A 72,089-nucleotide genomic window follows, 5' to 3' on the forward strand; every position below is an offset into this window, starting at 1 on the left:
GCTGAGTGCACCTGCTTTGTGTAGCTACCCAGGGTTTTTTTATGGGATGTAATTTATGAAATTATTGCAGAAACGTAGGGTAAATCAGCCTTCATTGCCATAAGTATGTCCAAAGAGATAATCCTGAAATTTTAAGAGAGGGCTCAGTGTAGTAAGTTTACAGTAAGAACTTTTAGTAGAGGTTATAACAAATGATGAAAGACATGCATTATATAGAAAGCATTTGGTGAGAATAGGAACAAATGACAAGTGTTTTGAAGTTTTCTAAGTGTCTTCTTATGAATTTCATATATAATTTTTATATTAAGCTAATGTGGTCAATTTATTTTTCATCACTCTGCTGCCTCTTAAGTCAATTAGTTTGGTACGGCAAAGTAGACTAAAAACGTTCATAAGGTATGACAATTTTACCCAGATTAACATTTATATTGCATGAATAAAATGTTTTTAAAATGTGTGTAAAGCTGTCATTTTTAAAATTCTATTTTCATCTAAGATTTTCATTTCTTAAATTCTATTCTGTAGCTTGGAAATGTAAAAAAATTAACGTATCAAGTTTTTCTATCAATTTTTGCCTTTTTATTGATTTGCTACCTATTGTTTAAGTTCGTTTCTTAGAAGACATTTAAAATAACTGTAGCTTAAATATGAAATATTGTGTGATGGTGCCTAGGGCAAAAAAATAATTCCAAACTGTATTCACGCTTAAAAATTAAAGTCTGATACTACACAACTTGAATATTTCTCATTTTTAGATTTTTCATTACTAAATAAATGAAAACTTGTATATGTATTCATTGACAATGTGTAAACTTATGGTGCTTGACCTAGATATTGAAAACTTTCATTGAAATTTTATATTTTCTGTATTAATGTGTCATTTATATATTAAAAAAATCAGAATGTTCAATGAATTTTGGCAATTGAATATTCTCTATGTAATTACTACCCCAATGAAGATAAAAATTTCATCAACTAGAAAAGTTATCTTGGGCTTTTTCTCCATCTATCTCTCATGATTTATCATCTTTTCTGATTTCTATCATCCAAGATTGATTTTGCTTGTTCTGAGATACCATGAAAATGGGATCATACTATATACACATATATATTTTTCCTGCTCAATATAATGCTTATGAGATCATCCACGATTTCAGATGTATTAGTAGCTATTAAAAAAATCCTTAGTGGTATTTCATTGTATAAAATATAGGATAATTTGAATATTCATTTATAAACTGATAAATATTTGGGCTCTTCCTAGTTCGGGGCTAATATGCACTAGCCTGTACATTATTATACAGGCTTTATTTTAGGACATATGTTCTTGTTTTTCTTGGATAAATACATAGTCGTGAAGTCTTAGGGTCACTGGTAGATATATAACTTTCTGTGAAAACACACACAGTTCTCCAAAGTTGTAATTTATTTTACAAGCACATAACTAGTGTTCATGTCTTCACTAATGTTTATTCTTTTCAACCTTTTTAACATTAGTTATTCTAGCTAATTTAAAATTATTTTCTATTTTGGTTTCAACTCGCGTTTCCCAGGTCTTAAAGATGATGAGCGTTGATTTCTTGATGTGTGTATTGACCATTTGTGTATCTTCTCTTCTGAGGTATCTGTTTGAGTCTTTTGCTCATTTTTATTATGGACTGCCATATTTTCTTTCATATATTTCATATGACTTTCATATAATCTGGGTACAAGGTTTACAGGTACACCCGCTCCGTTGATAGTTCACCTATATTCATGTCGTTTTCTAATAAGTAGAACATATGAATTTTAATGAAGTTTAATCAATTTTTATATGATTTGTGCTTCATACACACTTTGTAAAAAATCTTTGCCTATCTCAGGTCATAAAAATATTCTCCTATGTTTTCTTTTAGAGTGTTTACAGTTTTATCTTTTTCATTTATGTCTATGGTCCAGCTCAGATCAATTTAGGAATAAGGAGAATGGTATTCTTTATCATGTGGATGTTCAGTTGTTCCAGCATGATTTGATGAAAAGACAATTCTTTTTTTTCCCCATTGAATTACTATGCACATTTTCAAAAATAATTGTTCAAACGTTTGTGAATCTGTTCTCAAGGATATTTTAAAATTTTAGTGCAAAAAATTTAGTGCAGATCATTTGTTATTTTTTCCTAAGAAAATTGTTTTTATTCTAAGTGGTCATTTATCTTAGTGTCCTATTGTTCACTTTATGTATTTAGAAATGTCATTGGATATTCTCTATACCACTTAGGTAACTCCAGTAATTGCACTTATCAGTTCTAGAATTATTTTCTATGTAGACTCCTTAAGATCTTCTATGTATATTCCTTAAGATCTTTGCCTAAGTAATCATGTCATTTGTGAATAGAGATAGCTTTATTTCTTGTCTTTGATTCTTTTTTATAGCTTTTGTCTCAGCGCTTAAATTTCCCATGTGTTCAAACATGTTTATTTTTTACATCAGATTTTTTATTTGCTTTAAAATATTTTATGATTATTTTAATGTTTCAGTGATCTCAGATTTTGCTTCCATTGACTACTTGATTTTGATTTGTTCCGGTCATTGGTCACATTTCCTGCTTTTTCTCTTGTCTTGTAATTTTGTTTTGTAATTGGTCCATACCAAACACTTTGGGTAAAAGAACAATAAAAGTAAAAAAGGTATTAAATATTTATACCAGAAAAGACCCCAGGGCCCCTTCTGTTGGTGTCCCAGAGAAGGAACAGAGTCAATTCATTTTCTAGATGAGCTAGTTTAGAAGTTCACTGCAGCATTTTTAGATGCAGTTCACCAACAGCTTTAAATATTTTGAAGGCAGAATCAGGCCATTCTCTGCAACACTGCTTGAAATTGAAGCCCAGCAAAACTGGAAACACCACTGAGATACAAATCACACCCATCAGCTTTTCAAACCGTTTGAGAGCTCGTGACGCAGTCATCACTGACTCATGTCCCGTGGACTCTGGCCGGCCACGTTCCTCTGTCCATGGGATTTCCCAGCAAGAATAGTGGAGTGAGTTGCCTTTTCCTTTTCCAGGGGATCTTCTGACCGAGGGATCAAACCCAGGTCTCCTGCATTGCAGGCAGATTCTTTACTGACTGAGCCACCAGGGGAGTTGAAACTTTGCTTTAAAATAAGGCCGCCAGCATCAGAGTTCTCTTTGCTCCATGACTTGCTGTGCCTTGAGAAGGTTGTTTTCCATGCCCTACCATGGTCTTTGCAGTTATGTTTGTCAACAAAGTCCTCAAAGATGTCCCCTGCAGTGCCTCTACCCTACAAGAAGGCTCATTGTACAGCTTGACACATAGATGGAGCCCTAAGCAACCCTGACTCATCCTTAGATTTTTTTTTTTTTTTTTAAGAGAAATGCCCCAGTACACTTGATAGAGATTAGTGGTAAGATCTGGGTGTGAGTGTGGATTGATGGTGGAATTAAAGCTTCTCTGAGTATGAATCTCAAAAGCCAGTCTTGGCAAGGCTGCTAATTGAGTACCCCCAAAGGTTCTGGTTCTCCTTCCTCTCATCTATGGCATGTTCCTTGTCCAGCAGTGGTGAAAACACCAATGGGTCTCCCCTGTCTAAAAAGGACTTTTCACTGCATGCCATGCTAAGTCGCTTCAGTCAAGTCTTTGTGACTCTATGACTGTAGCCCACAAGGCTCTTCTGTTCATGGGGTTCTCAAGGCAAGAGACACTGGAGAGGGTTATACTGGAGAGGGTTATACTGGAGAGGGTTACCATGACCTCCCCCAGGGCATCTTCCCAGCCCAGGGATTAAACTCACATCTCTAACATTTCCTGCATAGGTAGGCAAGTTCTTTATCACTAGCCACCTGGGAAGGTTCATTCAGATTTCCTGTGCTTGCTTCTCTCTGATGAGTTAAACAAATAGAAGAATACATACATGTGTGTTTGTGTGTCTGTGTGCGTGTGTGTGTTGTTGTTGTTGTAGTATGTATGCTCAGTTATGTCCAACTCTTTGCAACCCCATGGACTATAACCTTCCAGACTCCTCTGTCCATGGAATTTCCCAAGCAAGAACAGGAATACTGGAGTTGGTCGCCATTCTCTGCACCAGGGGAACTTCCCAACCCAGGGATCAAACCCAGGTCTCCCACATTGTAGGCAGACGCTTTACTGTCTGAGCCACAAGGGAAGCCCTATGTATATATATAAGCCAACTTAATTATCTTGTTCTTGGAATGATGGTCAGAACAACAGTTCTTGGGATTTCTGTATACTAACTGCAAGTGAAAGCCATCATAACTGACTTTTCAACACATTCTTATTGCTTATTTTCTGTATTTTGGGCTATAAGAAATTATATTTATCTGTATCAGGTAAAATGGTGTCTTGAAGGACAAATTAATTATAACTGAAACCAGAATCCAAGAAAGATAAGTATATTTTTCAACAGATGCTATACCATATGGCTAAATTTTAAGACAGAACACAGTCAAGGATAGAAGAAAAAGAGTTTAATAAGTGCAATCTTTCATTTTATGTTCCATAGCAAAGGGATTATATGACTACTGGCTGGAAAAGTATAGGTTCACTATTCAAGAAACCTCTTAAATTCATAATTTTTTAGTCTTTTAAAATTAAAAATCTGATTGTATTGCACACATAATTTTTCCTTCCTTTCCTACATTCATTGATTTTTTTTTTTGAGTAAAATACAAAATTGGAAATAAAATTCTATGGACAATAATATACAATTAAGAAAGAGTTAATTCAGAATGTGAGCTAATTATATTTGAGCCTGTAATATTTGTACAATTATAATAGTATTTATGTATTGTAATTAGAAGCACAAAAACAATGATTAAGCACTTCTATATTAACCTAAGCATGCTACAGAATGCTTTTTTAAGTTTTATGATTTACTAAGGGATATTTGGATTTCATTTACTTTTATGTTTACCTAGAAAAAAGTTCTGCTAATAAATATTGGGCCATGTAGACATACAGAAGAGACAGAATCACACCAGTTACGTGAGCCTGAGCAGATGTTGAGCAGCAAAGCCACTGTCCATAGCTACATCGCCTCCAGAACTCCAGTCATTAGTCAACAGCATAATGACTAAAACCAGACAAAACAAATGTGACACTGAGAAGTTTTCTATCCAATTGCTAGAACCTAAGGAAGAGATAGCATTTGCCAACGAGACGCACGGAACAGTGACAAACGAATTCAAGTGTCCTAACCAAGCTTTGCCGAGTCCCATGATGGAAGTAACAGAAGCAGTGCGGTGTGCTTGTGTAAAGGTTTAGTGTGTGTGTTAGCCACTTAGTTGTGTCCAGCTGTTTGCGACCCCATGGACTGCAGACTGCCAGACTCTGTCCCTGAAGTTCTCCAGGCAAGAATACTGGACTAGTTAGCCATTTCCTTCTCCAGGGGATCTTCCCGATCCAGAGATTGAACCCAGGTCTCCTGCACTGCAGGCAGATTCCTTACTGTTTGAGCCACCAGGGAAGTAGTAAAGTAAGAAACACATTAATTAATTACATTCAATGTGATACTTAAAGGCTTTAGTATCTGGGGCTTCCTTGGTGATGCAACTTAGCAACTGAACAACAACATATCATAAGTAAATTCGTAATTGTAAGTAAAGCTCATGTTAGTTAATTTATAGGAAAATCACTTTGAAACTTACAAAGGTTTGTATTAATATTAGTAAAATAACTGATTAAATGTGGGAGCTAGGTTATCACTAGTGTCACAAAGAAGTAGCTCATGTAGGAGAGGTAAAACTAGCAGGATTCTGAAATATGAGGCAACAAGAAGCCCAGAATAAGGAGGAAAAGGATAGTGTGATCAATGGGTGGTGAAAATGAAAAGATTTTAGTTTTACTAGAGCAAATAATATTTTTATGTGGGAATGGCTCAGTTCAGTCACTCAGTCATGTCCAACTCTTCGGGACCTCGTGAACCACAGCATGCCATGCCTCCCTGCCCATCACCAACATCCCGAGTCCACTCAAACCCATGTCCATTGAGTCGGTGATGCCATCCAACCATCTCATCCTCTGTCATCCCCTTCACCTCCTGCCCTCAATCTTCCCCAGCATCAGGGTCTTTTCAAATGAGTCAGATCTTCGCATGAGGTGGCCAAAGTATTGGAGTTTCAGCTTCAACATCAGTCCCTCCAATGAACACCCAGGACTGATCTCCTTTAGGATGGACTGGTTGGACCTCCTTGCAGTGCAATGAACTCTCAAGAGTCTCCTCCAACACCACAGTTCAAAAGCATCAATTCTTTGAGCTCAGTTTTCTTTATAGTCCAACTCCCACATCCATACATGACCACTGGAAAAACCATAGCCTTGACTAGATGGACCTTTGTTGACAAAGTAATGTCTCTGCTTTTTAATGTGCTGTCTAGGTTGGTCATAACTTTCCTCCCAAGGAGTAAACATCTTTTAATTTCATGTCTGCAATCACCAATTGCAGTGATTTTGGAGCTCAGAAAAATAAAGTCAGCCACTGTTTCCACTGTTTCCCCCTGGTAGGATACAGTATTTCATAAGTGTTTTTAAAAAAAAATACTTAAATTGTTCTGCCTTAGATCGTGTCATTACCGTTACCAACTCTCCATCATCTTTTTCAAAAATTTATTTATTTTTAATTGAACTCCAGAAGATGGCGATGGACCAGTGTGCTGAGATTCATGGGGTCACAAAGAGTCGGACATGACTGAGCAACTGAACTGAACTGAATTGAATTGAAATTTATTTAGATTATTTAAATAAATATTTTATTTATATTTATTTATTTTTATTTATTTTTATTATTTTTAAATTTTATTTATTAATAATTATAAATTTCTAACAGATAAATTATAATTTAAATATGATTAAATAAATTTAATTCACCTAATATATTCATCTCATTTTTAATTGAAAATGTATTTAATTTCATAAGTAAATTTATTAATTTTTAAATTTCTTTATAAATTTTTGCTGTTTTCTGTCAAACATCAGCAGGAATCAACCATAGGTATACATATGTCCCATCCCTCTTGAACCTCCCTCACAGATTTTAATTCCTCTGTTCACTGAGAGCTCAGAGAAAATTGCATGATGATTCTTCATATATTTCAAACCTAATAGGATCCACCATTGTTTCAATGCTCCTCACCTCCCTCATGTCTTCAGTTTCTTCTCCTACCCAACTTTAATTCAGAGTCAATTATTATAACTTAGTTGCATTAGCTTTTGTCCTGTTCTCACTTTTTAGACTCCTCTGGTATCAACTACACTGGTTAAATAGAATTTCCACTACTTCATACTCCATATTCTGTGTGCTTCTGGCTTAACGTGGCTGGATCAGGCCCTGGGGCTTGTCACCATGCTACTTGATAAACTAAGAGAAATTTTGTACTGTATACTGTTCAACCTCAGAATGTTTCAACAGTCAATTTTTTCAGCACCCATTAGGAGCCTAATGTTTTGCAGGTTTATAAAAGTAGTATTGTATACATAAACATATCATAACCATTGTGGCAGTGAGATTCTACAGCCAGTGGTTATACTTAGAAAGCTATTTTCCATTTAGTAATGTTTGCCTAATGTTGATCATGTTAATCATAAAATTTTCAATGTCAAGGACAATATAAAACATGTCAAATGGCAAACAGCTGAAAACATACATATTTAAATAATAAATTATTCACATCATATATTAAAGTATATTTGAAATACGTTTAGATCTTGGGCTAATGATCTCCCAACTCATTTTTATGAGTGTCTTCCAAATCATAATTCGCCTGATATTTTCTCAAAAGTGAAGGATAAATAAAAGTTGTTATGTCACTCGCTTGAAAGAGACTATTTTTCATGACAACTGTTATTTCAGTATAAATTTTATTAAGATTTTGCTTAATAACTTACTCTGTACAAATTCTCCTAATATTGCTAAGCAAATGAGATTTTGTCTGAGAGTTTGTCTCTGCTGAGAATCAAGAGGGCACACAAATATTTCAGAAACCCTCAGTGTGTACCAGATCTTGGTCAAGATGAACATATGGTTGAAAAGTTCAGGATATGGCCTAAGGCATTTAGTGACATAAAGTGGAAATACTACTTCATTAGCTTAGAGGGCAAATTTATCTTTTTTTTTTAAGTTGATAATATATCAGTTATATCCAGAGACAATATAATTTTTAAAGAAAATAATCTACTTATTTTATGAGTGAGTGGCTTTTTAAAGGTATTAATTTATAACAGTATTGTACAAGTTTGGAGATAAGATTTCCTTTTTAAGCATTTTATAGAAGTGGTTTTAAATGATGTATTATTTTAATATCCAAGTACTGAATTTATTTATAAATTTATTTACTATAATAATGTATTATATATGTATTTATTCATGTTCTTTCTAAAGGCTGGTATTCTTCTATATAAGAAATCATCAGGGAATTTTATGGAAATATCTTAAATATTAGTTAAAATTATATACTTCCCAAGACACTTGTAAGTCTTTGAAACATACAGTAAAGCTTTGTGTCAGATTCTAAACTACTTTATCAGAACTCAGCTGCAAAGTGTAGAAGGTTAGATTGTGATGAGATACAGTAGGATCACAATTAACAGATCCAATGTAAAAAGATAGTCAACAAAAATATTTGTAATATCAGATAATTTTTATAATCATAAAGATTGTTTTTTAACCTGCAATTATTGAAACTCTGGAAAAGCCTAATTTCCATAGGTGCAAATTTTTCTACCTCTGAATACTATAATCCTACTATAACTTAGAGAAAGTTTAACATAAAAGTATATGTTTATGTAAACTAGCATTGACTACCTCCCCTTCTGGCCAATTAAAAACCCATGGAAATAATGCATTAAAAATATATTTGCCAAATTAATAGGAAAATTACATTCACTCTTAGAAACACGTATGGAGCTTAAGGTTAGATTAATAAACTGGAATTGATGCCACCCCTGGCCATTGGGTGTCAAGACCTGGGAAATGAGGGCTCAGATACTTCATGGTAGGGATTCTTTTTCAGAGCCTGAAATCTGTGAGAATCCTTGTGTTTAGAAAAGTTCTGCCCATCAGCCTAGAAAAGCTTGCAAAGATGCTCACTTTCTGCCTAGAATCATGATTAGAGAAAACAAGAACAATAACAGTAACAGCCAGTTACAAACAAATGACAGCCCAAGACCTGCTGCTCCATGATTCTATTTCACATACTCCTACTGCAACCGTAAACCAAGAAATCAACATGAGCAGAGAAATCCTCTGTAGCACAGGCAAAAACAACAACAGCAACAGCAACAAAAGACGCTTGGACAATATAAGACAACTGGTACACAATGCTCTTTGGGAAAAAAATACAACCCCCCTCCTACCAAAGGAAAATGAAATTGCAGGAAGAAGTATACTAAAGAGGCTTAATTACAAGGTGTAATAGAATATTTTGATTCCTATAAGTGGAGGTAAAAAATAATGAGAAGGAGTATATAGCATAACTAATTCAAAATGATTAAAGGGATAAAAGTCACAAAGAACTAATAATAAAAAACCAACTACTGTATTTAGAGGGGAAAAAAAGATGCAGTCATTGAAATGAAAACAGAATTTAAGGAATTGCCTTTTGTATTACATGGTACTTGATACTGTAGGAGATACAAATGTTTTGAGAGATTGTTTAATATATAATCAAAATTTAGTGTATAATGAAGACTTTTTCATAAACATAAAATAAGTGTAATGTATAAACAAGAAATTCTATAAGGCTGTATTGTCTAACAAATTAAAGGAAGAACAGCATTCAGAAATCTTTGGAACAAAGGAATTTCATACTTCAGAAATCCAATGTGTTCTTATGAGTTTGTCATTCTTTCTTAAAAACAATTTTAATTACATTGGTACCCTTGTTTTTGTTTAGTAGCTCAGTTGTGTCTACTCTTTGCAACCCCATGAACTGTGGCCTGCCAGGCTCCTCTGTCTGTGGGATTTCCAGATGAGGATACTGGAGAGAGTTGCCATTTCCTTCTCCCCATGATCTTCCCAACCCAGGGACTGAACCCATATCTCCTGCACTGCAGGCAGATTCTTTAACACTGAGCCACACTTATTTTAGTGTGGCATTAACACTATCCCAAATATTTGACTACAGATATAACCTTTAAAACCATATTATATTGTCCATAGAGTAGAATTCCTGCTCTTTGACATTTTTTAAAGTAAATCCATTCTCTGGTTTTTTATTGTACATCATAAAAATGATTTGGATAACACTTAAGATTTTAGAAAGTGCAAACATATGCAAAATGTAGTCTGAAGAATTTTGCCTGAAGCGTCTGTGAAATAAAGACGCTTGATTTTTTCTGAGAATAAAGTACAAAAATACTTGTATTATATAGTTTTTCCTTTTTACATCTCATAATATCCCATGTCATTTTACAGCAGGGCTATGAGGGGGTGATTTCGATTAGATTGTGAAGTAATGACTATTAATAAAAATAAAGGACAGATTATATGGAGATAATGGGAAGCCAGGAGACTTGTTAAAAACTTCGGTAGCATGTATAAAACATCATGGTGGCAAATAAATCAAGCAGAGAAGGCCAGATCAGAAGGGGGGAGTGTGGCTAGACTCTTTAACTCTTAGAATACATTAGATAGCACACCAGGTGACTGAAATCTAAGACTGTGTTGAGCCTCTCCTTGCCTAGTTCATGCTGTAGTGAGTCCCCTACATTTGAACCTTTGAGTTACAAACTTTCAAAGACGCAGCCGTGCATTTGCATGTCCGATCACTTAAGTCAGTTCACATGTCTATTGTATGCTGTCACATATGTGCGGCCTTGACAACTGTTTGTGCTTTTGTGAACTTTGCCGTATTATACTGTTTAGAGTATGGTAGCTTTATTTCAAGCCTAGGATACCAAGTGCAAAAGCAGCAAAGATATAGCTGGCATCTCCTATTGAAGATGAGCCTTCCATTCTACCACTTCCTACCACCTCTTTCTCCTCCAGTCTGATACCGAAGCTGAAACTCCGATACTTTGGCCACCTGATGCGAAGAACTGACTCATTGGAAAAGACCCTGATGCTGGGAAAGATTGAAGGTGGAAGAAGGGGACGACAGAGGATGAGATGGTTGGATGGCATCACCCACTCAAAGGACGTGAGTTTGGGTAAACTCCGGGAGTTGGTGATGGACACAGAAGCCTGCAGTGCTTAGTCCATGGGGTCTCAAAGAATCGGACATGAATGAGCGACTGAACTGAACCGAGGATACCGGTGCAAAAGCAGCAATGGTACAGTGGTGTGTCCTACTGGAGATGATCCTTCAGCTCCACCACTCCCCACCACCTCTTCCTCCTGCACTCAGTAACTCTTCTTGCCGGGTCACTCGATGCCAGCCCCTGTGTGCCAGCTGTTGCACTGTACTACTATACTTTTCACAGTACTCTACTGTAAGATGAAAAATGTCTCCTTTATTTTTGGTTTGTTCTTTATGTATTATTTCTGTGAAAAGTATTGTAAGCATATTACAGTACAGTACCATACAGCCAACTGTGTTAGTTGGGTACCTAAGACTGAAGTGACTTAGCATCAGCATCAAGCTATTTTTACTGGACTTACACGCCTATTCTCAGAATGGAACTTGTTTGCATGTAAGGGACTTACTGTATTCTTTGTTGCCCCCCCCCCTCTTTTTCTTCAAAAATACTACACTGTAATGCGATTCACCAAAAGGAATGTGTTATCATGTCACTCAGGGCAAGTCTTTGAAGAACCATAATATCATGAAAAGAAATGTGCAAGGAAGTGTGTAGGCTGTTACTTCTTGACACTCCGCCTATAACCTCATGGGTGTGTTCATTCAGGTCTGACTGCTACCCCATGGACTGTAGCCTGCCAGACCCCTCTGTCTCTGGGATTCTCCAGGCAAGAATACTGGAGTGGGCTGCCATTTTCTTCATAGAGATTTATTAACCACCAAAGGAAAATGGGAACCTGGGTCTAATTTCAATAGGATTAGAGAACACAAATGTCAAGTGTGGAAACTCACTCACTCTTTACCACCATGGAGAAAGTAAAAGAAGAAAAATTATGTATAGAGTTAAAGAATTCTGTGTACATCTGTAAGGAGTAAATAATACATTGTGGAAACATCAGTAAATTGGGGATAGATGACGAACTTGAAACTGACAATAAAAATCCTTTGGTAATTTGAACCCAATTGCTTTTGAAATATTGCTCCACCTCAACTAATTGATCAAAATAAATATTCAGGAGCTTATTGAGGTGTGTTCCATGAGCAGAGTTAGTGAGAAATCGCAAAAGCACATGATTATAGTCACTGTTCAGTCTCTGTGCTGGTGGAGCTATTCACATGAGATTAAACTTTTGAAGTATTGCAGAACCCAAGTTTTGAAGTGAAAGGATGGAAAGTGAAAACTGGTAGGTTCACGCAGCTCTAAAAATTATGCATCTTGATGAGGGAAAGACACGAAACAGGTTCCCACTATTTGATTACCTGCGCATTTATCATCGGTCTTGTCTGAAATTTCCTCTGAGCACCCTACAGAGGACTGTACAACTAAAAGGTTTTCCATTAGATGTAATTTTAAAGAGCGCAAATGGTATGCAATCATATACAACGTGAGAAAAATTAGGACCATCACTGTCTTGTTTCCAGAGATATTCACATTTAGCCTCAGTCTCGATTTTCTCCCAGGAAACCAGGGACAGACATTCTCGGCAGTTTTCTGAGGGTCGTGGGTGGAGAGGGCATGCTTTCTGCTACTCTAACAGGAGTATGTCAGTCTTCTGCTGATGGCATGCATGTTATGCCCACACACAGTAGATGTAATTGGCAGAGAAGCGAAGTACCAGTAACACAGATACAATGCTCATCTACCTATCATATTGTCGCCCTTGCTCATCTTAAATTCCCCAGATGATAGATGCTCCATCAGTATTTCTGGCACACACATATGCATTTAAACACTGACAAATGATGTTAATCAATTCGTAGGGCTCTCATATCAGGACAGCAGAGAGTACGTGGCACAGTGTTTGATAATGAGTGTTCACAACTTTTGTTAGTGGAGACATAAATCTCTGAGTGAATGGAAGGCTTCTGAGTACACCTCTGATTCCCCATGATGATGACACTCATTACCTAGATATCTATCCTAATTATCCAAGACGATCTGGTCCTTACCCCAATTTTAAACACAAGTTACCTAGAAACAATAAGCTTTTCCCTATACATTTACAATGGAATAAAAGTACCTCCAAATGTCAGAAATGTAACAGGAGAAAATTAAGCAGTTTTTTTTTTCACTGCAATTTTCCGCCTTACATTTTCACTTAGTATTATTTTCATTATAAATGTGTGTCTTTTGTAGACTTCATTTATTGTTTTTTAAATTTGTTTTCATTAAAAAGAAAATATGCACACACATTTCAAAAGTGAAGGAGGAAGATGATATCCTCGGGCTGGGTGGGAAGACCTCCATGCTATGACCATGTGGCCACAAAGGAAGAAAATCAATTTGCAGATTTGTTTCTGCAGAGCCTTGAGAATTTATTTCAGGAGCTGAGCGACCAGGCATCGCCTTCCCAGCAGTTTTGTTTCCAGTTCTGACTTTCTCAAGTCAAGATTCTACAGATTGGCTACCCCAGGATATATAAGTCTTATGCTACTTGGGGTTTGATGTGAAAAAGAATCCTACTGTTCAGAAGCAAAGGCCTGTCAGAACAGAACCAGCATCATTTCCCATCTTTCTCTGTAAGATAACTTAAGACAAGAGTGGGGGAAAGCTACTTTTTCTTTATGAGGAAAAATATAATCAGAGCCCTCACGAGTCTCGCGTGATTTTTGGAACCCCAGCAACATTTAGATTTAGTCACTGCCCCGCTGCTACGACGTGCTTTTCTTGATCAGGGTGCTTTTCCTAATATCCTCTGCCTTGCCAGAGACATACCTTCTGAAAGCTCAATACAGATGAGAGACTTGATTCTGTCTGACGCTTAGTAAAAAGTGAACAATTCAGATCATCACCATAAGGGAACATTTATCCGTTCCTTTAAGTCATATATAGGAATCTTGCCTACCTCCTTAAAGTTAGGACCCTAGGGGACTTAGGAAAACTATGGGCCTATCACAGCCCTTATTTGGAGAAAGCTGTGCTCTTCTAAGACAACATTTTCTTCCTTGCTGGCCTGCCTTTCCATGGGTGTGCAAGTACCTGCATATGTGTGCTCGTGTGTGCATGCCCAGTGACCAAACACTCGGACAGATCTGATAAGTACAGCACAGAGAACGTGTAGGTCCCATTTAGAGTCTGATGATGTAAAATGAGGCAGGAGGCAGACAATTATTACAGTAATCTTAGAAACACAGGTCAAAGGTGCCTTAAAATAGGAACCCCTTTCTCGTAACGTATTGTAATAAGTTAAAAATAATAATGCTTTCTATGTTTATTTCAGCCAAGTGGATATTGTCATAAAACCAAGCTATTGCATTGAGAAAAGCTACTGGAAAAGTAGGAGACCCGAAACACATCATTCTCATTATGGGTTATTTCCTCTTAAATGTATCATTTGTGTAAAGTGAGAGAATCTCCACTTTTTGCATAGAGTGTGTTTACTTCTTTTAATAGAGAGCGCTCAGAGCCCTAACAAAAGAGCCTGCATTAGTGCTTATATTTCCTGCCGAGGCTGTTCAGTGGCATTTGAGAGCCAGTACGTACCCCTGCCACTGTGCTCCATGGGGAAGACTTCAATATTGCTTTTTCTCCCTTAGTAATGCTAGGCAACCTCCTGGTGGGCAAAGTTGCCTAAAACCCTTATACACAAAGAAAAACTTAAGACTCCTTCCAGTCTTGTCTTATCTCTGGATGTATTAAAAACAAATAGTTTGGCAAATATCTCTATTTTAAAGCTGAAATAATCTGTTTGTCTTGATTTGGAAGGCATATTTGTTTGACATTTGCTGTGATGTTTTCTGCAAATGGATGCAAATAATCACAGATGTGGCTAAATACAGATGTGGACCACGTTAATAGTCTTTGGCAAATCTGAATTCTCTCAGAATATACAGATGTCACGCTGGTGGCTCAGTGGTAAAGAAACTGCCTGCCTATGCAGGAGACATGGGTTTGATCCCTGGGTGGGGAAGATCCCTCGGAGAAGGAAATGGCAATCCACTCCGTATTCTTGGCTGGAGAATCCCATGGATAGAGAAGCCTGGTGAGCTACAGTCATGGGGTTGCAAGAGAGTCGGACACAACTTAGCGACTGAACAATAACCACGAAGTTATAATAGCATAGAATACAAGAAAATAACTCAGCTATATCAAGAATTTGCTAACATGCTATGAAATTGGTAGAACCCAGTTAACTTGACATAATTACTCATATGTTAAATAAAGCATTTCCTTTTTAAAGCCTCAGTGAAATCCTGCAAAGAGAGACACTATTTTCAGGATCATTTTATATCTTGCTTCTCTTGCTAAGGCACATTTCTTTTTAAAAGGATTCAGTTCAGTTTTCTTGTAAAAATGTAATTTTATCTTGGCATTTTGGATTGGATATGAGGGTTTTAAAAGGTAATTGTTTCTTTTGATATTATTTTTGGAAGAAATGCAGAAAATTAACAATTCTTACGTGAATCACATGATGCAGTAAGAGAACTATTTGTTGTAAATGTTACAACTTGGAAGAGACATATCTGAATAAAACTGAACAAGTCTGATTCAACACTTAAAATCATGTCTTAAAATTTATAGTGTTATAATTAATCACAACCTTACCTTGCCATAAAGACTTCTATATTTTTGGAGGAAAAATATGTAAAACTATGTTTTTAAAACTTGATGCAAGCTAATTTTTTCATTTTCCTACAAAAGAAGCGATGTATTTGGAGAGAACTGTAATGCTTACTCCATTGTATCTCTTAAGGAGATTATTTTCCTTTTGATTTGACCATACTAATTCTCTTCTTGTGATATCTGTCATATATAAATCACCATTTTTCAATTGACTTTTATTATTAAATATTCTCACTTTAGGTTCCATTTTGAAGTAGTTATTGGACACAGGATTAAAGAATAAAATATTGTGAATTGTGATTCTTTCTAAATTAAAGTACGATGTGATGGAGACTATTAAGTAGAAATGAGCTATATCTACATGACATCAATAGGGGAAAGCTTTGGAATGGTGTCTGTGCTCTCTGCCCAATTGGTGATATATTTCATTTTGTTATATTAAAAAGAACAATAATTAGGCATAAGTATTTAAGCCATTAGATCAATGTTTTCAATCATTTCCACTGCTCAGTGATTAACTTAATGTGCAATTCTGATAATTGTAAGAAATCTAGTATAGATTACTTTATCAAACCTCAGGAGTCAGCCAATATCATTTTAAAGCTCTTCTAAAACATTATCAAATATTGCTCGAAGTAATTTAAAGCCCCAAAGAGGGTTTCTTCAGTAATATGATCTGCCTGTAAATTTTTCCCATTGATATTGAACTTAATTTTTTACATTAAGTTTGTGCTAAGGCAACATATTTTTTTTAATTTTTTAAATATAAATTTATTTATTTTAATTGGAGGTTAATTACTTTACAATATTGCATTGGTTTTGCCATACATCAACATGTATATGTCACAGGTATACACGTGTTCTCCAGGCAACATATTTTATGTTGTTAAGTTCAGATTTCTCTTACATCCATCTGATACACAACTTTGCTTTCCCAAGCTTCAGCCTCTTTGAGGTAGAAATCAAAAGTGTCTTCCTCCTGCTCTTTCCTATTTGTACTGAAAGTAGATGTTAATATTTAATACACAATTTTCGTTAACCAGTAATTGGCAATAAAGAAAAAATAATTTACTGTTTCAGGATTCCTCAGTGTTAACTAATTAAACTAGCCACAGACCTGGAGCACAGGACAATGGCAAACTTTCAGATGAATTAATTTTATGGGAGACCAGCTGAGTAATTGGACTCCAATTACAGGCAGTTTAGTTCAATCATCACCTTCATATATAATTAAATTCAATTGGTTGATACAGCTTCTATTTTTATGAGGCCACTTACCAGCTTTTTGAACCCCACTGTGACTCTGGATCCAGGCCAATCAATTATTAGTCATTTCTCTTTCAAATGGAAATGCTCTGGATTAGGCATATCTCCCATTATGGCCACAGTTAAAATCTCTTTCTAGGATGTTGTGATATCTTTGGATCCCTCTTTTTTGCTTCTACACGGAAAGGATATTCATTTGTGTTCAAATGTCATAAGATGAACAGCAATAGGGCATAGCCATATGAGTATGAAGGCTGGTTAAGATAACATCCTAGATCATCTCATTTGCAGATGAGTCTTATCCTTTTGGAAAATTGCAGGACAAATTTTGACTTGCTTTAAAAAAATTTTTTTTTTGTTTCCGAAGCTCACCTAGAAATCTCATTTGCTTATTATTTTAAAGCTCAGTGTGACTTTTCTTAGGCTTTAGGAAATATATACCAATTCCACAACAAAACTATTAAATATTTCTGTAAAAAATGCCATGCATACATTATCGTAGGTGGATTGATCACAGGTTTTGATCTGCATGTGCATAAATTGCTAATGTTAATGATTATAAATGTATACTTATTTGAAAGTACTTTTTAAAACAGTGAATTTTTTTGAGAACATATTTATTGGCACTTATTAATTATTCTGAAAGTTTAGATTTGCTTTATTTCTCTAGAAACACATTCATAGGAAAAGGGAAAGCATTTCTCTAAAACTCAGAATTATTTGAGGGGGCATATTTTTGCTCCTTCTAGTCTAATCTGTTAGAAAGAATGTAATTTATTGAACAAACAAAGAAATGAATTCTTTCTAAGGTCTTCTGATCAGTCATAATTAAGTACAAATTACTGCACTGATAAGGCAGTCTTGACTATACTATTGATAGCATATTTGTCATTTTTGCAGTGATTTTTAAAAATAGTAATATATTATAAATGGTAAAGTAAAATTTAGAAGTTATGAGGTTGTACAGTAATACAGTAAAACTAATACTTACTTCAAAAGTCCTAACACAACAAAAGACTTTCATTTCCATCTATGTAAAGGGAAGGCCATCACTTCACAAGAAAAAAATTGGAGAATCAAGGGAATGATCTGAGGTAAATTAAAGCATAATGACTTAATTCAACCAAATAAATGTTGTCTTGTGTTCATTGTTTGAAAGATTTTGAATATTACTTGAAATTTCTTTCTTTACTCTCTTTTTCTAGCTTCAATTTTATGAGAAAATTACAATTTAAAATTGAGCAAATTACTAACCAGTTAGTAAAATTTCTCAAAGAGACATCAATGAAAAATAACAGGATAATAATTTATTAATAACCAAGATGATAAAAACTCTAAATCATAAGAATAATTTTTAATAAATTTACTCAAGTAAAGTTACAAAGATTAAATTTAATCATGCAGATAATTTAAGAACTTTGGATCATATGTAAATAATAGTTTATAAACATATACATTTTATAAATACATATATAAGATAGCATGTATATATAAAAAGTAATATAGAAATATTTCTATATATAATAATTATATATAAAATTATATATTTATAAATAATTAATATATACATGTTATACATATTTATACATACACACTGATGCTGATACCTATTTGAAAAAATAATTGAAGCAATTTCAAGTTATTATAATAATTTATATATCATAGAAAGCATACTTTCTTTAGGAGATAATTGTAGTATTATTTATCACTCATAATCTTAGTGATTATGACTCAATTTCTCCAACTTAATTTCATATTATATGAATTACTCAATATATTTACTAAATATCCTACATAACAAATTTTCTAACTACACTTTTATTGTCATATAGTTCATTAGTAATCTTTAATTATTTGAAAATAAGTTTAAAAATAATTTTGCTATGGATATATTTAAAATGAAGAAAATGTCCTTATTAAGTGGATGACAAACATATTAAAAAGCAGAGACATTACTTTGCTAACAAAGGTCCCTATAGTCAAAGCTATGATTTTCCCAGTAATCACATAGAGATGTGAAAGCTGGACCATTAAGAAGGCTGAGCACTGAAGAATTGAAGCTTTTGAACTGTGGTGTTAGAGAAGGCTTTTGAGAGTCCCTTGGACTGCAAAGAGATCCAACTCATACATCCTAAAGGAAATCAGTCTTGAATATTCATTGGAAAGACTGATTCTGAAGCTGAAACTTCAATACTTTGGCCACCTGATGTGAAGAGCCAACTCACTGGCAAGGACTCTGATGCTGGGAAAGAAGAAAGGCAGGAAATGAAGGAGGTGACAGAGTCTGAAATGGTTGGATGGCATCAGCAACTCGATGGATGAGTCTGAGCAAGCTCTGGGAGATGGTGAAGGACAGGGAAGTCTGGCATGCTGCAGTGCATGGGGTCGCAAAGAGTTAGACACAACCGAGTGGCTGAAAAACAACAACGACAAAATGGTAATTTTCTCAAAGAATTGTTTTTATTGGATCATGTCTTTTAGATAAACATGGGATATTTCCAAACTATACCTGTAACACAGTGGAAACATTATAGAGGACCATGATAGATTGAAATAGTCTTTGGTAGAAACTAAATATTTTCTGACTTCTCTGGCAGCCCAGCAGTTAAGACTCAGTCCAATCCCTAATCACGAAGCCAAGATCACACATGCCGCATGGCATGGCCCCCCAAAAATTTTTTTAATAAATAAAAATTTAAAAAAATAAACTGTAATGTTTATTTTTTCCCCCTTAAGAAAATGTACAATGTTATCTTAACTCAATCCCCATTCCCCAGAAAGAAACATCTGCATAGAATCCTAAATATATCAATGAAGAAACATCCAATTTTTACATGAAAATCCAAACACTTAAAAGTCTTCTTGGACTGAGGTTACACATTACACAGAAGGTACTGATATATCCTGAGCCCCAAATGCGTGCTCAGTTGTGTCCAAGTCTTTACAGCCTATGGACCGTAGCCTGCCAGTCTCCTCTGTCCATGGGATTCTCCAGGCAAGAGTACTGGCGTGGGTTGCCATTTCCTCCTTTAGGGTATTTTCTGGACCCAGGGATCAAACCTGTGCCTCCTACAGCTCCTGCCTTGGCAGGCTGGTTCTTTACAACTGTGCCACCTGGGAAGTCTCACTGAGCCTTAAATAATGTAAAACTTAACTACGTATTACACAGCCCCAAGCTGAAACAAGGAGATGGAAGCAGTCACCAAATAATTCACAGTCCCAGGTCCGAGTTATGCCTAATGCAACCATTCAATTTAATATCCAGGAGGGACAATTCAGTTATCCACTCTGTATCTAAGGAACCAGTCTGAGTAAAGTATTGATATAAAAACATAAGCTTCACAATCAATACACATTACTTCTTCAAGCATTTTAAAATATCTTTAATGAAGTTCTAAAGCATTGTGCACAGATCATACAGCCTTGGCATAACCCCAAATAAGTAGACTGATAGTTGACCTAGAATAAACTTTCTGAAAACTAGAGGATCAATAATAAGAGAAATGATTGAGCATTAATATTAATGTAATTTTAAATTTTACTTCCTGAATTATATTATAAATCTTGTATTTGTTGACTTCTGTTCCATGTATTAAACAGGGCATTCATGGTGATATAGTTATTTTACAAATAAAACTGAACACTCAAAATATCAAGGACACATCAATATTTGCTCACTTAGTCTCATATTCAAATTTTTACAAGCGATAGTGTTCATTCGACTGTATTTTGTGTAACTGCAAATCTCATGAGTGTTGTCTGCTTTGTGTTCATATTTGCACTGCAATGCATCATAATATTAAAATATGCAGTCAAATATTATCCTATTATGGTTAAAGACATTTACAAAGAATTAAAAACAAAATAACGGGGAGAGCCGTTTTGAAGATATTCTTGTTTTCCTTAAATCTATTTTTGTGGGAGGGGAGCATAGAATAGTGAATAATGCCAAGGGACATTTTCAAATAGTCATTAATGCTTTCTAAATTTTTCTAAAATATGTGATCAATTACCACTATGGTATTATTTTTTTCCCTGTCTAGGATAACTAGAAAAATTGGGCAAATGCTGCTTATTTCTCATGATAAAAGACAAGAAGCATGATCAATGATGTAAATCTTCATTTGCCATTGGTTAATCAAGGCAGGGCTGTTCTTATTTCGGGAGTCATCTGAAGTCACCAGGCTCATATTGTATAAAAAGGATTCCATCCTGATCATAACCAAGTAGGGACCTTTGCCTTCCCTGGGAATAGAATCACCTTTAAGCATCATCTGAATCAGGAGAATATGCAATAAGTTGTCTGTCTCTCCTGCTTCTCTGAGTTTAACTGAGATGGTCAGCATCCCCCCACCCCCGCCTGCCACCAACAGTACAACAAAAGCCCTTGTGTGCCCTGGTGTCAGCTTCACAAAGAGCATTGAGCATGCAGGCCTCCTGGGCAGAGAAGCACATCACTAACCCAGTGGGAAGCGGCACCAACAGAAGGTACACACGGGTCAGTCCCAGAAAACCTGGTGAGGGCTCGGGCGCAGTTCCGCAGACGCGATAAAGAGAATGACATCCCAGGGGCCCGTCCTTCCTTTCAACCCGGATTCTCAGTTATTAACTGTGGCCTAACAGCATACAGCCACAACAAAGCGAGACTTGGCCACTTTCAGCTATCACGCAGATGGCAGACTCTGAGCTCCTGTGAGAACTGGTCGGTGCCCATTGTGTTATGGCTTATTCAGCTTGGGGGTAAATGGGATACAGAAATGTTCCAGTTTAAGTAAACACTATCCAGTCATGTACTCTACTAGACCTGCCCAATTCTCTGTCATTATTTCTTAGGGCAGGAGGAGAAGGGGGCGACAGAGGATGAGATGGTTGATGGCATCACTGATTCAGTGGACATGAACTTCGGCGAACTCCGGGAGATGGTGAGGGACAGGGAGTCCTGGTGTGCTACAGTCCATGGGGTCGCAAAGAGTGGGACACGAGTTAGCAATTGAACAACAGCAACAATCCTGTCATGTACTCATCTAGGCTGCCCAGTGATCTGTCATTAATTTTTAGGGCAAGAGGAGAAGGGGACAACAGGGGATGAGATGATTGGACGGCATCATCGACTCAACAGACAGGAGTTTGAGCAAACTCTGGGAGATGGAGAAGGACAGGGAAGCCTAGAGCACAGCAGTCCTTGGGCTCACAAAGAGTGGAACACAACTTAGCAACTGAACAACAATTTATTAGGGGCACGTGAACTCCATGGAAGATTTTCAAAATTCTGGGCATAATTTTTCTGTCAAAAATTGGCAAAAGAAAATATCATCACATAGACATTGCATATATGTCAAAGCTTTTTTTTTTTTAACATCTGAGCAGGAATTCATTAGTTTTGACTTTAGGTTTGTTGTTGAGTTGCTCGTATGTGTCCAACTTTGTGACTGCATGGACCGCAGCACACAGACTGGATTTAGTGGGACTTTATTGCAAGATAAGTCTTTTGCTATTCATATTAAGTCAAATAAATATACCTTTATAATTTTTCTATACTTCTGTTATGTTTCTACTTGAACTATAAAATTGAGGAAAGCAATAGGGAAATGATGACTCAATAAGTTGAATGCAATTCCATGACGTCCACAAAGTATGTTGGTATCATGAGTGGACTCATTGCTGTGAGAATTCCAGGCTCTTTATTCTGGAACTTAGTCAGGGAAGTGGTGTAAGTCTTTGGGCTTTTCTGGATTATAAACAGAAAGTTTGGGGGAATGTCATTATTCACAAAGCATCATTGTATCAGATAAATTGAAAGCTTCAATCTGAGTACTCATTCAAGTGTTTAAAACACATAAAGATTTACTTTGAAGTGTTTATTTTGAAGTATCTTGGGAAAATATTTGCAGAATTTTTTACTGGAAACACAGTCAAGTAGAATTTTTCTATAACAGTTATAAAACTGCATATTTTAGTAACCTAATCAAATACAAATTTACTCTGTGAAATCTAAAAAAAATATTTTTAATATTTTTATTATTATTATTATTTTTTTTACTTTACAATATTGTATTGGTTTTGCCATACATCAACATGCATCCGCCACGGGTGTACATGTGTTCCCCATCCTGAAGCCCCCTCCCACCTCCCTCCCCATACCATCCCTCTGGGTCATCTCAGTGCACCAGCCCCAAGCTTCCTGTATCCTGCATCCAACCTGGACTGGCGATTCGTTAAAAAAAAAAAAACTTATAGTCAACTTTTTTCCAATTCTATTCACTTAACAGGTAAGTCATAATGCAACTGGCTTTCCTATACGTCTAATAAATAATTTTTCGAATGAAATCATGTTTGACCATGGAAGGCCCCATGTTTAGTAGTCTTCTACTGAACTAAATATCACTTTGGTTCCTGTTGTATTTTTAAATATAGTGAAGAACCATAGTAACACTAGGTTTTCAGGACAGCATGGCTATTATTTTATAGCAAAATTATGTCCCATCAGATTCTTTCTTTACTAATGTAAATGTATAAAATACCCCATGATGGATTTAAATGCATAACACAGCAGAAACCTTAATAACCTAGCTGTGCCTTGTAAAATCTGCCCAGGATGTTTGAAAAATAGAATTTCAGAAATGAGAAATACATTCACGGTAGATTTTAAGGAAATACTGAGTAGTCATCATTGTAAAATCTAAATAATAAAATGAAGCTGTGGTGGAAATGTATGGCTATGTTCAGAAGTACAGCAATATGAATATGTATTAGAATTTGCTACCAATTCAATTACTCTTTCCACCTCATCAGTTAGGTAAAAGCTTAACTAAACAAATTAATATTGAGTAGTTCCCCGAAGGCCAAGGACCTTAGCTTTGTTGTAACGAAGAGGAAATGAGTTCCAGATATGTGTGTCCTTTGGGGAAAATGGCAGAAATTCAACTCTGAGGATCACAGACAGGAGTGCCTTATTGATCTCTTTTCTCCAAGGGTGGATATCATGAAGGTAAGTAAGTAGTCTCTGAAGTAACTAGAGATTTAACTATTAAACAGGGCAAAATCAATATCTGAGCTCTCTAGTCAAGCAAATATGAGGTTCAACTGTAATACACAGATGCAGTCAGCTCATTAAATGAAGAGGATTTATCTAAACGTTTCATGGACAGGAATTATTTTCACAATTATAATTTATGGGATATTTTAAAAACATACCTAGAAATACTGTGATGTAGAAATTATTCAAAGAAGATGGTAGGCTTAAAGGTAATGAGAAAGTGTCATTCTATATGTTTACCATTGCCTTCTTTAAAAGTCATTTTAAAAACTAAAACAGTAACTCATCAGTAACTCATCAGTTATGCATCAGTAACTCACCTCTCCATTTCCTTTTTTATTGCAATTGAAGAAAATGGTTGTCTACAATTTAGAGAAATCCAACTACTGCAAGGATTTCCCATTTGAAAACCTCTGAGACTTATTGCTTTCATTTCTTTATTTGTTCATTTATTCATTAAATATTTATAGGAGTGGATAACATTTGTCAAGAACCATCCAGATTAGGAATAAAATATTAAGTACAGAAAGAAATTGCTATCATTAGGAAGAGACAATTAACCATGAGGGAAGATGGAAATTAATACTGAATATTGGCTATTAACTCATGCTATGAGGCAGAATGTGTTCGGAAACATGAAGGGAATGAAGGTGGTTCTATGTATGTATCCATGGGAAGTGGGTTCCAGGCAAAGAAAAAAGTGCAGACAAAGGCCCTGAGGCTATAATTGTCTGGAGAACTCACAAAGCTGTGGTCTGGCCTAGGTGATGTGAAAAAAAAAAAAGAAAGCAAATATCAATTAAGGGGTCTCTTGATGAGGGTGAAAGAGGAGGGTGAAAAAGCCTGCTGAAAACTCAACATTGATAAAACTAAGATCCTGGCATCTAATTCCATCACTTCATTGCAAATAGATGGAGGAAAAGTGGAAACAGTGGCAGCTTTTATTTTCTTGGGCTCCAAAACCACTGCAAATGTTGACTGCAGCCATGAAATTAAAAGATGCTTGTTCCTTGGAATTAAAGCTGTGACAAACCTAGACAGTATATTAAAAAGCAGAGGCATCACTTTGCCGACAAATGTGCATATAGTCAAAATTATGATTTTTCCACTAGTCATGTAAGGATGTGAGATTTGTACTATAAAGAAGGCTGAGTGCTAAAGGATTGATGCTTTCAAATTGTGGTGCTGGAGTAGCCTCTTGAGAGTCCCTTGGACAGACAGCAAGGAGATCAACCTAATCAATCCCAGAAGAAATCAACCCTGAATATTCATTGGAAAGACTATGCTAAAGCTGAAGCCCCAATCCTTTGGCCACTTGATGTGAAGAACTAACTGACTCATGGGAAAAGACTCTGACGCTGAGAAAGATTGAGGACAGAAGGAGAAGTGGGCGACAAAGGATGAGATGGTTGGATGGCATCACCGAGTCAATGGACATGAGCTTGAGCAAATTCCAGGAGTTAGTGAAGGACAGGGAAGCCTGGGTGCTACAGCCCGTGAGTCACAAAGAGTTGGACACAGCTTAGCAACTGACCAGCCACAACAACAATATGTGGGAGAAAAAAAAAGGAAGTCAGGGAAGACAGTAGTTAAGAGGATGAGGTCAAAGAACTGACAAGCTGAAGCTAGTTTGTGTCAGGCTTTGAAGGTTGGATGAAAACAAACATTTGAATTGATAGAATGAGTAAAGATCACCCTCAGCAATGCAGGGGTGCCTCATCTGGTCCATTGAGGGCTCAGATAGAACAAAAGCAGAGGAAGGGAGAAATTGCTCTTTTGCTTGAGTTGAGATACCTGTCTTCTCCTGCCCTCAGACACTGGTTTCTCAGTTCTCAGGCCTTCAGACTTGACTGAGACTTACGCCATCACCTCCCCACCCTCATTCTTAAGCCTTTGAACTCGGACTTAGACACACACCCTTGGTTCTCTAGTTCTCAGGCCTTCACACTGGGACTGAATTAGCCCTCTGGCTTCCCTTGTTCTCCACCTTGCAAACACAGATCCTAGACTTGTCTGTCTCTGCAATCACACGAGTCAACCCCTATAATAAATATATTTCTTTAGCTGTATCTATTTCTATCCTGTTGGTTCTCTGAGAACTCTGATGTCTTCCCTCAGTCTTCCAACTCCTGGATAAGCATGTGCCTACAGCTCCTTATGAAGGACACCTGGTAATTGTGTGAGACACGCTCACCTGGAAGGCTGGAGGCAGAGAGGCAGACTTGGGTTGCAGTTTTACCTTTCTCTCCTTTAATCCCCTTCCACTGTGCCTTCCTCCTCTTGGGCGTCTTGATTTCAGATCCAATACTAGTTGCAGAAGTCACAACCATAGCATAGACTGTTTAACTGGTTTCCATAACATAATAAAGGCTAGTTATTACAATGTGTTCTTTAAATTGTATTCCCTCATAGTGATTCTACCTTGCAGATCAAATTCTACCTAACACAATGATAACAGAGCTGCACCAAACTGCCAAGATTTGAATCTTAACTCTTCGTCTAGGCAGCTGTGTGACATCTGGCAAGTTTACTTAATCTCTCTGGGGCTCAAATTTCTTCATCTGGAGAGTTGAGATAAAAGTAATACTTGCTTCCTAGGATGTATGATTAAATACGATATCTGTGATGATTAAGTATGTTATCACATACAAAGCACTATGACCAGTGCCTGCTTATATGTTTTCAGTAAATGATGAGAGTAGCTTGACTAGTAGCATTAAAACTATTTGGAGTGATATCAATGTGTATTAATGGGTGTAGTACACTTACCTGCATTTCATCTGAACTTTAATAAGCAAAACACTTTAAAATAAGACTTTAAAATGATGAGACATAAGACATAAGGTATTGGTTAATGTTCGTTTGAAGAGAAAGCTCCTCAGACAGTAATAGTTCTATGCTGTCTTTAAATAATAGGGCCTACCTCTTCCAAAATAAAACACCTCTTCCTGTTTGTTTGTTTGTTTTTAATAGACTGTAGATGTGACATTTGGAAAATATGTGTTATAAAATTTCAAAAATGCATATAAATATTTTTTCTATATGATCTCGTATTAGAAACAGTAGTGAAAATTATGCTGCTTTAAGAAAAGGCTTTCAAAAATGAAAGGACATGTGAACAAGCAAAATCAGTATTTCCACCAAAGATATCTATATTTCTAGCACACACTAGCAATGAAGAGGTAAATATTAAAATATTTTTAAAAAATCAGTACATTAAATATACTTTAGAAGCTTAATTTGTTGACTATAATCAATTTATAGATTTTAATTCAACATTTCTTAATGATCATTTTCTGCTGAAGAATGAAGGTTGAAATGAACATGACCTCTATAGAAGGGAAATTAAGATATAGAAAACAAAGGAAGCCAGTATATAATATACTCTTGCCTGGAGAATCCTATGGACGGAGGGGCCTGGTAGGCTGCAGTTCATGGGGTCACAAAGAGTCAGACACGACTGAGCGACTTCACTTTCACTTTTCACTTTCATGCATTGGAGAAGAAAATGGCAACCCACTCCAGTGTTCTTGCCTGGAGAATCCCAGGGATGGGGGAGCCTGGTGGGCTGCAGTCTATGGGGTCGCACAGAATCAGACACAACTGAAGCGACTTAGCAGCAGCAGCAGCAGCAGCAACGGCAGCAGGAGACCCAGGTTTGGTGCCTGGGTCAAGAAGATCCCCTGGAGAAGGGAATGGCTACCCACTCCAGTATTCTTGCCAGGAGAATTCTATAGACAGAGGAGCTTGGTGGGCTACAGTCCATGGGGTTGTAAAGAATAGGACACAACTGAATAACTTTCACACACATACACAGACTCTAAATCAGGGGCATTAAGTTTCATTTACAAGGTCATATGTTGGTTCATTCAAGGATAGTTTTTTGAAGGCCTATCCTGCTTTATCCCAGCTCTTCTGTTGCCTAGCCCTGACTCCTTCATTTTAGGAGTTGAAATTAAATAATTCACTGTGGTCTCTTTGTGCTCTGACATCTTATGATTCTTTACAATCTTAAGAAGGTGCAATGTTAAATTGCATATGTAGGATACTCTTAAAATGAAGCCCAGGACAAATATTTCATAGATAAGTTTGAATTGATAAACATAACTGGCTATCTCCAAATTATATTTTAAAATAAAACTTTAGGATTCACTAAATCCCTTCAAGGAAAAGAAGGATCAACTATTCTGGGCTGTGTAGAGTCAGTGAAAATTTGACAAATTCTTAGAGCTCGGTTCAGTTCAGTTGCTCGTCATGTCCGACTCTTTGTGATTCCATGGACTGCAGCAAGCCAGACTTCCCTGTCTATCACCAACTCCCAGAGCTTCCTCAAACTCATGCCCATCAAGTCGGTAATGCCAGCCAACCATCTCATCCTCTGTCATCTCCTTCTCCTCCTGCCTTCAATCTTGCCCAGCATCAGGGTCTTTTCCAGTGAGTCAGTTCTTCCTATCAGGTGGCCAAAGTATTAGAGTTTCAGCTTCAGCATCAGTCCTTCCAATGAATATTCAGGACTGATTTCTTTTAGGATGGATTGGTTGTAGCTCATTGCAGTCCACAGAACTCTCAAGAGTCTTCTCTAACAACACAGTTCAAAAGCATCTATTCTTTGGTGCTCAGCTTTCTTTATAGTTCAACACTCACATCCATACATAACTACTGGAAAAACCATGGCTTTGACTAGACGGACATTTGTTGCCTCTGCTTTTGAATATGCTGTCTAGGTTGGTCATAGATTTTCTTCCAAGGAGCAAGTGTCTTTTAATTTCATGGCTGCGGTCACCATCTGCACTGATTTCGGAGCCCCAAAAATAAAGTCTGACACTGTTTCCACTGTTTCCCCATTTATTTGCCATGAAGTGATGGGGCCGGATGCTATGAACTTAGTTTTCTGAAAGTGAGTTTTAAGCCAACTTTTTGACTCTCCTCTTTCACTTTCATCAAAAGGCTCTTTAACTCTTCTTTGCTTCCTGCCATAAGGGTGGTGTCATCTGCATTTCTGAGGTTATGGACCTAACATTCCAGGTTCCTATGCAATATTGCTCTTTACAGCATCGGACCTTGCTTCTGTCACCGGTCACATCCACAAGTGGGCGTTGTTTTAACTTTGGCTCTGTCTCTTCAGTCTTTCTGGAGTTATTTGTCCACCGATCTCCAGTAGTATATTGGGCACCTACCCACCTGGGGAGTTCATCTTTCAGTGTCCTATCTTTTTGTCTTTTCATACTGTTCATGGGGTTCTCAAGGTAGGAATACTGAAGTGGTTTGCCATTCCCTTCTCCAGTGGACCACATTTTGTCAGAACCCTCCACCATGACCTGTCCATCTATGGTGACCCCACATGGCATGGCTCATAGTTTCACTGATTTAGACAAGGCTGTGGTCTATGTGACCAGTTTGATTAGTTTTCTGTGATTGTGGTTTTAATTCTATCTGCTCTCTGATGAATAAGGATAAGAGGCTTATGGAAGCGTCCTGATAGGAGATGCATCAGGTACAAAGAAACAGTGAGAAAAAACAGAGCTCTCCACTGTCCTGTAATTAGTTTTCAAATATGATGTACTGTTCCCCGTCTCTGGATTACAATGTAAAGCTCGGCTGTATTTGGAAGAAGCACACACACACACACACACACACAAAGGAATTAACCATATACATTGAGAAGGATTTTCTCTCTCAGTGTTTCACTGACACCAATGTCCATGACTTTTATCCATGTGCTTCTTCAAGAAGGAAGAAACAATCAAGTGATATTGGATTTTATTTATTTCTTCCTGTTTTCAATCTTTGTGGAAACATGGAGAGATCACAGGGTGTTGGGTAACTCTTGGAATAGAAATTAAGATTCTTTCTTATGCAGCAGAAATAAAAACCAGTTAGAAAATAAGTAATCTTGGCATTACATGATTTTACAAATAATGAATCCTGCCTGGGATTTCTTCTCTGTTCATTTTAAAGACAAGGTTAGCTCATGTGGGGGTCTTTCTACATTTATCTCTGCAGTTCAGCTGCTTAAACAGTCTAAATGGAGTTTGATTATTGCCAGGGGAAGAACTTGGTTTAGCTAAACAATTGTCAGATTTTATAAAAGATATTTAACCCAAGCTGTTAGAGCATTTACTGTTTTCTTTAAGAAGTCAGCAATGAAAGATGAGACAACCTTTGGAAATGGATATGACTTTTAATTACTTTTAGATCATGACTAATTTAATTTGAAATCTTTAACCCCCAGGTATGAATTAGGGAAAAAAGTTAACCATTGTAGCTTGTTAATGGTAACCAATACACCAGCTTTATAAATAGCATTTGGTACAAAAGAATCACAGGTAAGAATTTAAGCACAAGAAAGAAAGTTAAATTATTAACAAAAAAAGCTTCCATTTACTAAAGTTAAATTATTGCAAAAAAAATCTTCCTTTTATGTTACTCAGTTTAAGGGAAAACTGTCAGATTGCTTAAATCTTAAAACTGAAAAAAAATAAGAGTCAAGTTAATATTTTGTGGTTTACATAATACACATATTTGTCATGGAAAATAGAGTTACACCTAAAAATAAATTAAAATGGCATTTATACATTATGATTATCACAAAATTTAACACTAAAAGGGGACGCAAACTTGTGTTAGACTCCATATTCATTAACAGCTATCCCAAAGATATGGATACCATTGCCGTAAGTACAAGTGAGAGCATTTTTGAACAAAGGAAAGTAAAATGGATGCAGAAAAATGCATCCAGTGATTCACTGACGTGTATTTGAGAACAGAATATATTTACTTTCTATGTTATTAGTACCATCGCTATGCTTTTTTCAGTAGCTTTTTGAAGATTTAGCCAAATTAGATTAGATTTTTGACCACATTTTTGTACACAGACTTCAATCTGGTGGTAAGCATATCAGATAGGACTAGGTGAAACACCCCACCCTCCCTTGCTTGACAATTGAAGTCCTTTCAAAAAATGTAATAAACACCATCTAGTTGAAAATATGTATGCTAATGAGAATGGAAAAATTCAGCAAAACTGAGAGATGAAGCAGTTTGGGCAGTGCAGATACAGTGCTTCAAAATCAAGGAGGTGGAATTGAGACAAGTGGCCTGAACGTTTGATTGAACCTTCAACTCTGGAATTTTATGACCTAAGGAAGTATGCTGAGAGATTAAAAAATATTGTTAAAACAGCATATAGAGTCATAGGTATTTTCCACATTCACTTTATGATTTTACAAATTTGAGGCAGGAAAGCTGAATCAGTGCATATAGACATATATACTGTACACATCTGCATGAGTGCTCAGTTGCTTAGTCATGTCTGATTTGTTTGTGACCCCATGGTCTGTAGCAGGCCAGGCTCTTCTGTCTATGGGATTTCCCAAGCAAGATTACTGGAGTGGGTTGCCATTTCTTTCTCCAAGAGATCTTTCCAACTCAGGGATCGAATCCGCATCTTCCTCATCTCCTGCATTGGCAGGTGTATCCGTGTGTGTGTGTGTGTGTGTGTGTGTACACAGAGAGACTGAATGATTTTAAGGAGCTGACTTACATTATTGTGGAGGCTGGCAAGTCCAAAATCCATGAGGTAAACCATGAGCCTAGAGACCCAGGGAAGAACAGATGTTACTGTTTGCTGGCAGAATTTGATCTTTCTCTGGGGAAGATCAGTGTTTTTCTTAAGATCTTCAAGTGATTAGATGAGGTCGACCCACATCTTGGAGAATAATCTGTTTTCTCAAAGTTTATTGATTTAAATGTTAATCTCATCTTAAAATATCCTTACAGTGACATCTTGACATGATTGACCAAATACCTGGGTACCTGTTAGTCTAGTCAGGTTGACAGGGAAAATTAATCAGCATGGGAGCCATTTTAGAAAGCGTTAGAGAAAACAGATGCCATGGTGCTGGATTTTAAATGAGTAAATTGAATGAGGATCGGGAAAGTAAAGTTCTTGCAAAGAAACATGTTTTATATAATAATAAAACATCTGAAAATGCTGGGTAAACTGTGATACATGATCTTATAAAGGATTAACTGAAATGGCACACACAAAAAGTGGGGGAAATTCCCAAAGGATAAAGATGAAAAGGTAACTGTAAAAAAAGAGTGTTAAGATGGGTCTCTGTTTGGCCATTCTCAGGATGTTTAAATATTCAAAGGTTTGGGGAACAAACAAAATACAGAAAAATCTTTAGCCCGTAAAGTAGGAAAATTGAGGTGGTCACTAAATACAATGGAATAAATTAATGAATTAGCCTCTAAGAAAGTTCTGCCAACTTATCAGGAGGAACATGTCTTTTCTGTTCTAGGCCCAAAAGATGATATAAAATAAAATACCCTTCTCAAAAATATATTATCCAAGACTTGACATTGGATGTGGAATGTATAATACATGCACGGTCCAGGAAGTGTTGAGCAGAGCAATTAGCATAAAAATGTTTAACACGACAAAAACTGACAAAACTACCACAGATATTTCTCCAGTAATAAGTCATCAGCAAATACAGGAAGAGAACATATCCACAGGAAAAAAAGTTAGTGGAAAAATATGAGAATTAGTAGTAGAAATATATAGTAGATTTTTCCATTGCTGTATATAAACATTATATATGCAATATTAATATTAGTAAAAAAAGTTGGAATCAAATCACTCTACCAATTAAAAAAATTAAGGCAATGTTAGACACTGACTTAATAAGATAATAGCAAATACAATGATGACCAAGTCTGGGAATTAGAATGTTTATCTGAAATATAAAGATAAAATGAGGTCAGGGAACCTTTGTGAAGACTGTATTGTTTAGGCATATAAAAAAAATATTCACCACAGCTCTAACCACAGTGATATTATTATAAGTAAGAGGAGTTTACTAAGATATTTTTGTTGTTGTTGTTCGGTCTCTAAATCACGTCTGACTCTGTAACCTCGTGGACTACAGCAGGCCAGGCCTCCCTGTCCTTCACTTTCTCCCAGAGTTTGCTCAGACATGTCCACTGAGTCAGTGATGCCATCCACCTATCTCATCCTGTCCCATCCTCTTCTCCTTTTGCCTTCAGTCTTTCCCAGCATCAGGGGCTTTCCCAATGAGTTGGCTGTTTGCACCAGGTCAAAGTATTGGAGCTTCAGCTTCAGTCCTTCCGAAGATATCTTATATGGTGGAAATTTTAAATACACAACATTATGATCAATGACACCACCCTTATGGCAGAAAGTGAGGAGGAACTAAAAAGCCTCTTGACAAAAGTGAAAGAGGAGAGGGAAAAAGGTGGCTTAAAGTTCAACATTCAGAAAACTAAGATCATGGCATCTGGTCCCATCACTTCATGGCAAATAGATGGGGAAACAGTGGAAATAGTGTCAGACTTTATTTTCTTGGGCTCCAAAATCACTGCAGATAGTGACTGCAGCCATGAAATTAAAAGACGCTAACTCCTTGGAAGGAAAGTTATGACCAACCTAGAGAGCATATTCAAAAGCAGAGACATTACTTTGCCAACAAAGGTTCGTCTAGTCAAGGCTATGGTTTTGCCTGTGGTCATGTATGGATGTGAGAGTTGGACTGTGAAGAAGGCTGAGTGCCGAAGAATTGATGCTTTTGAACTGTGGTGGTTGAGAAGACTCTTGAGAGTCCCTTGGACTGCAAGGAGATCTAACCAGTCCATTCTGAAGGAGATGAGCCCTGGGATTTCTTTGGAAGGAATGATGCTAAAGCTGAAACTCCAGTACTTGGGCCACCTCATGCGAAGAGTTGACTCATTGGAAAAGACTCTGATGCTGGGAGGGATTGGGGGCAGGAGGAGAAGGGGACGACAGAGGATGAGATGGCTGGATGGCATCACTGACTTGATGGACATGAGTTTGAGTGAACTCCGGGAGTTGGTGATGGAAAGGGAGGCCTAGCGTGCTGAGATTCATAGGGTCGCAAAGAGTCGGACACGACTGAGCGACTGAACTGAACTGAACTGAAGATTTAATGACACATACTAAAAAATACAATTGAAAAATAACAAAACAAAAGAATTTGAAAGTTTAGTTTAATTGTTATTCATCAGAGTACCAGATGAGTATCAGAAGAGTACCTTCTCATGAGGTACTCTGCATAGAAGTTAAATAAACAGGGTGACAATATACAGCCTTGATGAACTCCTTTTCTGTTTGGAACCAGTCTGTTGTTCCATGTCCAATTCTAACTGTTGCTTCCTGACCTGCATACAGATTTCTCAAGAGGCAGGTCAGGTGGTCTGGTATTCCCATCTCTTTCAGAATTTTGCACAGTTTATTGTGATCCACACAGTCAAAGGCTTTGGCACAGTCCATAAAGCAGAAATGGATGCTTTTCTGGAACTCTCTTGCTTTTTCCATGATCCAGCAGATGTTGGCAATTCGATCTCTGGTTCCTCTGCCTTTTCTAAAACCAGCTTGAACATCTGGAAGTTCACGGTTCATGTATTGCTGAAGCCTGGCTTGGAGAATTTTGAGCATTACTTCACTAGCGTGTGAGATGAGTGCAATTGTCTGGTAGTTTGAGCATTCTTTGGCATTGCCTTTCTTTGGGATTGGAATGAAAACTGACCTTTGCCAGTCCTGTGGCCACTGCTGAGTTTTCCAAATTTGCTGGCATATTGAGTGCAGCACTTTCACAGCATCATCTTTCAGGATTCGGAATAGCTCAACTGGAATTCCATCACCTCCACTAGCTTTGTTCGTAGTGATGCTGTCTAAGGCCCACTTGACTTCACATTCCAGGATGTCTGGCTCTAGGTCAGTGATCACACCATCGTGATTATCTGGGTCGTGAAGATCTTTTTTGTACAGTTCTTCTGTGTATTCTTGCCATCTCTTCTTAATATCTTCTGCTTCTGTTAGGTCCATACCATTTCTGTCTTTATCGAGCCCATCTTTGCATGAAATATTCCTTTGGTGTCTCTGATTTTCTTGAAGAGATCCCTAGTCTTTCCCATTCTGTTGTTTTCCTCTATTTCTTTGCATTGATCGCTGAAGAAGGCTTTCTTATCTCTTCTTGCTATTCTTTGGAACTCTGCATTCAGATGTTTATATCTTTCCTTTTCTCATTTGTTTTTCGCTTCTCTTCTTTTCACAGCTATTTGTTAGGCCTCCCCAGACAGCCATTTTGCTTTTTTGCATTTCTTTTCCATTGTTATTCATAGAAGGTGTTAAAGAGAAAATTTTTCTAGCAAAAAGTCACATACTAAAATTATTTAAACATATTTTATTATATTGTAGTATAACTGATTTACAATGTGTTAATTACTGCTGTACAGCAAATTGATTCAGTTATACATAAATACACATTAACTTTTACATAAATTATTTTCCATTATGATTTGTTATAGGATATTAGCTAATTCTAGATTGAGAAATTCTTGAAAGGACAAGTCACTTAAATAATGCAGAAGAAAAAAATGCTAACTACAAGAGTTTACATTATCAAAACTGATACAAGTAAAATTAGAAAATATTAATGATTCTTTGATCACTTAACAAATTTTATCTTGAGCAAAATATCTATTCATAAGATTTGTCAGGCTAGCTTTTCACTGTATTAGGCTAGTGTTACCTTCACACCAATACCCAGGAAGGACAGAACAAGAGGGAAAAGTTACACACTAGTCATATCAGTTGGCAGTCATTTAGATGTAAGTAAAATATTATTGGACCAATCCTGTGTTATAGATTAAAAACATATGATTATGTTGGGTCGAGGCATTCAAGAGTAAGGATGGCTGACCCTTAGAACACTCTATCCATGTAACAGCACATTAACTGATTAATGCAAGGAAGATTAGATCATAAAAGAGAAAAGGAATTTGGTAAGACTCCCACACACATTCACGTAAAAAGATATTCAACAAATAAGAATTTGTTTAATTTTAAACTTTCTAATATCTGTATTTAAAAAAACTTAGATGAAATTAAAATAATAGTATATTTTATTTAATCCAAATAGAAAATATTATGATTTCAACAAATTATCAAAGCAAAAAACTCTATGAGATATTTTGCATTATGAAAAAAGTGAGTTTTGTTCATGAAGTTCTGTTTGTATTGGTTCAATCTTGAAAAAAGTAGTGAATCGCATACATAAAAGCTGCGTTATACAAAGCCTATGTTTTTAGAGTGGGTGCTGTTTTCATATGATGTGAGGTGTGGATTTGATATTGATTTAGCAAAAAATATTCCACAATCCTACTAAATTTTTCCTAAAATGGAAAAGCAATTCTGTGCTCTTTCAAGTGTCCTCTGAGCTTTTATAGTCAGTTGGTGATCATGACTATCTCTGTGTGAAACAGCATCTGTTTGGAGTGGAGTATCTCACAGCATCATTCATGCAATACATCTTAGACACATTCAATTAAAAAAGAGTAATTAAAGAAGCCATAAAGATGAAAAAGGCTACCATATTTTAATACATATTAGCCTTTTTTGTCAGAGAAGGCAATGGCACCCCACTCCAGTACTGTTGCCTGGAAAATCAATCCCATGGATGGAGGAGCCTGGTGGGCTGCAGTCCATGGGGTCGCTAGGAGTCGGACACGACTGAGCGACTTCACTTTCACTTTTCACTTTCATGCATTGGAGAAGGAAATGGCAACCCACTCCAGTGTTCTTTCCTGGAGAATCCCAGGGACGGGGGAGCCTGGTGGGCTGCCGTCTATGGGGTCGCACAGAGTCTAACACGACTGACGCGACTTAGCAGCAGCAGCAGCAGCAGCAGGCTTTTTTGGAGAAGGCAATGGCATCCCACTCCAGTACTCTTGCCTGGAAAATCTCATGGATGGAGGAGCCTGGTGGGCCACAGTCCATGGGGTCGCTAAGAGTCGGACACTACTGAGCGACTTCACTTTCACTTTTCACTTTCCTGCATTGGAGAAGGAAATGGCAACCCACTCCAGTGTTCTTGCCTGGAGAATCCCAGGGATGGCGGAGCCTGGTGGGCTGCCGTCTATGGGGTCGAACAGAATCAGACTCGACTGAAGCAACTTAGCAGCAGCACCAGCAGCAGCCCTTTTTTTGTAAATCAATGTATTTATTTTAATTGGAGGCTAATTACTTTACAATATTGTGGTGGTTTTTGCCATACACTGACATGAATCAGCCATGGGTGTACACGTGTTCCCCATCCTAACCCCCCCTCCCACCTCCCTCCCCATCCCATCCCTCAGGGTCATCCCAGTGCACCAGCCCTGAGCGCCCTGTCTCATGCATTGAACCTGGACTGGCGATCTATTTCACATATGATAATATACATGATTCAATGCTATTCTCTCAAATCATCCCACCCTCGCCTTCTCCCACAGAGCCCAAAAGTCTGTTCTTTATATCTGTGTCTCTTTTGCTGTCTCGCATATAGGGTCATTGTTCCCATCTTTCTAAATTCCATATATAAGCGTTAGTATACTATATTGGTGTTTTTCTTTCTGACTTATTTCACTCTGTATAATAGGCTCCAGTTTCTTCTACCTCATTAGAACTGATTCAAATGTGTTCTTTTTTAATACCTGAGTATTCTTCCATTGTGTATATGTACCACAGCTTTCTTATCCATTCATCTGCTGATGGACATCTAGGTTGCTTCCATGTCCTAGTTTTTGTAAACAGTGCTGTGATGAACATTGGGGTACACGTGTCTCTTTCAATTCTGGTTTCCTCGGTGTGTATGCCCAGCAGTGGGATTGCTGGGTTGTATGGCAGTTCATATTAGCCCTTTGAAAAATATTTGAAGTGTGTCCTACTACCGTTACTGAACTAACATCTGATTTGGCTTTAAGTATGGGCTTCCCACATGGCTCAGTGGTAAATAACTCGTCTGCTAGTGTAGAAGGCCTGGGTTTGATCCCTCGGTCAGGAAGATCCCCTGGAGAAAGAAACAAAATCCACTCCAGTATTCATGCCTGGGAAATCTCAAGGACAGAGAATCCTGGTGAGCTACAGTCCACGGGATCTCAAAAGAGTTGGACACGATGTAGCGACTAAATAACAACAAATCAATATAGTCTTTAATGGGGCAAGACATGCTTTTTATGGAGTGAGTGTCTGTTCCTTTTCTGTAAGAATCATGTTTCTATAGGATACCTGTTCCTTTTTTTTTTTTTTTTTTACTATTGATGATAATCTTAGATTTATTCTCTCTACCATTCAAAGTTTTACCTTGGGGGTGACCCTTTTTAATGAAGTATATTAGTGTATGACTATGTCACAGTAGGCCTGCCCTCACCAAACTGCAGTATCCCACAGGAGAAGTTGTTGAAATCTGTGTGTCTCCTTTTCAGGTTCCAGAAATGCAAGGGGGGTCTCCTGACAAGACCTCAAGTCAAATAACTCATGGGGCTTATTTGTCCTCCCTTCACCGACCCTCAAGGATACTATCAAAAATCAACAGCTTCTGTCCTCAGTACGTCTGTGTTCCAAGGTGGAACCATGCTAAACAAATACAGTTTACCATGTTCATGACTGTTAATGTTACCCATGATATATTTACATTTTAACTCTGGTTCTTGTCAAATACTGTCTTATAAAAATATTTTTCATGTTCTTCATTTATTCTAACTCCAGACAGAGATTGTGCTCCATTATTCCACTTGATTTTCACAACCTCAGAGGAAGAAAATTTTCAGACTGTTTTAGAGATTAATAAGTTGAAGTCAAGTAACTTGATTGAGGTCATACTGATGATAAAACAGTGATACTGGATTGGAACCTGGCTTTTCAGATTCAGAAGCTGTATTCACTTAAAGACTGGTTCTTCTTGCATTTGAGTGACTTTATTTCCACCACTGTAGCAAGTAAATGGGATTTTAAAAATAAAAACTAATATTATTTTACTTTCCAAAATTTATGTTTAATTTTATAATTACGCAGAAGCAGTTCAGGGTTCAAATTATTCTTTGTATTAGTTGATACTTAAAGATACGATTAATATGTCAGATCTTGTTATTTTAGCAGAAAAAAAAGTTTTATTTCTATCAAAGTGAAGAATGGGAGTCATTCTTCAGGCAAGATATTTCTCAACAATCAATAATACATTTGACAGTTAAGATAACATGTGGTGATTAGAATATAGGTTTAGATACTTGGAATTAAGCAAGTACAATCACACCGACCCCCCCCCCGCCCCCCGGCCAAACCCATAGTATCACTTTCTGCAATTTCAGTTACTCATAGTCAACTGCAATTTGAAAATATTAAATGAAAAATTCAAGAAATAATTCATAAATTTAAAATTGTAAGCCATTCTAAGTAAGGTGATCAAATCCCACTTGACCTGCTCCCTTCTGCCTAGAATGTCAAACATCTCTTTATCCAGCACATCCTTACTAGTAGTAGCTTAGTAGCTGCTGAATCATCAGATTAAATGTTGCAGTGCTCGTGTTCAAGGGACCCTTATTTTACCTAATAATGGCCCCAAAGGGCAAGAGCAGTGATGCTGGCAATTCAGATATGCCAATGAGAAGCCATAAAGTGCTTATTGTAAGTAAAGAGGTGAAAGTCCTAGACTACCCAAAGGGAAAAAAAAAAAAAGGTATATTGTGGTTGCTAATGCTAAGATCTACGTAAGAATAAAACTTGTATCTATGAAATTGTGAAGAAGGAAAAAAACTTTGTGCTTGTTTTGCTATCCCATTCAAACTGCAAAATTTATTGCCACAGTGCTTGATGAGGGTTAGTTAAGATGAACAAAGCTGTAAATTTGGACAGTAATATAGTTTGCATTCATATAACTTTAATTACAGTATATTGTTAAAATTGCTCTGTTTTGTAATTGGTTCTTAGTATTAATTTCTTACAGTGCACAATTTATAAATTTATCCTAGATATGTATGTATAGGAAAAAGGCATAGTATATATAGGGTTTGGTGCTATCCCTGGCTTCAGTCATCCACGGGGGGTCTTGGGCAACATGCCCCCCCAGATAAGGGGGTACAGCTGTCCGCCAAAACAAGATATTGACAAAGGGCACTCAGGAAAAGCACTTTGACTCACAGCAAACAAACAAACACCTTCTAAGAAATTTGATCTGACATTTCAAAGAACAGCAAACCAAGGAGACAAACGGTCATTGAGATAGAAATCTGATTTCGATTTAAGAGATTTCACTGTGAACTAGATTAAACCTTCTTTAAGATCACTTTTAGAAGATCATTTCTGTTTTCTGTGTAAATAAAATTTCTCTGGTTAAATCCAAACAGTTTCACCCATTTCTTTATCTGTTCATTCACAAATCTATACTTCCATGCCTGTGCAGATCCCACTGTCAGCTCAAGGGAACTTATATCAACCCTGTGCTTCTTAGAACACAGCTGCTGTTGCTAAGTCGCTTCAGTCATGTCCAACTCTGCGACCTCATGGACTGCAGCCCACCAGGCTTCTCCATCCATGGGATTCTCCAGGCAAGAACACTGGAGTGGGTTGCCCTTTCCTTCTCCAATGCATGAAAGTGGAAAGTAAAAGTGAAGTCGCTCAGTCGTGTCCGACTCATAGCGACCCCATGGACTGCAGCCCACCAGGCTCCTCCATCCATGGGATTTTCCAGGCAAGAGTACTGGAGTGGGGTGCCATTGCCTTCTCCCTAGAACACAGCAACTAGGTTCTAATACTATGAAATTAGAAAAGATTAACACATGGGTTGAGATTGAAGAACTCCAAGACTTACATAAAAATAAGTTATAAATACAGTTATGAAATGATACTCTGCCTTCAGTTATTCATTTGAAAAGAAATTAATGGGAAGGAGTTAGATATGTATCATGTGCAGCTTTAAAGGGCATGGAATTTCTCTAAAAGTGATGTACATGAAGGAACTGCCATCTGGGGACCTGTGGCTTTAGTGAGCAAATGTAAATGAAGAGCAGGGTTGAAAACTGATCTTAAAAGCAGTGTTGGAAGTGAAAGTCGCTCAGTCGTGTCAGACTCTTTGTGACCCCAGGGACTATATGTCTGTGGAATTCTCCGGGCCAGAATACTCTAGTAGCTGGCTTTTTCCTTCTCCAGGGGATCTTCCCAACCCAGGGATCAAACCCTGATCTCCCGCATTGCAGGCGGATTCTTTACCAACTGAACCATCAGGGAAGCCCTAGAAAAGGCAAAATTAGCCTGTACAGAAAAGCAAAAAAAATTTTTTTAATTTCATTTTAAAAGTTTTTAAGAAATTCCAATCTTCATAGCTATTAGCTTTAATGGATAAATTAATAGAATATTTAGTCTTATTCTTATCTGTGTGATATATATAGATATATATATATATAGATATATATATAATTTTTGGTAAAGAAAAAATGTTCCAGGTAACAAATTTACCTGTAAGTTTGTCCACAAACAAAAGTGATTGGAAAGAACTGGTTAAAGTTTTTATTTTTCTTTTATTTAAAATAAACCTAATCCATTTGGAAAGATAATTCTGAATAATTTAAATTATAAATATTCTACTTTTCTCTGATTTAAAATTTTATTTCCTCAAACATTGCATTTTCCAATTTCTTTCAAGATGTCTGCTATTGATAAAAACAAAGCAAAAAAACACAAAACAACCAAAAACTTACACACAATGAAATACCTCTTCATATATTTTATGGAAATAGTTTTCAGAACATACAAATCAGTTTTGTCAAAACCAGTCTATTAATAGCAAATGAGTTGACCTTAAATTCAGTATTTTCAGAGTTGAATAGTGAATGAATGGTCATAAATAGTACAATAGCTACTAAAGAAATAGATCCTTTTTATACTTGAAAGCTTCATAGCCACGAGATTATAAAACAGAAGGAAATCATGGGGCAAAGAAGGGATTTCCATTTATTTACTATACTACTGAGAACTAGGAGAGAAAAAACTGTAAGCTTTCAGTCAATAAAGGCTGTGAATAATAACCTAGAGTGAGTAGCAGGTGAATAATAGTTTACCTAGGGGCTAAACTATAATTGTGCCTGTCCATCAGAACATTGTGTAAAAACTATGTCCCTGAAAATAGTCATATGCTTAAATATTTTAATGCAAATAAAACACAAGGTGGACATGAAAGTTGCTCAGTCGTGTCCAACTCTTTGAGATCCCATGATCTATACAGTCCATCAGATTCTCCAGGCCAGAATACTGGAGTGGGTAGCCTTTCCCTTCTCCAGCGGATCTTCCCAACACAGGAATTGAACCCGGGTCTCCTGCATTGCAGGTGGGTTCTTTACCAACCGAGCGATCAGGGAAGCCCCAAAACATGGTAGCTCTTTATAAACCAAAATATGTCTGACATATTTTAAAGAGCTATGTCTTCATACCAACAACTGAAATAGTCTTACTCAGTTATCAAAAATCTTTGTTTAAATCTTGGAGATGCTTTTTTCCTTAGATATATTATGTGAATAACTTTTCAAATAATAAATCATGAATGAAAAATAAGCTGCTTTTAAGTATTTCCAAAATTTATGACCTTCTTAGAAGTAATCTGTAATATTATATTAATTGCACTGGGAAATTCAGTAGTGTTCTATCCTGAAGACTTTGATCATATATATATATATATATATATATATATATAAACAAGTCAGCATAAAATTAAACTTTTCCATAGACACTTAATATTAAAATATGTTATTTCTGCTGCCTGGATTTATTTGCTACACTTTCCTATCTTAAATTCCTCCATCTTCCTGGTGATTTGGCTCTGCTCTGGCACAGTCTGTCTTTCTTTTATTTTCTTTTTGTTCTGTTTTTGAAATTTTAAACTTTTTATTTTGTACTGGAATACAGCTAATTTACAATGTTGAGATAGTTCCAGGTGAGCAGCAAAGGAACTCAGCCAGACATATACAGCCATCCATTCTCCCCCTAACTCCCCTTCCATCCAGGCTGCCACATGACACTGATCAGAGTTCCCTGTGCTCTACAGTAGGTGCTTGTTGGTTATCCATTTTAAATATAGCAGTGTGTATATGTCCACCCCAAACTCCATAGCTATCACTTCCCCCAACCACCACCCCCCCCACCACCACCACCAGTAAGCATAAGTTTGTTCTCTAAGTCTGTGCAGACTTTCTTTTAAGGAGATGCTTAATGAAACAATCAGCTCTTCCCAGATTATGGTTTGATTGGAGCAGGAAGACCATTCGATAAATATTTTCTTCCTTGTTATCATGACACTTGTAGTCCACTTTTTCTTAAGAAAAAATAATGAATGTTTAAAAATTTTCTATTATGACCTATGGATGTTGACTTTTATCCATAAGGATGAATGCAAATTAGTGTTAACACATGGCTCTTTATACCAAATTTGTTTGAGTTGTAGATTATCTTAAAGCCAGGATCCCTTTATCAGTCAAAGACTAACCCTGATTCAAGTCTAGAGTTAAGGTTTTCATCTGAAGGCAGGGATAAGGGGACATTGACAGCCTTTATCTTTCTTGTGTCCTTAAATCAGTTCTCTGGTCACAACTTCCATGGCCTGGCATATGAGTGAGCCACAATCTTATTGCAGTAACAATAAATTATTTCTACTAAGAATCAACCTCCTTCTAACATTTTATAATATTTCCAGTAAATGTGTGGTTATCCTTACCAAATTATCACTTCATTTTCATTCTGATGTACTTTACCAAGAGGGAGGGACAAGTTGCAATCAGAGCTAGTACAGAGAAATGTGCTTATACTAGCTGTTTGCTGTTGTTCAGTTGCTCAGTCATGCCCGATTCTTTTGCAACCCCATAGACTGAAGCATGCCAGGCTTCTTTGTCCTTCGCTATCTCCTGAAGTTTGCTCAGATTCGTGTCCACCAAGTTGGTGATGCTGTCTACCCATCTTGTCCTCTGCTGCCTCCTTCTCCTTTTGCCTTCAATCTTTCCCAGCATCAAGGTCTTTTCCAATGATTTGCTCTTTGCATCAGGTGGCCAAAGTATTGGAGCTTCAACTTCAGCATCAGTTCTTTGGAAGGAACTGATATTCAGGGTTGATTTCCATTAGTATTGACTGGTTTGATTTCCTCAAAGCTCAAGGGTTAGAGCAATTGGGGATGATGTCTCTTGTCATCTCCATGATGCAGAAAACAGCTGAGATGCATCTATAATCATGCACACGTGGAATACTGCACAGCCCAGAGACATCAGAAATACGACTGGCATCGGAAGGGAGGACAATAGTGGGCACATGAACGTGTTCCTTGGGCTCAAAAACACACTCAAAACGTCTGCTCTCCCTCTCCCTCCAAGAAATTGCTCAAAATTGACGTTGACTCGGTTTCCTTCTATAGTAAGTCTCCTATATGTGAATGAGTTCCATTCTGAGAGCATGTTGGTAAGTCCAATTTATTCCTAGTCCAACAAAATTGGACTTCCCAGGTGGCGCTGGTGCTAAAGAATCTGCCTGCCAGCGCAGGAGACCTGGGTTCAATCCCTCGGTTGGGAAGATCCGCTGGAGAAGGGAAAGGCTCCCCACTCCAGTATTCTGGCCTGGAGAATTCCAAGGACTGTATAGGCCATGGGGTTGCAAAAAGTTGGACGCCCACTGAGTGACTTTCACTTTACTTCATAAATACATGACATCCCATCAAATTTGAATTTCATATAAACAACAAACAAATATAAATAGGTCCCATTAAACACTGCATATTTTTTTTCTAAATGTAACTACTGCAGATGGTGATTGCAGCCATGAAATTAAAAGACACTTACTCCTTGGAAAGAAAGTTATGACCAACCTAGACAGCATATTCAAAAGCAGAGACATTACTTTGTCAACAAAGGTCCGTTTAGTCAAGGCTATGGTTTTTCCTGTGGTCATGTATGGATGTGAGAGTTGGACTGTGAAGAAAGCTGAGCGCCAAAGAATTGATGCTTTTGAACTGTGGTGTTGGAGAAGACTCTTGAGAGTCCCTTGGACTGCAAGGAGATCCAACCAGTCCATTCTGAAGGAGATCAGTCCTGGGTGTTCATTGGAAGGACTGATGCTAAAGCTGAAACTCCAATACTTTGCCCACCTCATGAGAAGAGTTGACTCATTGGAAAAGACTCATGCTGGGAGGGATTGGGGGCAGGAGGAGAAGGGGATGACAGAGTATGAGATGGCTAGATGGCATCACTGATTCGATGGACATGAGTCTGAGTGAACTCCGGGAGTTGGTGATGGAAAGGGAGACCTGGTGTGCTGCGATTCATGGGGTTGTGAAGAGTCAGACATGACTGAGCGACTGAACTGAACTGATGTCTTAAACATTGACATGGTCTTCCCTCGTGGCTCAGTCGGTAAGGAATCTGCCTAAAATGCAGGAGAGCTGGTTTTGAGGATATTTTTCTCCAGGAACTACCCTGGAGAAGGAAACGGCAACCCACTCCAGTACTCTTGCCTGGAAAATCCCATGGACAGAGGAGCCTGGTGGGCTACAGTCCTTGGGATCGCTAAGAGTCAGATACGACTGAATGACTTCACTTTCACTTTTCACTTTCACTTTTCACTTTCATGCATTGGAGAAGGAAATGGCAACCCACTCCAGTGTTCTTGCCTAGAGAATCCCAGGGACTGCGGAGCCTGGTGGGCTGCCATCTATGTGATCCAACAGAGTTGGACGTGACTGAAGCGACTTAGCAGCAGCAGCAGCAGCAGCAGTGAGCTCCACATTGTCATTCTGTAGAGTTTGCAACTTGAGGGTTTCTATATATGGGATGGCTATAACGTATTGACAGTACATAATGAATTTGCTTCAAAACAGATACTTCTATGGGTTTTGAGTTCCTATTTAGTTCTTTAACATTTTTTGCCTTTTGATTTGTATGCTTACCACCACATAATATGTCAATGTTCCTATAAAGTGTGTTATACTTGTTTTCCTAAGACTGTCTTACTTGAATTTTAAAGTCTACTTGGATACACATGATTCATTACACTTGAGAGAGAACTGGTGGCATGCACCCCCCACCAAAAAGAACATAAAGTCTTTTTTGCTAACGTGAAGATGAGCTGTTAGCTGTGTGTATGTTGACTTTTCACCCCTAATTTAGTGCATTTTCTGAATGCTATTCAAACTTACACTTGAACGTAATGAATAGTTCCTTTCATTTTATAAGTTGGTCCTGCTCTGAGTGCTTTTAGCAAACTCTGCCTTTAGAGAAAGTGGACTTGATTTAATAGAAATTGAGGCAGGGTACACAGAGAAGTTAGAGAAAAGGCTTCTGAAAAAAGAGACTGTAATTTACCATTTTGATGTTTATCTGAAAAACTACTTCATTTTAGTACAAGAGGGAAGAAAACACAGAGAGGCCATTATGATTCCAACATTTTAACTAATAAAGTCCCATCAGTATTTTTTAATATTTTTAACATTTAAATGGTGCCTAAGCAAATTTTATAAAATGAATAAGTCAAGTAGAAAACATGAAATATAAAATTAATGATCCTACTAAAGGTCTTAGATTGCAGCCAGCCTTTTAATGCCAGTGTTCACCAATTTAAGAAGTCCCTTCCTTAAAAGGATTCATCCTGATATGCTTCAATTATATAGCAAAGTTTTTTTTTCCTCTCTCTTCTTGATTTCTCTCCCTTGCCCGTAAAAACTTATCTATCACCTCTTATTTTCATAGAATGAACAGTAAGTGGCACTATCTTACTTAATCTCTAAACCCCGATCTTCAAACCATTTCTCTAAGCTAGGATCCCATGTCACCATGACAGCTTTTATGGAAGGGTTAAGCATTATCATTTTCTACCTCATTTCCTCCTCCAGGACACCTTGACATTAGAAAATAAGTTCACACAGCAAGTTAATTCATTTAAGTACTTTGCAAGCCATCGACAATTGACTCTTCTTGGAAGGCCCATTAACAGGGAGAGATGCTCTATATCAGACTTTCTACGGGGACCACACTGAAGTTAGTTTACGACTTGAGAAGCTGGAGGTTAATACCTGTTCCTAAAATTTTCCAAGCAAGAATCAGCTCACCTCTGGGTGATGTTGCAGGACTTTCTGAGTCTCAAATGAACACTTGTTCAAAGACATGAACAGGAAGTGTGCATACGTGCTCTTTCGCTCAGTCATGTCTGACTACTTGCAGCACTGTTGGGGGGGACTGTAGCTTGCCAGGCTCCTCTGCCCACGGGTTTTCCCAGGCAAGAACACACGAATGGGCCTACTCCAGGGGATCTTCCCGATCCAGGGTTCCAACCCATGTCTCCTATGATTCCTGCTTTGGAAGGCGGATTCTTTACAACTGAGTTACCTGGGAAGCAAGAATAAGCTCACCTCTGGCCTAGGCTGCAGGACTTCCTGAGTCTCAACTGAACACTTGTTCAAAGACTTAAGCAGGAAGTGATTCTACAAGACTGTGAAAGCAAGGGCATTGCCATTAAGCAAATCCAGATTTGAGTCTTGACTCTTGTTTTTTTTTTCTCTGTAAAATATGAATCATCCTTGACAAAGTTCATTAGGAATGTAACATGAGTTCATTTATGGAAAGTTTCAGTAAAGTGTTTGACAACAAGAAACTAACTTTCAGCTTTTTTTGATATTTTCATTTACAGCTAAAGCCATTTAACTTTGGGAAAGTCAATTCATCCAAGCATCCATTCCACATCTACAAAATGAAATTACAACACCAGGTTCATAAGTTATGGTTGTGAGTGTGATGATTAAATGAGGCAACAACTGTACTTATATATCCTACACCTCAAATGAATATGTATATTTTTAAATGCTGTAAAGGACACATGATCATACAAGTTTAAAAAATTATTTAAAGAGCTTTGAATATTGACATTTATAATAATAACCAGTTAATCGAGAATTTAGTATAAAAGGCTTGGAAATAATTTGGACTCAGCTTCAGATCGTAGTTCTTTTATTTATTTGCTATATGTATCTGAGTAAAACATTTGATTTCTTTACCCCTCAATTTTCTCATTTTGAAATGAAGGAAACTTATTTTTCTATAGAAAGTCAGTGAGAAGTATACAGTAATTAATGACAGTATACAGAGCTCAACCCATAATCATAATAAGAACAAGGGTAGTAATAGCTAACATGTCAGTAGTCATGGGCAGATATGAGATTTGAACCATAAAGAAGGGTGAGCACCAAAGAATTGATGCTTTTGAACTCTGGTACTGGAGGAGACGCTTGAGAGTTCATTGGACTGCAAGGAGATCAAACCAGTCAATCCTAAAGGAAATCATCCCTGAATATACATGCATAACCAGCATTTCTATGCAGTTGGTAGCATTTACACATCACCACCATATAACCAGATATACTGGCTAAATATGTGTGTCTATAAGGAACAAACACAACATTATTCGAGACATTTACATTTTTAGATCTCTTGATGCGTGCGTGGTGCTCAGTCTTGTCAGACTATTTGTGACCCCATGGACTGTACCCCAGCATGTTTGTCTGTCCATGGAATTTTCCAGGCAAAAATACTTGAGTGGGTTGCCATTTCCTCCTCTAGGGGATCTTCTCTCATCATAATTTACCCCATAATACATGGTACATGCATAAATTTAGATTTTTTGATTTGTTTTGTTTCTTGGGCAAAATATTAAATTACAAATGGTGCAGAGATAAGGTGATATTTTTTTCTACTTTCTGTTTTTTCTACTTTGAAAAACTCGTGTGTAATGATCTCACCTTGCATTATTAACACTAAGCATGTGTCTTGATTTCCCTACAAGTCTCCAAACTCATTGAAATCAGGGGCTGTTTCATACACCACTATTTATACTTCACCTGACTAGAGAATTGCTTTCAGTTTTGTAAAGGTCAACAATTTGCAAGGGATTAAACAAGTGATTGAGGGCACACCTGTGACTCTCGTACACAGTGGTGAGGGCACTTTTGGATGGAAAGTGTTCTTCCCTCCATTAAAATATGAAACACCAAAGGAGCGTTTTTTCTTTTTTATTTCCTATAATACTTCTTCATGGCCCCTTTGAAATTCCTTTAATTTGGCACAGATACCGGTTTATGGAGATTCAGAACACACTTCTCCCTTTGCAGCATTAATTTTTAAGTTTGTTTGGGTTGGGAGTGCTTGTTGGGTTGATTGTTGCTTCAGTTCTAGCTAGTGATCTGTACACAGGCCGTGTAACGTATGCTCTGTAATGGAGTGTGTCGGGTATGAAGAGCCAAGACATTAGGCAGTGCATTAAGCAAAGCCTCTCCAACTCCTGCACTGGGCTTGGCTGGATCTGAGAGAGGCCAGACCTCTACAAACAGAGCCCTTGAGATGCATTTTCTTGCGCTGTCTTTGTTTGTATTCTCTGATGTTTGCAGATGCTGTGTGACTCTTTTGATTGATTCCATTTGGTTGGTTCAATGCGCACGCCCAACAGGCTTTGTTCTCTGTGAGTTGAGATAGCAAGAAACTATAATGAAATGCTTCCACCTGCGCATAAAGATCTTATCATATGTTCCAGCCAGCTTTATCGTGTTCAATGCTGATGGATTTTCTGAGACTTGTTAGCTATTAACAAAATGCCTTTTTAAATCCTCTACAAAGTTCATAAACATCAAACGTCTATTGTCCATTATCTACACATAATCTTTCCCCCACCAAAAAATCAGTCTTTTATATCTTACATTCAATTATCTAGATGTGGCAAATAAATTTTGATTAACAATTATCTGAAACATGGCCTTATTTTTGCATGTGATTTTTATGGTGAATGGTTTACAGAATATAACTCATTTCAAATGACTGATCAGCTAAGGATGACTTTTACATTTTATAGATAGATTTAAACAATTTATACATTATTTATACACTTATTTGACTATTACCAGAGGAAAGTTTTCTGTACTTTAAATTACAAGTGGAGTGAAAACAGAATCCATCAGTTTTATTTACTTAAAATCATTCTCTATCAAACTCTTCCTCAGTTGTATTAACTTTTGTAAAAATGAGTGTGTGTATATATATATATATATATATATATATATTTATGGCTTCATTGTTACACATAGGCTTTTCTTTTTTTATAAAAGCTCATTTTATAAACTTTTCTTTCCCCTAATCTATAGAGCTAGTACCTGAAGATATTTATCATTTTATATTTATTTATTTTACAAGCAGGCTCTAGGCCACACGGGCTTCAGTAGTTGCGACACATGGGCTCAGTACTTGTGACACATGGGCTCAGTACTTGCGACACATGGGCTCAGTACTTGTGACCCCCGGGCTTCAGTACTTGTGACACATGGGCTCAGTACTTGTGACACATGGGCTCAGTACTTGTGACACATGGACTCAGTACTTGTGACCCCCAGGCTTCCGTACTTGTGACACATGGGCTCAGTACTTGCGACACATGGGCTCAGTACTTGTGACACATGGGCTCAGTACTTGTGACCCCCGGGCTCTGGAGCACAGGCTCAGTAGTGGTGGCGACAAGCTTAGTCGTTCCACAGCATGTGGGATCTTCCTGGACTAGGGATCCAAACTTTACCTACTGCTTTGACAGGCAGATTCTTTACCACTGAGCTATCAGGGAGCCCCTTAATTTCTTACTTATGTTGTTTCCTTACTTAGAATCATTTCTTCAAGAATTGACTTTTTTTTTAAACTATTGTTGAGATTTTTTTCAAGTCTATTGATTAAACTTTCCTCTATCTAATTTTTGGTAATTTGTTATTAGAAAGTCTTTAATCCTTGTTACAATTATTTTTTAATAAAAACTCATTTTATAAAGCTTTCTTTTTAGTGGTAATTGAATAGCCAGGCACACATACATCAGAGTTGTCCTAATCTATAGAGATAGTACATGAAGATATTTATTAAAAATGTTTCTTACAGATGCTGTAACTATACTGATACTTTACCAAGGATGAAATAAAATAAGCAAACAGATGCATACCAGACATATGAAATTACAGTGAGAAAATATGAATGATCAAAGCAGTTGGTTCACTATGCTTTGTTTATTACATTAACAAAAATATAGAGTATTTATGGATCATTTTAGGCAGACCAGGAGTTTGTGAAATAATTTTTAATATACCAACTAAGGTTTACATAGGAAAAATTATGTGTAAGAGCAGATTTTCAAAGTTGATAAGACTGGCTCGTCTTACAAGGAAACTGACAAGCCTATAGAATACAAATGGGATCTTGGCTGATGATACTGTTTGGAGGGTCACAGGAACCTAACCCCCTATTTCCCTCAGTGGCAATAGATTAGTATTTACCAAGTCAGCATTCACAGGAACTTTATAGCACACACCAACATCAGTGATGAGAATCAACTCTGTGTGTGCATGTATATTAAAGGAAATGTTGACAATATTAAGTTAAATATTGTTTTACTTGTCATGCTTCTCTTATTCAAGTAGATGTAAGATTCTAATTACTTCACGATGGCCATTATGATAGTAGGGCTGAAGCATTAAAAAAGACATATAAATATATACGCAATTTTAACATGAGTCTCTCTTTTTTCATTTGTATTAGAATTGCATCAGTTTATTGGTTTTTTTAAAAAGATATGTGTGAAGGAGGTTATACTAAATAGAAGTTTTATTTCAGAATTGTAAGGGAACATTACAAAAAAGAATTTGATTTGGTAAGATTAAGTACCACTGAGGTAGAGTAGTCACATTTTTCAGAGAAGTCAGAAGCTCTCTAAATTATAATTAAGAATTTAAAATATGATTCTAGTGAGACAAGAAGGCCATTAGAGAAAGATTATTTAATAAAAGATAATGGAAGAATTGTTAATCATTTGGAAATAACATAGTTAAATACCTAATACATAACATATATCAAAATGAATTTCGTAGGAAACTGATGTACATGTATAATCTGAAATAAGTGTAGGGATTATTCAAAAATATTTTTTAAATGACAAAAATTCTAAATACCATAGAATCTCCAAAGGAAGACTTTGTATAACAAATTCAATGTGCTCACAAAAACTACTGTAAACAAACCTGAAAGACACACTGGGACGTGATGAGAGTTTTCATGGCTAGATTAAGAGAGAGGAGGTGGAGGGTTCAGGAGGAGAATTGAAAAGTCAGTCAGAGATCTGTACTCCCACGATGCTGGTAGACTACACTGGCACAGCGTTTCTGAAATGTTAGCCACATACATCAAAAATTCTAAAAATGTTCATCAGGCAAATCCGCATTTCAGAATGTGTCTCAAGGAAAGAATGAAGTGCATACTACACACACACCCCAGCACCCCGCACATACAAGTCACACATATGACATCCTTTACACCTTTGCTTATTATAGTGCATTATCACTATGGCAACCCACTCCAGTGTTCTTGCCTGGAGAATCCCAGGGACGAGGAGCCTGGTGGGCTGCCGTCTATGGGGTCACTAAGAGTCAGACACGACTGAGCGACTTCACTTTCACTTTTCCCTTTCATGCATTGGAGAAGGAAACGGCAACCCACTCCAGTGTTCTTGCCTGGAGAATCCCAGGGACGGAGAGCCTGGTGGGCTGCCGTCTATGGGGTCGCTACAGTCGGACACGATTGAACGACTTCACTTTTCACTTTCATGCATTGGAGAAGGACATGGCAACCCACTCCAGGGTTCTTGCCTGGAGAATCCCAGGGACGAGGAACCTGGTGGGCTGCCATCTCTGGGGTCGCACAGAGTCAGACACGACTGAAGTGACTTAGCAGCATCACTATACCACTAGCAAGGTAAGGTTTAGCAATCAAAAAGTTACTGAATAAAATTGTTGATCTATTTTATTTTAGGAAAGCTAAAAGATGGAAATATCAGACAAGAAGGAGGAGGAGCAGAAGGAAGAGAAGAAGAAGAAGACGGAGGAAGATGGGGAGGAGGAGCAAGGAACAGAGGAAGATGGAGAAACAAGAGCAGCAGAGCCAGCTGGAGACCAAACACGTGTTTAGAATGAGCATGGGCAGGTTTCCTTAGCAGGTGTAATAGAAACTGAGAAAACAACTGCAGATAGTTAGCTTAGGACACCTACCTAATTCAGGAGTATTTTAAAAATTAAAATTCCAGATATCATGTAGATTAATCATAATTGAATGCATGATCCTTCCAGTATCTGACATGCAAATTATGGGTTTCCGTTGATAACATGTGATTCTTTAATTAACCTTATCCAATAAATATTGATCTGCATTTCTATTTGAATTATGATGCATTTCTAGATTTTTAATGTTTTTAAAAACATAAGGCAAGTATTTTTGCAACAAACATATAACAAAATGCCCTTCTAAGGAGAGTATGGAACACACTTCATTTATATTATCACTGAGTATTAAAATTTTTATAAGTTGCACTTATTTAATACTCAAAACAGGTATAAATTTTGCTCTAAATTTTCAAATTCAAAGAAAAAAAAAAGTGGATGAGCCCATGATGTTATCAAGAAAAGAAAATGCCATTTCAATTCTTACCAAACCAATAAATCCTACTTTTCCTTCTCCTTTTATTTCTATTTTTGAGGTAACAAACTTAAATATGGGGAACCACTAAGAAAGAGTTTCAAACTATCTTGTTTTGACTGAGGTTTTATTTTTATTCTGCTTTTTCTGGGGCTCAGTGATGCTCTATTGAATCTTATATTTTTCTTTGTATCACTGAGAAATAAAATGTATCAGATGGACTATAAGTGCAGTTTTATGAGGAAAAGAAACTATATGAAATTGACACTTTCATTCTCAACATATCTCTTATTGGTGTTATTTTGAGCCATAAGCCTGTTTGTTCTACACAGGAACAAGCTGTTTTTGCTGCTGCAAGAACTCAAGAGTCAATATAGTTACAGGAGAGTAAGTCGAATTGTATACCTCCTTGCACATCATGGACTAAATTGTCAATGAAGTAATTCCTAAGAAGCTTTATTATTAGGCCCTGTGTGAGAAGCAGAAAGACCAGCTTGATTTTTCAGGTCCCAGCCTGAGTCTCCACTGCTGGCAGTTACAGCAATCACCTTTTTTCCCCACATAAATATAAAACATTACTGTAAAAGTCATTGAAAAAGAATGAATACAGACCCCACAATCATATTTTCACTGCAGTGCTTTCTGGACTAACTGCACTTGAGTAAATACTTCTTTTTCTTCCTTCATACCGTTATTCTGTATGTCTCTTAAAAATTGTTTTCTTCATTTCTTGCATTGGCACAATTGTTGAATTCTAATGGCAGGGAATCCATGCTCCAAGCACTTTACTTTTCAAGGTAATAGATGTGGGTGTTCTACATCCACCCACCTATCACATACTTTTTCAAGTAAAAGTTAGCAAAACTCTTGCAGATATTTGTTGATATGTTTCAGAATTCTTTACCAGCTTGATCATATGGAACGATTGAGTTACTGAGTTTTTCTTCTATCTACTAGAAATGACGATATATTTATTTAGTCAATTTTAATCCCCTAAATGAGGCTCTTCATTTTCACATGCTTAGTTTTTAAAGTTCAGAACTGCTCTGAACACTTGTCTAATCCATACAAAAATCTCGACTGATTAAAATAAATCGAACTTGTGTGTGCTACTATATTCCATAAAAATACCAAGGACAATTCTGAGAAAAATTAAAATTCTCAGTGTTTGTATGAGTATCTCTACCACCAACGGGGTTTCCCTGGTGTTGCAGATGATAAAGCGTCTGCCTGCAGCATCTGACTCGGGTTCAGTCCCTGGGTCGGGAAGATCCCCTGGAGAAGGAAATGGCAAGTCTCTCCAGAACTCTTGCTTGGGAAATCCCATGGACAGAGGAGCCTGGTGGGCTACAGTCCATGGGGTAGCAAAGAGTCGGACATGACTGAGTGTCTTAATTTTCTTTTTCTTTCTCTTATCACCAACATGTGGTTAGTATTTCTGTTTTGAAGCACTCTGACAAACGCACTGTAAAAAAACAATGAAACCTTGTTTATTGCCCAGTTTGAATGAATGATGTATAGATAATGAATCAGAAACATGTTTTGCCACCCAATGGCCTTTCCTTTCCTTGTATAAATCCTACCAAAGCAGTTTAATCTAATTGACATGCAGTGATAAAAACATCATTTGGGATTAGCTCAAAATTTCTCTTTCTGCCATATAACATACTCCATGTTAATATACTTTTAACGACATCCATTACATGCTCTAGTTCTCCTACCTATCAAGCAAAGATAGAAAATCAGCAATTTGAGGCATTCAATTTAGACCTTTTCTGAAAAACAGAATAATTTCCTGTGCACGCTAGTATGTAGAATACTGCCCAACAGTAAGCAACGTATGCCATTTTCCAGAGATGTTGGGTATACTGGAGTGAATTATTTTACTAAATGTACCACAAATAGCTGAAATATTTAATGAAAGTCCCAAGGACTTACATCTCAGACAGTAATTTATCTATGGGGAAAATTTGTATAAATATTTACAATTCAAACAGCCAAAATTTTATAATAATTAGACTGTACTGTGCACAGGCATTATACCAGTTGTAAAGGTAAGACCCTGAGAGAGATCCCCTAGCATTGATTGGCAAGATTATGTTCTGTAGTTACAGAGGAATGTGTGGTATGGAGCCCATGTGAAATCACGAAATCCATGTTTTCAACTAGCTTAGACCACGCAGATTTCAAGTTGTTTTTATACCTGGTTAAAATATTATTTTTGGATTCTTTTAAATGCCTAATTTAAAAGCTGAACGGCTATTTGGCCTGTAAAACAGCACTGTTATTATAACATTGTGATGAGATAAGATTAAATGAATCAGAAATGATACATTAATTCCACATTACAATATGCATGGGTTTAAACATCAGGAGGGGGAATGTTCTTGGTCTTTAATCAAGGATTTGCTATTTCCAAACATTAAAAAAGAATAGCTGATGTTTGTCAGGAAAAAATACTATTGCTAAGCTCACTCAACTCAATTCATTAAAGTATTCTGTGAGTGCAGGGGACAAAGCTAGGCGTAAGCTTTGCTGTTTAATATGCCCGCAGGACATTGCACATGGCTTACAGAGCCAGCCAGTGGCTATACTGAAAAATGGATGAATTTTTATTTCCATTACACTCAATACACTCAATATACATGACACTCCATGACACCTTGTCCATGGCAGCTCACAGCTCCCTCTTTTTAGTTCCCTCTGCTCAGCCTTATCCCATGCCTGAATTCCTAGGTCTGCAGTACATATAATTACTATTCAGCTTGCTTATTAAAGTGTTTGGATTCCCACGGAAAAAAAGAAAATCATGTAAACAATTATAAGGTGGGAATGTGTATCTTCCTTGGGGCTTTCTAGGTAGTGCTAAGTGGTATCACCTGCCAAAGCAGGAGACACAAGAGACATGGATTCGATCCCTGGGTTGGGAAGATCCCCTGGAGGAGGGCATGGCAACCCACTCCAGTGTTCTTGCCTTGGAACAGAGGAGCATGGAGGGCTATAGTCCATAGGGCTGCAAAAAGTCATACACGACTGAAACAACTCAGCACGCACATATCTTCCTTATTCTCCGATAGTATGATTATCACGTATACAGGGTCTTTCTAGCGATACATCACTGAGTTAATATAAGTTAACGATCTTCAGCTTTGCATATGGTCAGGAAGGAGAGTGACATGAGACCTGTAGCCAATAAGTTGCTCGCAAAAAAGAAAAGTGGCTATTTTCCTGGTTCTATATTTCATGCAAAAGCTTCACAAATTCTTTTTTGAAAATATTAAATTTGAAATGCATTTTTCCAGGCAATAATTCATATTATTAAAACTAATATGTAAATGTTTATATAAAAATAAAAATGAAAACTTAAACCTGCATAGTGATAGCTAAGAAATGCTTAATGTTTATAATACTTTCACTTGTTGTTGCTGTTGCTGTTGTTTAGATGCTAAGATGCTAAGTATCCAACTCGTTTGAGACTCCATGAATTGTAGCCCACCAGGCTGCTCTGTCCATGGGATTTCCCAGGCAAGAATAGTGGAATGGGTTGCTATTTCATTCTCCAGGGGGTCTTCTCAACCCAGAGATTAAACCCACGACTCCTGCATTAGCAGGCAGATTCTCTACCGCTGAGCCACCAGGGAAGCCCGATACTTTCAATTACGTTGTGTTTTATTAATACTTCTTGAGTTTAGTTGAGACTCCGTTTTGGAAATCCTCCAACTTTTGTCAGTTCATCTCATTCCCTTACATCATTTTGAGAGCCTGCATTCGACTTGACCATTCAACTCAACCATCCCTCTAGGATGGGTATACGACCTATGGTAACTGAAGTTAATAATCTTTCCGGGAAAGGTAAATCATTCAGGGGTGGTTGGAGCTGGTTCATTCAGGGTTGTTTTGAGTGTTTTCTCTTTTATCCCTCTGTCATTTATTCCCGGGCCAGATCTGCTCTATGTGGGGACAGAGACCTGATGGAAAATAAAGCTGGCAAGACTTGAAAGCGAAGACAAGTAGTCAATCTGGACAAATAAGTGTAGATAATATAATATCAGTTGTATCTTAGACTCATGAAATGGCTTTTCATGACCATAGATTTGGGGACTAGATAAAAATAAAAATAAGATATGTACTGAAGTGTGTTGCCTACTATTTCCAGCCTTAAGTGAGATTCTACAAGGAAATGTGTATACACCCAAAGGGCTGATGAGAAAGACGAGAAGAAAGAAAATACTTCCAGTTTTCCAGAACCACTGTAGGCTTGTGGTCAGCAACAAATGGGCTTCCCAGGTGGCGCTAGTGGTAAAGAACCCACCTGCCAGGAGATTTAAGAAAGTCCAAAGGATTTCCGGTTTCTATCCCTGGGTGGGGAAGATCCCCTGGAGGAGGGCACGGCAACCCACTCTAATATTCTTTCCTGGAGAATCCCATAGACAGAGGAGCCTGGTGGGCCCCAGGTCATGGAGCTGCAAAGAGTTGGACACGACTTAAGTGACTTAGCACACACACAGCAACGAATACATTTAAAGATCCTGAAAATGTGCCTTATATCTTTGGGAGAGTGTGTCACATTCAGTACCCCAGGGACATGGAGGCAGCAACCGCAACAGAGAAAAGATTCTGATATAGACAGAGACAGAAAATAAAAATCGAGAAGCTGGCTACCACAATTATTCTGGGTACTTCTTCCTTAACAAAGCCTAAAATTTTTCTCGCTTTGAATTTTTTTTTATCTCTTTTTGAAGAATGGACTATCAAATCACCCATGCTGATTTGCCATGCATCTGGCATGACAGACTCAAATAAAGCTTGCCCCTTATGATCTTTACTGAGTAAAACCTGCCTGTTTCCCTTGAGAGTGGAGGATGCTCAGAACTCAGTATCGGGAGAAGGACTTGCGCCCCCTCCTGGCTGAGGTGCGAAATCACTCGATAGGTCAGCATCCCCCCCTCTATGCTGGTGGCGCTGGAGATGCTTAGCTTTGCCTGCAGTGGGCTGTGCCTCTCTCCTTGGATTCATAGACCAGAGAACAAGAGAGTCATCAGCCACTTGGGTCACCTGAAAAAGATCCCCTCTATCTCACCCCTAGGAAAAACAGCCATCTGTTTCCACCATTCGTTTCACCAGTGGAGCTTCAACCTGTTGACATAGGGGACTGCTGTAAAACCTTCCTTGATGAACCACTTTGTAATCTAGACCATGATCACAAATAACTGAAGCAAGATGAACGTGGAAATCCTTTGGGCTTGTCTCCATTTGGAAACTGATGTCCAGAGGTGATTCCAGGAAAGCAGGGATTGTCTGAAGCCGTGGCATACAGCGGTCGTGCCCCGGAGTTTGTCGAGGAAGGCATCAAACTGTGTCTCCCTCTTACTTAGCAACACTGCTTATTGTTAAGAAATAGGAAGAAGGTTTTACTCAGGACTCTCTATTCAATTATATTTATATGCACAAGGAAGTAATCTGTACTCATGCCAGTGAAGATATATCTGAGAACAAAGTAATGGTCATAGATTTAAAATATGGTGCATTTTGAATATTTGAGAATTATTCAGAGATAACATTGTATTCTTAAATAAGTAAATTATAATTACAAATTGTAGTTATGAATCATATTTTTAATTTTAAAAAATCTGCCTCAGTTTTAAGTTTAAAATGCATCATCTTTTTTACTTGCTTTAGGAATGCAATGTTAATGATAGATTTGTTGTTAATAAACAAAAGATTTTTCAGCTCAAAGTGTCTTTTGTATAGTGTCCCATTCAACCTTCTTACCCTTCTTAACAATATGCATTTAATCTCCTTCATCAACAAAAATCTTGCCTTAATTATTTTCTTTTCTCCAAGAAAATTCATCCCAGCCTCATGAATTTACACATGGTAGTATAAAAATGAAAATTTAATCCTTCTCTCAGGGATGGAGTTCAGAGTATACTTTTGCCCACCTTCACTCAGATATTTAAGAGTCACCCAAAATAAAGGGACATATCCATCTATATAAATAAACTGTGGTATATAGAATATGGCCTGTAGATATTTTTGAATAGATGACTGAAAGTCTATACGTGGACTCAAAAATATATTCCACAAACACACTAGACATAAAGCCTCACTTGAGAGCCCATATTTGCTTCCTCAGAGAATACCACTACAGTACACAAGATTGAGTTGCCAGATCCCTGAGGGCATTTTCCTTTCCTATCTCTATCTCCTTGGACTAAAAGAGGATTTTACTGAACTAAAGAGCATCCATATTTATCTGTGGTGCTCAGTCTCTTCAGTCATGCCTGACTCTTTGCGATCCCATGGACAATAGCCCTCCAGGCTCCTCTGTCCATAGATTCTCGTGGCAAGAATACTGGAGTGGGTTGCCATGCCCTCCTCCGAGGCATCTTCCCAACACGAGGATTGAACCTGTGTCTCCTACGTCTCTTGCATTGACAGGCATGTTCTTTACCCCTAGTGCCACCTAGGAAGCCCATATTATCTAATCCTATCTAATGTCACCACTTCATGTTTCCAGTCTTACTCTCCAAATTGATCAATATGCTGCTGCTAAGTCTCTTCAATTGTGTCTGACTCTGTGCAGCCCCATAGATGGCAGCCCAACAGGCTCCGCTGTCCCTGGGATTCTTCAGGCAAGAACACTGGAGTGGGTTGCCATATACTGATCAATATATTTCCTCTTAACACTGTTTTCTTATTAAAAAAAACAAAAGCAAAACTCGATGGATTCATTGTCTGAAAAATAGTGACTTGAGTTTTAAACTTATCCTAGAACAGTCTTTGGTATGATTGTTCTCCAGTTTGTGGATTGCCCAGCCGGGGCTCTATGGTGAGGCTATTGTCTCCAAGAGGACTTTGCCACATGCTACACCTCCACGGGATCACAGAGTCATGACTGAGTGACTGAATAGCACCAACAAAGAACAGTCTTTATGACCTGGCCTCTGCCTATTTTAGTGATATCACTTTTCCCCAAAGTTTCACCCAAAATGAATTACTTGCCATGCTTGAAAACGCCATGATCTCTTGTGCCCAGGTGTCATGACACAGACAATCCTTATTGCCTTTTCACATTCTGACTTCTGCAGCAACATGGGTGAATCCATCTTCCACATTTCTCATCTGATATCACCACCCCGACAACTCCCAATTCCCTGATTTCTTCTGGGAAGAATGCTCCCTTAAGTATACATTGCTTTGTGACTATATGTCTATCTATTAGCCAAAAAAAAAAAAAAAATGCATCTACCCAAATGCATCTACCCAGCATCCAGCTCATTTCAGAGGATCACTAAGTGGTTTTGAACGTCTAAGTTTTGGCATATCAACTTTGTAGAATCAAAGTTGAAAAAAAAATTGCAAAGACTAAAAATGTCTTCAAATATACTTGTAATTTAAAAAATAAATAAATAACGTTGCCTTATTGCTGGCTGAAATATAGTGCTTATTTTCTGATAATAACACAGAACTATTTCCTAGCCTTCCACGAAGTGACAACAGTTGAAGATTATTTTTCTGTGATTAAGGTTCAGTGATAAATTGAAAATAATTTCCTGAAATGTCAAGTGTTTAGGTCTTTACATATTTTTTGTTTTGAATCAATTATTCCTTTAAAATGCCAAATGCACTTTTGAATGTTGTGCCCTTAATCTAATAATTTTTTAATTTTTTATTCCTTAGCATTTGTGTGTACAGAAAAAGGAGTTCAGGCATCAGTGTCTTATGCTAGAAGTGTAAGCTTCGGGATACTGAGTGTGAGTGTATGTTCCGTCTCTCACCGCTTCCTGACATGGGTCCATTTGCATATTATCTAATCTTTGTGATTCTCATTTTAATTCTTGTATGATTTATTTTATCAAGATAACAAATTAACATACTTTTGAAAAAGGACAATGTGTACTTAAATCAATGTAATTATAATACCTGGGGAAAAAAGCCAGCGGCAGCTCATCTCACCTTTTTTTTTTTCCTAAGAATTGCATGGTGGGAATTTCCTGGTTGTCCAGTGGTTAGGATTTAGGGATTTCACTCCTGGGTCCTGGGCTCAATCCCTGGTCAGGTAACTAATTTCACAAATCACAAGGTATGGCCATGAAAAAGAAAAAAAAAAAATGACATAGTAATCAAGTCGACAGCAATGAATTCATTTGGGAACTTTCAATGTCTTCAGATAAGGCTCTTTCAAACATTTCCATGAAATAACTTGCAGTTGGGGTTCAGAAAACAGTGTGGCCATAGGTGATTTCACCCTTGAGAACGTAGGATTTCCCTAATTCCACCTCGCACTGCCTGCCTGTCCCCAGTAGTGCTGACCCAAACCATTTGTACAGCAATGGCTCTTCTGGCTTCTGTGAATGTGTAGATGTCTGCCTGTGCTTAGTCGCTCAGTTGTGTCCGACTCTGTGTGACTGACCTCATGGACCCTTGCCCACCAGGTGCCTCTGTCCATGGGATTCTCCAGGCAAGAATCCTGGAGTGGGTTGCCATTTCCTACTTCCAGGGAGACATCTGCCTAGACAGTGTGTTAAAAAGCAGAGATATCACTTTGCTGACAAACGTCCCTATAGTCAATGTTATGGTTTTTCCAGTAGTCAAATACTGATGTGAGAGCTGGACCATAAAGAAGGCTGAGCACTGAAGAATTGATGCTTTCAAATTGTGGTGCTGGAGAAGACTCTTGAGAGTCCCTTGGACTGCAAGGAGATCCAACCAGTTAATCCTAAAGGAAATCAACACTGAATATTCTGTGGAAGGACTGATGCTGAAGCTGAAGCTCCAATACTTTGGCCAGCTAATGCAAAGAGCCAAAACATTTGGGAAAGATGCTGGGAAAGACTGAGGGCAGGAGAAGTGGGTGACAGAGGATGAGATGCTCAGATAGCATCACCAAGTCAATGGACAGGAATTTGAACAAACTCTGGGAGACAATGAAGGACAAAGGAGCCTGGCATACTGTAGTCCATGGAGTCACAAAGAGTCAGATATTACTTAGCAACTGAAACAGCGAAACATCTGCCTGCCCAGGGTGGTTATGATGACCCAAGAGTGCCTTAGGTACACTTTTAGTAAACAGCACTGTCCTGCTTTTGCTTCTAGAGGAACTGGGGCTTGTCTTCTGTGGCTTCAGCGTCTTCCCCTCAGTACATCAGTCAGCTCGCCTCTCCATGCTCTCTGCCTGTACTATGACTGAGGGTAAAGATCTTTCCCCAAAGATAGAAATTGCATACTGATGCTCACACATTTAGGGGATATTTTGCAAGGGAATAAATTGCACTTTCTTGCAGTTGGAAGTTGGCTTCATAATTTTTTAACATGAAGATAATGCCTGCCTCATAGCATTGCTGTGAAAGTTAAACAAACAAAAATCCGAAGCTTCTTAAACTTTTAAAGTTTAAGAACACATTGTAATTTGGTTCATCCCCAAGACTTTTAATACTGACAAAAATTGCAAGTGCATGCAGGAGGTTCTTCTAGCTCAGAGAAAGTATGATACATTTACTTTTTCCCTTTAATTTGGCAGATATTTTTCTATAGAAGTACAATTATAGCTCTATATAATTTCATTGTCTATATTTTAATTATGAAAACTAAATAAAATGCATTCAGGTTTTAATTCTGCTTGTAGAATCAATATTCAATCACAACTTTTACTGCTAGTTTGAATTAACCTTCGAACAAATGAAGGGAAACAATATTTTAAAACTTTCAGAAAATTAATGATATTTAAAGACATCTTACTGTTTATTTCACACTTAAGTATATTTGAAACTAGAACGGGAAGAATAATATTCTAGTATATTAAACAGAAGAAAGAGAAAATACTTCCTAAGCCATCAAATATCCACAATTTATTAAAGAAAACATTGAAGATTTTTAAACCTGGCATTCTCTACCGAAGACCAAGATGGTTTAATTTTAATATCTGAAGGCTAACAGAAATGAGCTCTTCTATTATGACAACTTCAACTAATAAGAGGAGATAGCAAAGTGCTATTTCTTTTTATCTTTTCCCCCTTACAACTTAGTAATGATTAGATCTCTACACATAGATAGAACAGTGAGATTAATGCCCATTAAAGACGTTTGTGCATGCGTGCCATGTTGCTGCAGCCATGTCCAAGACTTTGTGATTCCATGGACTGTAGCCCTCCAGTCTCCTCTCTCCATGGGATTCTCCAGGCAGAATACTGGAGCGGGTTGCCAGGCCCTCCTCCAGGGGATCTTCCCCACCTGGGGATCCAATGGACATCATATTATGTCTCCTGTATTGCAGGCAAATTCTTTGCCTCTAGCATGTTCACCAATAAAATAATTTAAAAAATAGGCTACATATTATTGAAACACAGACATGTAAATCAGATGTATCAGGCAAAATCAAAATTAAGTCAGTCAGAATTAACAACAAAAGCAAGCATAGGACTTACAGCTAACTGGGCAGTAAGCACTTGTAGTAGGAGAAAAGGAGTTTAAAATGAACTGCGCTTTATCACATATGTGTTTAAAGATGTTATTCTAGAATGTTCTTGCCAGATGAAAATTGAGAAGCTAATTGAAAAACGAAAATGCTGGGAGGTAACACCATAGTAAGAGAACTTTGCTGTTTCCTCAGGTTTTGTCTTTTACCTTTGAGATATATATATATATATATATATATATATATATATATATATAGTGCTGAATGTCTCTGTATTTTTTTTTCGAATGACTGCAGAACCTGGAAGAACTGTTACTGCTATTGATGCATGCATGAGTGCGTGCTAAGTCGCTTCAGTCATGTCCAACTCTTTGCAACCCTATGATGTGTAGCCCACCAGGCTCCTCTGTCCGTGGAGTTTTCCAGGCAAGAATACTGGAGTGGGTTGCCATGCCCTCCTCCAGGGGATCTTCTATTGATGCATAACATACTTCTATTGATTGCTTCATAGATATAGAATTTGAATGTTTTGAAATGTTAGCTGTGCTGTCAAGTTTAGAAAAAGTACCCCAGTGTACTGTTTTGGGTTGGCATCACACAGAGATTAACCCATATTGGTCTAGAAATGTTAAAGGTAATTTTTCCATTTGTACGGGGTGGGGGTGGGGCACAGTGTCTTAAATACATGGGTTTGATTATAGAAACTAATAAAGTATTCTCTAAATAAAAATAAAATGAACTTCAAATGTATAGAAGGCAGAGCAGGGTGGTGGAGAGTGAAAGCAAGTAAGCTCTGACGGACTAGCCAGGGCTGTTTCTCTGTTTGTCCTTTTGCCGATGCTTCTGTCCTCAGACATTTGCACAACACACACACAGCAATCGGAGTAATCAGAGACACCGTGCTCTGATCTCAGGCTCTGGAATACCCGTGTTTTGGTCAGATGTGTCTCTTGGCACTGCAGCAAGAGAGGAAATGAAGACCAAGTGGAGAAGAAGCCGTGATGGATTCTGGAGTGAGGGCAAGCAGAGTTGACTTGTGCCCTAGGCTTTTCTCCCTGGGTGGACTTAATCTTAAACATATTATGGGATACAGTTTGGAGTTTCTACATAGTAAACATTTCCACTTCTAAACAGCTGCATTTGTGTTGGCACAATGCTCAATCAATTTGATACACCATCCAGTTGGGCAGAGAATGCAGATTTTGATCCAGAGGGAAAATAACATTTTCAAATGGTTCTCTGCATTTGATATTTTGAAAATGGAATCAGTGGATTAGGCTAAACCTGCCACCAAAATGCTGAGGCTCTAGTGCTATTCCTGCGGCTTAATAATGCTACTGATTTTCTCAGAGGAGTAGTTTTGATGCTTCCTTGTAGAAACAGAGTTAAATGTAACTAACAAATCTAGCCATGTGAGGCTTAACAAGAATCTCAGTAAGGTAAAACATAGAGTCATTAAATTGGATTAGTTTAAATCACTTATATTTTGAACTACTTATCACTGATATTTCTAAGATGTGTAAAGATATTTAATAAGACTGAAATATATACATGATTGCTTTAATGAAATTATTTAATATGTAAGACTGAATCACTGGCAACTAAATGCAGTCACATAGAGATCTTATTAGAAAAAATGGACATAAAAATTTACCAAATTTTTGAAGAATACACACAATGAAAGTCTCTAGGTCTGGCTAATATATTGCAAACCATATGTATAGTTAAAAATTATGTTCCTTTAGAGTCTGTTTTGAATTTTATTCTTATATCACATCAATTTTGGATGCACAATTTTCCTGGCAAATACTTGATCCACATTTAGCCTTCCTTAAATTTATTGTTGGAAAGTAGACTCATAAAAACCAGTTATTCCAAACATACTTAAAAGTTTTCACATAACCAAATTGACCATTGATTTTTTAGATTAAAATTTTCCTCAATTAATGTTAAATAAAATGAAAAGTTCAGTTGCTGTTTTACTATTTGCATTTTAAAATTGCTAACAATGACATTAACGGCTATCGTATTTGACAGATGGTTAATCTAGTACACCCCTTTCAAAAATCTATTTTTAAGGTCAAGGAGAAACAGCACTGAGGGTTAGCTAACACAACTTTCCAATTTTAATTCTTCAAATTAGTTTTAAGGCTAAATAAATAAATGCACCAGTGAATTTGGACATTGTTAGTTGGGCAACATCGTATATTAAGCTCTATAATACAAATTAATATTCTTGATTTGGAGAGGCAAAATGCTTACACTGGTTATTCAGATCAATAGAGCAAGTATGCACAAAATTAAGTCTAAAAAACATTTTTGGTACTAATGCAAAAGTAAACCTTAGTACAACAAGAGAGGATGTAATTCTGACAGTAACTGAAATCACAGAAAAGGCAAAGCACGTTTGAGATTTTGTAAATAGATCAATAACAGCAAAGAAGTGACCTTACTTGTCTTGCATTTACTCCTCCTCCATTGTAGGGGCTACAGGATTCTCAGTTGTCGCAGGCAGTACTGTCTTTTCACAATGGTTGTTTGACTCACAGTCAGCCTGCCATTAGAGATTGAACAAAATCACATCATTTATACGAGAAAAAAAGGGAACTAACGGGTCAGAATTATACCAAAGTGAATTTTCTGGACTCAGACACAACTTGGCATGTTTACTTGGATGCCTGGGGAAAATTTGTGGAGTTTAAGTTTGAAAAACTGTCTTTTATATATATATATATATATATATTTTTTTACATTTCTGCATTATTAAAAACAGAATCTTGGACTGCCCCATTATACTGTACAGTAAGTTCCCCTCCTACAAACAAGTTCCATTCGGAGAGCATGTGTGAAAGCCCCATTTGTTCGTAAGTCCAACTGACACAATCTATATAGTACTGTACTATAATAAGCTTCTAATGCTTTTCACAAAAATAATAAAAACCATATTAAATAATAAGACACAAACACAAAAATAAAGCATTTTTAATCGTCAAATACAGTAGCTTGCAAAGTACAGTTCAGTTCAGTTCAGTTCAGTCACTCAGTTGTGTCCAACTCTTTGCAGCCCCATGAATTGCAGCACGCCAGGGCTCCCTGTCCATCACCAACTCCCAGAGTTCATTCAAACTCATGTCCTTCAAGTCGGTGATACCATCCAGCATCTCATTCTCTGTCATCCCCTTCTCCTACTGCCCCAATCCCTCCAAGCATCAGAGTCTTTTCCAATGAGTCAACTCTGCATGAGGTGGCCAAAAGTATTGGAGTTTCAGCTTTAGCATCAGTCCTTCCAATGAACACCCAGGACTGATGTTCTTTAGGATGGACTGGCTGGATCTCCTTTCAGTCAAGGGACTCTAAAGAGCCTTCTCCAACACCACAGTTCAAAAACATCAATTCTTTGGTGCTCAGCTTTCTTCACAGTCCAACTCTCACATCCATACATGACCATTGGAAAAACCATAGCCTTGACTAGATGGACCTTTGTTGGCAAAGTAATGTCTCTGCTTTTCAATATGCTATCTAGGTTGGTCATAAATTTCCTTCCAAGGAGTAAGCATCTTTTAATTTCATGGCTGCAATCACCATCTGCAGTGATTTTGGAGCCCCCAAAAATAAAGTCAGACACTGTTTCCACTGTTTCCCCATCTATTTCCCATGAAGTGATGGGACCAGATGCCATGATCTTCATTTTCTGAATGTTGAGCTTTAAGCCAACTTTTTCATTCTCCACTTTCACTTTCATCAAGAGGCTTTTGAGTTCCTCTTCACTTTCTGCCATAAGGGTGGTATCATCTGCATATCTGAGGTTGTTGATATTTCTCCTGGCAATCTTGATTCCAGCTTGTGCTTCTTCCAGCCCAGTGTTTCTCATGATGTACTCTGCATATAAGTTAAATAATCAGGGTGACAATATACAGCTTTGACGTACTCCTTTTCCTATTTGGAACCAGTCTGTTGTTCCATGTACAGTTCTAACTGTTGCTTCCTGACCTGAATACGGTTTCTCAAGAGGCAGGTCAGGCGGTCTGGTCTTTTATATTTTTACTGCAAAGTACGGTAGGACAGCACAAAAGCTGGCACACAGGGGCTGGCGCTGAGTGAACAGGCAGGAAGAGTTACAGACTGGTGAAGGCAGAGGAGGTGCCAGACAGCAGAGCTGAAGGGTCCGAGACAAAGGGCAGGCTGCCATTTGATGTGATGACACAGCTTCCGGCTCCTTGCGAGGACCAGATGCATGTTCATATTTTTGAAAGTTCCTAAGTTGAAGGTTTATATGTAGGAGACTTAACTATATTACTGTAGTAATAGTAATAGACTTACTATATTAGTTTCATTGTTAATGACGTTAATTTACAATGATGTTTGTAATCTGTGTGTAATTTACAATGATGTTTGTATAGTCAATGCTCTTGGCATATAGAGATGGAGTCTTCCTCTGAAGTCAGGCAGAACTACTAAAATATTTGATCTCCTTAAGCTCAGTGTTCTGCTTTCATTTCATGCACTGAGTATGAAAGTGAAATAGGAGAGTGAAAAAGCTGGCTTAAAACTCAACATTCAAAAAAATGAAGATCGTGGCATCCAGTCCAATCACTTCATGGCAAATAGGTGGGGAAACAATCGAAATGGTGAGAGACTATTTTTCTTGGCTCCAAAATCACTGCAGATGGTGACTGCAGCCATGAAATCAAAAGTGCTTGCTCCTTGGATGAAAAGCTATGACTAACCTAGACAGCATATTAAAAAGCAGAGACATTTCTTTGTTGACTAAGGTCCATCTAGTCAAAGCTATGGTTTGTCCAGTAGTCATGTATGGATGTGAGAGTTGCACTATGAAGAAAGCTGAGTGCTGAAGAACTGATGGTCTTGAACTATGGTGTTGGAGAAGACTCTTGAGAGTCCCTTGGACTGAAAGGAGACCCAACCAGTCCATCCTAAAGGAAATCAGTCCTGAATATTCATTGGAAGGACTGATGCTGAAGCTGAAGGTCCAATCCTTTGGCCACCTGATGCAAAGAACTGACTCACTGGAAAAGACCCTGATGCTGCGAAAGATTAAAGGCAGGAGGAGAAGGGGATGACAGAGGACGAGATGGTCTGATGAAGTCACCGATTCAATGGACATGAGTTTGAGCAAGCTCCAGGAGCTTGTGATGGACAGGGAAGCCTGGTGTGCTGCCGTCCATGGGTTTGTAAAGAATCAGGCTCGATTGAGCGACTAACTGAACTGTACTGAGTATGAAGGTGTGACTTGTGCGTCCCTGCCTCATCTCATGGGATTCAGAGGTTTCCCAGCATCAGGGTCTTCTCCAGTGAGTCAGCTTTTCACATCAGGTGGCCAAAGTATTGGAGCTTCAGCTTCAGCATCAGTCCTCCTAATGAATATTCACTGTAGGTGGTGATTTGATGCAAAACTGATGGCTCAGGGGTAAAGAAACTAACTGCCTGCCAGTGGTTAAGACTCTGCCTGCCAACGCAGGAGACACAGCTTCTATCCCTGGGTTGGGAAGATCCCTGATGAAGGAAATGACAACCCATTCCAGTATTCTTGTCTGTGAATTCCTATGGACAGGAGAACGTCCTGGCTAAAGACCATGGGGTCCAAAGAGTTGGACAAGACTGATCAACTAAACAACAAACAAGGAGGTGTTTGAGAGGAGTCAGAGTAGAGAAAAGTGGTCCTAAAGTGATAATTAGTAGAACAAATTATGCAAATAATGAGTTAATATCTTTGGAATCCAAGTTATATAAAGCAACCGGGAATAAAGGTCGGAGCAACGGCAGTTAAGCAGAGATGGACTATGGACAGATTCGGCTAAAACACATTTTACTGATTGATGCATACACATAGTTTTCATTTTTATTTTTTTAAAGAAAGACCTAATTTATCAAATCAGGAGATTTATCACATTCTCCAGGCTTGGATTTCAGGATGATTTTGATAAACTGATTATCTTGGTTCTATGAACCACATTTCCACAAGGAATATCACAGTGAGGCTAAGTAGCAGCTGCTCCCCTTTACATGAGGCGTGTGCTCCTTCCCCACCAGATATATTTAAGCTCTTACTCATCCTTCCTCACTCTGGGAAGGAATCTGCATTTATGATTACTGGTGTAAACTCTTTAATAGCAAATTAAAGATGTGAGGTTTATTTCCATAAGCCATAGACAGGTTTGGCTTCCCAATCAGTACAATGGTAAAGAATTCGCCTGCCAATGCAGGGGATGCCACAGATGAGGTTCGATTCTTGGGTAGGGAAGATCCCTTGGAAAGGGAAATGGCAACCCACTCCAGTATCCTTGCCTAGGAAATCCCACAGACAGGGGAGCCTGGCAGCCTACGGTCCCTGAGTCACAAAGAGTTAAACTAAACTGAGCAACTGAGTGCACACGTGCACACACACACACACACACACAGACATGTGGGTGGTGAGTAGCTTCAAGATTCCATTGTTTGTCATTATGGAATGAATTTTAGGTTATGGGGATAGTGTGTATGGGAAAGAATAAGTTTGTGGCCATAGTAACGATAACATTGAGAGAGAAAACATGATCTGAGTATAATTCAAAGGTAAAATAGACTTTTCTAGTTCTCCTACTAAGATGAGGGCGGGAGGAAATGGAAGGGTCCTAAATTCACTGAAATTTTGAGCCCAAGAGAAGAGAAAATAGAAGTACTGTGAACAGACTTTGAGTACCAAAGGGGTTGATGATTTTGGAGGAAAGATAAGTTTATATTTTCACACCTGAGCTGCCGAAACACATCAGAATATTTCCATGGAGGGTTGACAGGTGTGAAATTGAGGTGATCACTGAAACAACAGAACTGAGTAAAATGGGAAATAGGGTATTGTTTTGAATAATGCTTACATCTAGTGGGGAAACACAGAAAGTAGTGAGAAGAGCTGAAAAGAAGGGGCCTGAGTGAACAGAGGAGCCATCCAGAAGGGGCTGGTGAAGACAAGCAAATTCAAAGGCTAAATCGCAGCAGATGCTACAGGGACCTCCAAGCGGATGGGCACAGAGATGCCCTGGAGGACACAGACAGGGGTGATACAGAAATTAACATGGGGTGCTCTAGCTCATTCACATCATAGATGAGGCATAAACGTAAAGTGAGAGTGGAGATCATCAGTACAAACTACTTTTATGCCTCAGGGTAGGAAGGAAAGTAGTGATATAGGACAGTGTGTTGAGTCAGGAGCAGGTTTCTGGCGAGGATTTTGTCGGAGTTTCATTGTATCCACTTTTTCTTGCAACAATCCTACCAGCATAGTTTCTAATATTCCCTCAAAGATAATGCCCAATTATTATATTGTACCACACTCAAGAGGTAAAGAATCTGCATGCAATGCAGGATACCCCAGTTTGATTCCTGGATGAGGAAGATCCACTGGAGAAAGGATAGGCTACCCACTCCACTTCTCTTGGGCTTCCCTGGTGGCTCAACTGGTAAAGAATCTGCCTGCAATTCAGAAGACCTAGGTTCAGTCCATGGGTTGGGAAGATCCCCTGGAGGAGAGCACGGCAACCCATTCCAGTATTTTTGCCTGGAGAATCCCATGGATGAGGAGCCTGGCAGGCTACAGTCCATGGGATTGCAAAGAGTTGGACACCAATGACCGACTAAGCACAGCACATCACCACACTCAAGGAGGCTATAGCTCCCCATCAAGTATTGTTAGTTTATTTGTGGTTCTTTATATGCTTCCCACTCTAAGTAACACTGCCTAGTACCATAGATGACATATTCCATATTCTCAGATCAGAAGGAAAAACAAACAAACAAACAAGAAGTTACTCAAAAGCCAAATTCTCATGCAGAAAGGGGAAGGTCTTGTTAAGTTTTACCCACACTCTCTATGAGTATCCTCGTCTCTATAGTGATGTTTAGATAATGTTAGCCATGGTAATATTGAGTGACTGTTTTTGTTCTATTCTATATTTTAAGCTTTATTGAATTTATTACAACATTGCCTCTGTTTTATGTTTTGTTTTTTTGGCCACCAGGCATGTGAGATCTTAGTCCCCTGACCAGGGATTGAACCTGCATCCCTTGCATTGGAAGGTGAAGCCAACCACCGGACTGCCAGGGAAGTCTCTGCTTCATACTTTGAGTATTTTATTTCTTTGGTTATAATGAATGTAAACCTTTTTATCAAAAGATAAAGCGTATATATGCATGTTATCATGGTGA

The 72,089-nt window shown here is 37.7% G+C and overlaps 1 long non-coding RNA gene across 1 annotated transcript; it reads left to right on the forward strand.

The window, feature by feature from the left end:
- Nucleotides 1–21,491: 21,491 nt before the first annotated feature.
- Nucleotides 21,492–53,615, forward strand: LOC132346729 (uncharacterized). Its single transcript, XR_009496643.1, has 3 exons — nt 21,492–21,567; nt 21,913–22,001; nt 52,814–53,615. It is a non-coding gene; the product is annotated as an uncharacterized lncRNA (long non-coding RNA).
- Nucleotides 53,616–72,089: the final 18,474 nt, after the last annotated feature.

Source organism: Bos taurus, chromosome 12 (genome assembly GCF_002263795.3).
Source record: "Bos taurus isolate L1 Dominette 01449 registration number 42190680 breed Hereford chromosome 12, ARS-UCD2.0, whole genome shotgun sequence".
Classification (NCBI taxonomy): Eukaryota; Metazoa; Chordata; class Mammalia; order Artiodactyla; family Bovidae; genus Bos; species Bos taurus.